General features: G+C 47.6%; 2 protein-coding genes across 2 annotated transcripts; both read left to right on the top strand.

Moving 5' to 3' along the window:
* Nucleotides 1-6366: 6366 nt before the first annotated feature.
* On the top strand, nt 6367-15456 carry LOC103818361 (uncharacterized). The gene is made up of 6 exons (XM_018916865.3): nt 6367-6586; nt 7390-7668; nt 9151-9399; nt 13016-13150; nt 13769-13888; nt 15296-15456. The coding sequence occupies exons 1-6, from the start codon at nt 6526-6528 to the stop codon at nt 15454-15456; spliced, it is 1005 nt and encodes a 334-aa protein (XP_018772410.1). The 5' UTR covers nt 6367-6525.
* A 13492-nt stretch (nt 15457-28948) lies between these two features.
* CD2 (CD2 molecule) lies at nt 28949-40752 on the top strand. The gene is made up of 5 exons (XM_009092666.4): nt 28949-29156; nt 31942-32238; nt 34669-34911; nt 36857-36976; nt 38276-40752. Exons 1-5 carry the CDS (start codon nt 29096-29098, stop codon nt 38482-38484), a joined length of 930 nt encoding a protein of 309 aa, XP_009090914.2. The 5' UTR covers nt 28949-29095; the 3' UTR covers nt 38485-40752.
* The last annotated feature ends 29520 nt before the right edge of the window (nt 40753-70272 follow it).

A 70272-nucleotide genomic window follows, 5' to 3' on the forward strand; every position in this document is an offset into this window, starting at 1 on the left:
ATGGTTAATGAGACAAAGGGAAAATAATGCTAACAAGGCATTCACTCTGTGGTGGAATGAACCCAGAAGCCCTGCAGAATAGGTCTTTGCTTGTCTCCTTATTTGTAAATCCCAGATGTTAATCATTTTAACCAGTGTTTTCTGGGCTATTATGGGAAGCTCATGGAGGAGATATTAATTCTCGTAACATTTGTGTGTAATGTAAGGGATGAGTTTAAGATAAGGCAGAAGAGAAAACAGCAGGAAGAGAAGGCTGGCTTGTTAGCAGCTGCTCTGCAAGGCAGGAATCTCACAGGACAAAGGGGTAATAATGGAAATAAGGGAAATTGAAATTTAAATTGGAGAAGTCCAAAGGACTACTGCAATAAAGTCAAGACACTGGAAAGAGAATGTCCTGTGATCCTGAGGCAGGAACGGTGAGAGCAACAAAGCGAAAATCAAATCAATCGGGAGCCGAATGAAAGCACTGAACGATGATCAGACCAGACCCCCCAAGCCCCAGCAGTGGAAGGTGATACAAAAGTAATCATCCTGGGGGGCTTCAGTGAACCAATTATAGATTAAAAAATTGGAGATGAAACTTAAGGCATGTCTGATAGATACCAGCACAGTTTATGTGACATTAACAACCTCCCACGAAGGATCAACAATTAAGGGTAAAGCAAATGTTGTATGAATAGGAGGTAAAGCTGCCTTTGTACCCAGGACATGATGGCACAGATACACCCACAGTCTGATAATCATTCTTTTTCTGCTGTTGGAATCAGCACCAGCAAACTTGGTGGGGAGGTATTTGTTACACCATTTTGGGCACAGTTGCAGTGCTCACCACGAGGAATTTGTGTTCACATTGTGGGTAATGTGCCAAAACGTGGTGGTTATGTGGCTGAAGGGGGAAAGAAATACCCTAGGTACTCAGAGGTGTCCCATGGGTTATTAGGGTCAGCTAATTCAGTACAGCTCAAAATGCAGGGAGGCAAACCTCCCTCCTTAAAATAGCACCTGTTATCTTGGGAAACAAGGGAAGGCATAAGACAAATAATTGAGGATTTTCTCCCTTGTGAGTCTCCCTGTAATACTTCTGTCTTGCTGATTAAAAAAACCTAAATTAAGCTCAGATGGAAGATCTGTTTATAGATTTGTCCAGGACTCTAGTTCCTGATACTTCAACAACTATAAACACGATACTGGCTAATGCAAAATGTTTTGCAGTAATTGATTTTTGCCCAGCTTGTTTCAGTATAATGGTGCATCCAGAATCTCAGTATAATTTTGTCTTCACCTGGAAAGGAAAACAGTAAAAGTAGACTGGATTTCCTCAAGGTTTTTGCAGGATTGTCAACTTTATTTTTAAAAATCTTAGGCATAATTAGAGGAGAGTTAACCAATAACTTTTTATTAATACAGAGTGTGGATGATGTGCTAAGGGCAAGTACAAATAGGGAAAATTGGAATGCACATGTAATGTCAGTTGCTTTGACAGCTAAAAGCTATCAAGTCTCCCCAACCAAATTACAATTCTATAAAGAAAAGGGAGGGTATTTGGGAGATTGTTTTTTGTCAGGAGAGGGCAGGGAGGTACCACATGACTGAACAAAACCTCTTCAAAATATGTCTAAGCCTACAACTTAAGGAATAGAGAAAAGTTCTGTTCTCTGTCCCATCCTCAGTCATTAGGGAAAGTAGAAAGAATTAATTGAAGCATTAAAGACAACAAAGATTTAAATGACCACATGCTGTACCTGTATTCCTGTTGCTTTAATGCACATGAGGTGTAAAGGCCAAATAAATTGAGACTGGCCCAGCACAAGTATGGAATATTCATAATTTGAGCACAATATGGTTGCAAAAGCATTCCAGTTTGTTGCCTTTTTTCATGACCTGTATTACTGGAGAGACCCTGAGACCCAGACGTTTGATAAATACTCGCAGATTGCAGTCTCTAATGAGTTTGTTTTTTTTTTTTTTTTTTTTTTTCTCTAAGGATGGTTCTGGAGGAAAGAACCAGGGGTGTCAGCTGGATCTGTGTGTCCAGGGCTTGCTCTCAGAGCATGCTCAGACATTCATTTCATAGGGTAAGTGCCTCCATGCTTGCACTTTCAGAAAATCTTACTCATTTCATAATATCCAGGCATGAAAAAATCTAGTCCTAAAAGGCCTCAATTTTTTGCTGTTTTGGCCCCAGCCAGACTACCTTGTTAAAGAGTGTCATGACCAAGGACTTTTCAATCTGCCTTTTAAGTCCTACTTGTCATGCTGAAGCTGTGTTTCCAGCTTTGATCCTATAAAACACTATTTTTTCAGCCTCTTTCAGTTTGTGGCTCTCCTAAAAATTTTTTTTTTTCAATGCTGTTCTGGTGCCTTTACAATGAATTTCAGTCTGCTGTCAAGACAGCCATTATCCCAAATGTCTGCATTTTCTAAGCACTTCTAGTAAGTAATACAAAGTTAAATGACCTGGGGGTGTTGGTTGTTTTTTTTTTTAATCAAAGAATATTCTCTGCTGCTTAAAGGAAAATTTTAAAGCTCTTGAATGCTTTAATTTGCTGTAGGTATCAGTGGCTAAAGTTTCTTGTGTATGGTAGCAAAGCTTCAGGAAAAAGCACGAAGTGTGCTTTTGGCTGCTTTTTCAAGTCTTCTGACTGTCACTTCAGGTTATTCTTGTGCTAGAGTGTGACAGATAGGGAATCCCTGTCACAACCACCTGCAATCTTGTGGTTGTAAAGCTGTTCTGCTGGCTTTTGTCCCCATTCTGCACTGTATTTGAAGATTTTTTTAAAATGAGCCTGGCATTAACCTTCTCCTAACCACAGCAGATGTAACGCTCAGGCTGTTCAGTGAATCCTGCAGACAATTTTAACCTGTGAAATCTCTTTGTAAATAATGCTTACATTATTAGTTTGAAGGTGGCAACATCAGTGAAATTTCCCAAGTTCATCTTCCAAGCTGGGGTTTAGCAAAGTCTAATTCTCCTCAAAATGAGGCAAGACAAAGCAAGGAGGATGAGGAACGTGTTCCTGCAGTTAAGGGCTGCTCATGTAGTGACAGGATTGAACCCATATGTCTGAATAGCTCTGCAATAACAAACCATTTGGTTTGGGTTTTTTTCTTTCTTTCTTTCTTTTTTTTTTTTTTTCAAGCAAATGCAAAGCATTTCACCCTGCACACAGCTAAATATAAGTTGTGTCATTTCTAGCAGGTTTTCCATATATGGGCTCTTCTTTTTCACTTGTCATCGTGGGGCAGGCTGGGAGAGCCATGTCAGAGGAGCTGGAAGTGTTTGTAGGATGTTGGACATTCCTTCCACCTCTTAGCAAGAGAAGGATGAAAATATCCATGGGTGCTCTGAAGAAGAGAGTGCATCCCTATTGGCCCTGACTCTTGCAAGTGCTGGACTGTGCCTTCCCCAGAGGTACTACAGGATGGAGAAAACCACATGTACCTTGTCTATAATTAGGTCTGGAGCCTTTCTGATCACACCACATTTCTGCAATGTCCTTTTTCTTAATTTGTGGGTTTCTTAAAAAGTCCCTGTCATGGAGATATCATCTGTAGTTGAGGTTCTGACATTAGCATTTGCTTTTATTTTTGCTTGCTATTTCTATTGCTATGATCAAGAAAGGTCTTGAAGATAAGCACAGCTCTCTGGCTAGTTTAATGTACCAAAGGAAGAATTCACATGAATATGAATATTTATCAGGCTCTGGGGTCCTGCTGCCCCACACAGAAGCATTTCTCAGGTGTGTGCCCTGTTCCTGCCTTGGATGGATGGACAGAAGGGCCACTGCAGCTGTGCACTGCTGGAGCTGCAGGCCTGTTTTCTGTTTGCATCTGTTGAGTTTCTGGATTTAGCTCTGCTGGCTACCTCTGAGTGAATCTGGGCCTGTGTGTTTCCCCAGTGGGCACTGACACACATTAATGACAGTAAAAATGGGTGTGCTGCCTCTGCTCACCAGCCTGTGCAAAGGGAGATGTGCAGAGTTGATATGTACAGATTTCTCCATAATATTTCACGGGTTATTTCCTGCTTTACTTGCTAGCTCAGGTTTTCCCATCTCCCATGCTCCATCAAGGCCTTATGCTATGTATGGAATGAATCTCCATTCCCCTTTCATGAAGCCTTCAGTGTGAAGGGGCAAAATGACCCTGTGAGCTTGCAGCTCACCAAGTAAAAAAGGTTTTAGTTCACCTTCTAACTACAAATTCTTGGGTTTTTTATTTGGTCCACCTTCCCTCCCCCCCTTTTTCTATTTGTGATTTCTGTTAAGCCTTACAAGGTGTTTTTTGTCTGCAGTAATCACACCAAACTCTGTGTCTTTATATAAAAAGGGGAACTGAATTCTCTGCCTAGCCAAGAGTGCTGCGAGAGCGCTCATTAGCCAATGCTAGAAATTAATGCCAGATCTCATCTAACAGTTTCATTATGAGTGAAATTTGAGAGTGTTGCTCTTAAAAGAGGCTGCTGATCGATGACAACAGAGACTGTGTGTGTGCTGTCGTCTTTATCCCGGCTGAGATTCCTTTTGGGTCTTTTTTTAGCTAGTGAGGATGTAAGGGACAGAAGAAGCCTAATGGAACTTCATATACAGTGTGATGTATGGGGCACTTGCAGTCAGGAATATTGAACTCATAAATGTGCTCATTTGCCCTGGAGTCACCGAGAGGGAGACGAAATGCGGGACACCGCAATGTCACAGTTGTGCAGAGTCACTTCTGTGACAACAGAGTGGCAGCAGAAGGGCCGTATTTTTATTGGATTTCACAGCAAATGGGCTCTGCTCTCGTTGGCTGGAAGAGAAGGTGAACTTTTGTTGGATTAGCCTCTATGCAGACCCCTTTTGCACCTTGTTTTGCTGAGATCCTGAGATTTCGGGGTGCTGCTGGGAAGTGACCCTGCGCGTGCTGTCTGCTGTGTCTCGTGGCTCCACCACAGCACTGCAACCCTGAGCTCTACCAGCTTGCCCTTCAAGCATGAAGGTGAAATGAAGATGAATGTGCACATCCGAGGCAGATGGTTAGCTCCAGTCTTGCAGTGGTATTTGAGAGAGATTTTCTTCATGTTATTTCAGCAGCACAGAAGGAAATGAAAGTGTTTCTTACTGTAAATACTTTTTTCTCTCTCCCTTCCTCTGCGCTGCTGTGAATGTCTGAAGACTCACTTCACTGCTTTTCTCAGAGAAGTCTATTTCTGTCTCATCTTAGATCAATTTAGGCCTGTCCTATGCACATATGATAAAGACAGCATATTGCTGTGGTAGCCTTGAACCAAATTTGTAAGTTTGGGACACTGGGAGCTGGAGGTGAGGTGCAATTATCATTGGTAAGAAGTCAGAGTGGCTAAACCATTGGCTGAAATGTGGAATTTTTCAAGCATAGCCAGATTGTTTGAAAAATAGTGCAAGCCACAATGCAAGGGTTTTACCCACTTCTCAGAAATGTGTGTGTACACGTGAACCCACTGCATGGAGCTTCCTTAGGGGGCTGTGTCTATATCTGTGACAAGAGAAACAAAAATATAAGGTTCCCAGCAGCATCCTGAACCCAGCTGTTGTAGTTATTCCCCAGCACATCTGCTAAGCATCTGAAAGCATCCAGATGTTGGCTCTAATGCTATACCAGTGTACTTCCTCCAGTGAGTGAGACAGTTCCTTCTGTCCCTGTGTTTGTGTAACCCATCGTGGCACTCGGTGCAAAGCCCAATGCGCTTTAAGCCACCTCAAAAAGTGCCAAGTGTCTGGCCCTACCTGGCTCTCCAAATAACTGGTTCACAGAGTTTCTTCAGGATTGGCTTTTCAGTCTCATCTCTGAGATCTGCGCTCCAAACAGAGCTGGGATGGCTTCTGGGCTACATTCAGTTTAGTTTTGCAATGCAACCTAATTTCCCATAAGCTTTACTCTTTTCCTGGGGTGGCTGTATGGAGCCTTTCCTGCATGGCAGGTACCACTCAGTCCCTAAAAGAGCCTGGCAAAGTTCACTTTGGCAACACAGCCTTTGGGAACAGAGGGAGAGCCTTGTCCCACACCTCCTTCCTGCTGGTGAGATGTCAAGGAGTGATCATTTTTAGTAGTGCAGAAAATCAGCTGTTTTTCATGTGCAGTGCTTTATCTGACTGGACTTTCTTCTCCCTGGGTGGGGATGCTGTACTTTGATAAACTAGGAAAAGATGAAAGAAATAGGTGTTTCTCCTTTGCCTGCTCCATTAACATCTTCCTAAATGGGGTGAGCTGACCAGGAGATATTTTTGTCTCCCCTCACCTCTCAGCCGTATTCTCACACTCGCAGCTACCTTTGAGCTGCAGGACTTTGCAGAGCACATTGTGGCTTGCATTGGCTCAGCCCAAGCTCAGTCACCCAAAACCTTGCAGGTCTCTTTTAAAACATCATTCAATCTGTCCACTATGGAGTTTCTTTTCTTTTTTTTTTTTTCCCCACTCTTGCTTCTGACATCATTTCCCCAGCACTAAATTCACCGAGCTCTGTAGCCAGATTGTCTCCTCAGCATATGATGCAAGGAGCTCTTTGAAATGGATTTCAGCTCTTCTTTGACTCTGCTCTGCTTGCTGGTGATAATAACTGTTACTCAAGGTAGGTAGGATTTTTGTTTATTGGGGTTGGCACAGGTTTGCCTAGATGAGCAGACACCCTAATTTTGCTCCAAGATCTTTTAAGGACGATACCAGGTTTGGGGCGATATCAAATAGTGTCGCTGCTAATGCATGAAAGGGGAAGTCAGACCAAAGTAAGACAGATTATTTTTCCAGTAAAATAACAATATTGTACTTTCTGAGTGTCCTTTGTCTGGAGAAGTTTTTCAGCGGGGAATGTAAGGTCCTTGTATGTAGAATTCTGGCTGGAGAGCGACATGGTCCAGCTCCCAACACTCGGTGTGACCTTGGGTTAGTCCCCAAGCTGCTGTCACCCTGCCATTTACCCACCTCTGATTTACACACAACAACTTAATAATGTGCAAGACCTGTTTGAGTTAAAACTGTGACCTTACTCTTTGGGTGAAAGCAGCTGTGCACCTGCAGCTGTTGTTTCTGCTACCCTCTGTGCAAGGTCCACGGCACTGATGCCCCAAGGACCTTTCTTTGCACAGTCTCTCATCTCTGATGGGGGCTGGTAGATGGTCATCTTAAATTCAGGGAGAGAAAAGACCAGCTGTTCAGCCTTTTTTTCCCCCTGTTGTGCATGGTGTGCACACCATTCCTGTGCTCTTGAGGTGGGGGAAGTTGGACCTTATAGAAATCCTCAGATTTTCAATCACTGGTGATCCAACTTGTCCCTAGGGTTGGGTCTGTCCCTCTTATGTCTCACCTGGGCATTTTCCTTCCTGGGAGGCAGCCAGGAGGGGATGGATGGACATGGCAAGCTTGCTCTCCTTTCAGGCTCTGCCATCTGGACTGGTGCGCTCAGCGGCGACTCAGCAGTCTTTGCTTTGGAAATCCAAAGCCTGCAGAACTTCTCCAGCATGAGCAAGGAGGATAAGAATTGCTCTACCACTGTCCTAAATGATACCTTGCTGGCCAAGTGTGGCACTTCTGCCAGTAGATGGCTGAACTTAGAGAACGGCTCCCTAGTGCTGAGGAGTGTGGAGAAAGAAGATGAAGGAAAATATGGATTTGTTTTTCAGAACACCGCCAGAAATTTTACACTGGAGGTGTTTGGTAAGTGGCCTTCTTAGCAACAAAAAGCTTTTGAACTTGTTGGAAGCCTGATGCCTTGAAATTTTTCCAAAGAAACTGCTTGAGCTTGCAGGAGCTATAGGTGCCCCTGGGAGCCATGCCAGTCTCCCTCCTGTCCCTTGTAGCCTCAGAATTCCTGCTCCCTCTTGTGTGCCCGCTCATCCATCTGCAGGCAGCAAAGACAGAATCAAAGTCACCTCTGTACAGGATCCAGCTCATTGCTTGGGTTAATATGGAGAAGGCTTAGGAGGGTTTGTCCTCCTGCTGAGCAGTGCTCCAGGCAGACAGAGAGCCTTCTCTGGTCCTCATCGCCACCGTTCCTTTTGCAGGGCTTTCACTTACACAGGCTTCTCAGATAAATGGAAGCGCACGAAACTGTAATGAAAATGTCTGAGCAAACTGATCTCAGTGAAGACAAATGAACCCTCACACCTTTTGAGTGCAAACAGGCGGAACTGCTGTGCACAGTAGGTCAAAGATGTGACTCCTTGGTGTGAAGAACAGGGGCTTAGACTGGAAGTAGTCAAAGACTGCAGAAGTGTCCTGGCTTTAACCTCCATTTCAGTGGATTTACTTTGGGAACATTTGCCTCCTCCTTCTGTTCTGTTGCCACCCCTAAGGCAGGGAAAAACTTTCACTGCCAACATGTTCCTGGAGGCAGGGAATTTTAACTGAAGATGATGTCCTAGCACAAGAAAGTGATTTCTGAGCTTATTTCCATGGATACATGTTCTCAGTGTTACTCCTGCTGTCCTAAAACCATCCCAGTTCTCTATCTAGTTTGTATGTGCAAAGTGGCAAGTGTAGCAAATAGTTTTGCTCCTTGTAGTAGACTGAAAGAGAGAAATTCAGGGAAATGTAGTAAGAGTAATGGTTTATTGATTTATTTTAAAATGTCCTAGTCTGGGTATTGTATCTAACTGCAGGTGTCTTGTGTTTGTGTCCATGTTGGCCATCATTTGCACCAGTTCCCCTCTAAAATGGAAGAAGGGGCAGAGTGACAGCAAAAGTACAAACCTCTGGTGGAGGGGAGGGCTGAGTCTCCTCCAAAGCTGTGATTATCTGCTGATTACGAAGGAGGGCTCTGGCTGGTACATACTTTGGATGTTTCCACCATCCTCTCAGACCAGGGGCTTTATTTATTTATTTATCTATTTATTTATTTATTTATTTATTTATTTATTTCAATGTCAGTTAGGAAAATGAAAATATGCCAGATTTTGGTGCCATCCCCAAAATAGGGATCAGGAGTCACTAGCAGGATTGGGGTGGGCACTGTTGAGCATTTCAGGGCAGAGTGCAGGCACTCAAGAGTCTTGTTACTTGTTTCTGTGTTCCCTTCATACAGTAGATGTGGTATTGCTGGGAAGGGAAGCTTCTGTTCAGCTTGTGTTCACTACTGAGTCCCCTCCTCACCTCTCTCTTTCCTCCCTGTTCCCCTTGCCCCATGCTGTGTGTGACCAGAGCCGACCATTGGTATCCAGTGCTTCCCTGATGGAACTGCAGAGCTGTCCTGCAACGTGGCCAGCAACGAGATCCTGGTCTTTAGGTGGCTGCTGAATGGCACCCACCTGAAAGCTGAGGGGGCTTGCATTAAGGATGCTGGGAAGAAGGTTCACCTGGGCAAAACTGAGCCTGGGGAGTTTGTGTGTGAGATTTTGAAGGGGAACAGTGTCACGAGGACCAGGCCCATTACGCTGTCTTGCAGCTACGGTGAGTAATGGCATCCCCAGAAAATTTTCCTTTTGGTCTCTTGCAGCAGCCAACTGAGGGGTTGTTGGTATCCTCAAAACAACAAATTCTTCTGTTCTCTGGCATCTCCCTTCCAGAGTTACCAAATCCTGCCTTTAGAAAGTGACCCCTTGATTTCCTTCTCCCTCTCGTGCCTTGGACTGATACAGCCCACAGCCACAGATGGGATAAGTTTGTTGAGGAGGTCCTTTTACCCAGCTTTGCACCAAGGATGGATCTCCATCTGTCTCTTTTCCTACTTTTTGGTGATGGGGATTTGCACCTTCCTGTGCACCAATCCTCTATGCTGCTTTAAAAACACAGGCTGCTTCCAATTCTGATGTGCATCCATGACCCAGATGCCTTCCAGTTTCTGTGCATCCCCATTAAAACCCTTCCACTGGTTCAGCCCTGTTGCTGCTGGACTCAGATGAGCTGTTTTGCCTCATCTCTTTTCCTCTTATTTACGGCAGAAGCACAAAAGATTTTCTGATCTATACAAATGTCTCTCCATCAGCCCCATCCATCAGAAGTGGGTAAAGACACAAGCCATTTACTTATGGAATGTAGGGTTTTCCCCTCCATATCCTTGCTCAGACATGTAAGTCTGCGAGAAGGCTGAGAATTTATCCATTTGCAAGCTATTCATAAATGCTGAGTATTCTGCTTGAATAAGGCCCGAGTTTAATGAGACAGAAAGTCTGGATCCTGGGGTATAATTTAATTTGTACCTCCAGTAGTGAAGGTTCTTCTACTGTCTGTCAGCAAAGATGGTTATCAAAGCTACAGGCATAAAATAACTATAGGCTTTTTGACAAATTTTGCTGTAATTAATTTAATCACTTTTGCCACTAGAGAACCCGTACTGTAGCCTTTTAGAACTTGTCTGGGACACTCCAGCTCACGGCAGATACTGTCTTTTCTTCAGTGGTTGGCATGTGGTTGGTGTGAAAGCACCCCTCCTGACCCAGACCCTGTGCCCAGTGTGGTGGCATTCAGCGGAGGTGCTGTGGGCTCTCTGTGCCTGCTCCCTCTGGCACCACTGCCCAGTCTGTGCAGATTTGGCATTTGTGCTTGTGGAGCACTGCTCTGGATTTTGCCCAGTTAAATTGGCTGGAGGCTGTTCCGTGCAGTCAGACCCAAGCTGGCCAAGGCACTGGGGAATGAGGATCTCCACATCCATGTGAACATCCATGAGCTGTTCAGTCAAGCCCTGTGGGAAATCACACAAGTGCTGACAGGCTCCATGGTTGATCCTGGGTGGCTGCCCAGTCCCCTGGGTGCCATATCTGTTCCCCATTTCCCCTTGGAAAGCTCCTGAGGGAATTTAGTGATATCTCTTTAGGGATGGACATGCACATAAACACATATTTGGAAGAGTCCGAAGGAAAGAAAGTGGCAGTGATTCCACTTTTTAGTCATCAAATGCAACCACATTTGGAAAAAGTGAATTAAAGCAATTCTGAATTCTCAGTAAAATCAACTGAGGAGGGAAATGGGTTCATTTAACTTAATTGAAGGTTAACTAATTATTTTTGTGGGTTATTATTTGCTCCAGGCAAAGGGCTGAATTTAGTTTTTCCGCTGTAGGTATATGATCTATGTAAAAACATCCATTTGGGCAACCTGTTGGCTGATGAAATTAATTTTGAATAACCAAGAAACAGTTTGGCAGAAATGCCGTAAACTTACCAGGCAACACAGGGCTCTGAACACACAGGATTCAGAAGAAGTCAACATATATAAAAGACTTTTATTGATTAATTACTTGTTTATTGCTTATTTTTAACACAATATTTTATCTCAAAAAGACCTTATTAACAAGTGGTAAATTTTTAGGAAAAAGATTCAGGAAAAAAATTTCCAGCTTGTATTTATAATTTTCACAATATTCTCTAAGTGTTCATCAACTAAAATAATTAGGGAAATTATTTCTGAGTTGCTGAAAGTTTTTAGTTTTGAATATGGATTTTTTTGAACTTGGTAATTGTTCTTAAAAAGACTGGAACAAGCACTCTGAAAATACCATGAGCACCTGTGTGCAGCTGCTTTTGCCATCCTGGTGAGTAGGTGGAGTATGATGGTGTGTAGTATATCCTGGAACGTTTAAATTCTTCCTAGTCTCTGGAGATATGGAGCAATCTGTGCTTTTGAGGGCTTGAAATAAACTCCAAATGAGCCTGTTTGTTGCTGCTGTGCTGTGCAGGCATGTGTGCTGCTGAAAAGCAGTTAAATTATTCAGAAAGGGATGGCACAGGCTTACCTAAGGAGTTTTAAGGAATTTATGTTAAAGTGGAGTTGTGTGGGGCTTTTTTTGTGTATGGCAAGAAGAATTTTCCTAGAGGCTGCCCCAGGTTGGAGGAGATGATCTCAGTGAAGGAGCAAGCCTGGATGGGTCTCTCGGTGCCCTGTACCAGCTGCCTGCTCAGCAGCAGCGAACGAGCGGGTCTGCCCCGTCACAGCAACCCTGAGCAAGGGCTGCTGAGCTGGGAAATAATCACCAGTGACTTGTGCTGCACTTCTGCTCAGCCATCTGCAGCCCTCGCTCCTGCTGCGTGTTCCGTGCTCCTGGCTGGGCAAGGGAACAGGGTGGAATCCTTCCCCGAGCAGCAGCAGAGCCGGGAAAGGATTTTTTCCCTACAGCTCTGGCTTGAGTGGCCACAGCCTTGGTGCCTGAGGCAGTGCAGGCTCTGACGAGACATTCCCTGGGGTTGGTGCAGTCTTTACATGACTGTCCTAAGCAGATTCTCTGATGCCAGCTCTGAGGGTAGACTCTGCAGCTTTTCCTTCAGCAGGAGGTACAGTGGAAGCAGGCGATGCCCCAGCCAGGGAATAATGCGCTCTGACTCCATGGTTCAGAAGGCTGAACAATTGCTTCATTAAAACTATGCTATATTACATTAATACTATATTAAAACTATACTAAACAGTACTAAAGAATACTCTACTAAACTATACTACTGAAAAATCTGTGACTCTCTGAGACAGCCAGGACACAGCTTTGAGTGATTGGCCAGTCATTAAAAACAACTTTCACCGGTGTCCAATTAACCAAATCACTTTTGGTAAACAATCTCCAGAACACATTCCACATGGGCAAAAATGGGAGCAGTGAATAGAGATAAGAATTGTTTTCTCTTCTTTGTACTTCTCACTGCCTTCCCAGGAAAAATCCTTGGGAAGTTGTGCCTGCTGCTCTCTGAGAAGAGAGCTGATGCCACAAGGAGGTGCTTCCTTAGGTCTCCCTCAGCTGCCCCTTTTCATACAGCTTGTTGAAATGTATCTTTCAAACCACCACCTTCTCTGTTAAATTTGATTAAAACTCACAGATTACCTTAGATGTCAGTGATCAGAGCAGGCAGAAGTGAGTGCACACAGCTTGGGCACACAGGCCTCTCCTCTTAATAAAAAATTCCATGCCATAATTTGGAGATGTTACATAAATCATAAAGTGCCACAGCTCACAGTGCCAACTGCCCTGATCCAAGCTAAAGCAACAGTGATGTCAACAAGCTCTAATCTGTCTGCAGGGTTTCTCCCACTGGGAGAAAGGAGTTTGTCCCCCATGGTAGCTAACAAGGCTGTGTCCTTCCTGCAGACCTGCTGCGGTACCCGGGGTTCATTTACATCCTGGCAGGCTGTGCAGCCGGTGCGCTTATCCTGCTGGTGGCTTTGCCTGCAGCCATATGTTGCTGCATGAAGAGGAGACACAAGTTCATCCCAGTGCCTTCAGGTGAGTGGGGAATGCTGTGACCCCCCCCACCCCCACCCCGTCATGAATTTTGGGGAGGACTGTGTTTGTGCAGGCTGGGGTTGACATGGCTTAGAGTAACCTGGTCTCAGCTGGGTGGCTGCTTGTCCTGCAGCCTGTCCTCCCTTGACCTGCTGGAGCAGAAGTGTGCTTGCTGACAGGCAGACTCTATAGCCAGCAGGGTCTTGAATTAAACCTCACTTTTCCTTTATTCCCCTCACACTTGTGCCCTCACCCTGTGCTCCTGGACAGAAGAAAAACCCACAGCAAAACCTCTCCTTATGGGCAATAAAATGGAACCTCATTCAGGTGTGATCCCAAAATGGTTTCTGATGGCAGTGCTGCGTTAGCACCAGTCCCTGGGAGCGATCTGCCCGTGCAGATCCCCTGAAGCTCTGATCCTGACAGCCTGGCCAGGCTGGCACTGGCAAGCTGGCAGTGACCACCCTCCGTTCTTGGCATCTGCCCGCTCCGGGAGAGGAGCCAGCGCCGCCCGAGGAGGGGACACAAACCCGTGTGGGGGTCTGGCCTCACAGCAGCCCCGCCAGGGCTGGGGCTGTGGGGGCCTCCTCCTTCAAATCTCTGGGTTTGGCTTCACAGAGGAGGAGAAGGATGACGGGCTGACAATGTCAGTGGTGTCCGGTGAAGGCACGAAGAGCCCCCCCAATGGAGACCGCGTCGAGGCTCAGGCTGCCCAGGCTGACCGTCCTCCCAAGCCTGGTGAGTCCAGGTCTGAGGTCAGACACCTTCTTTAGGGGGGACACAGTGCTTGTGGGTGGCTGCTGGGCGTGGAGGTGGCAGTAGAGAGGGGCCTGGGACATGCTAGCACGGGCAAGGTGCTGCAGCTTCTGCAGGAGTTGCAGCAGGGCATTTTTCAGTACCTTGCTCATGCCAAGAGAGGCAGAGGCAGGCATCACACAAGCATCGCACAGAGGGTGCTGCCAGCAGGCTGCAGGTTGTCTGTTCCACTATCTCCTGTGCTAAAATACCTCAGGAACAGCAACCCCCCCCCACCTCCCCAAAACTCAGCAGTTGTCCTGCAATTTTCTCACCCTTCTCCCCTTCTCATCAGAAACATTTTATAAAAATTGGTGCTGTTTTTTAAGCAGTCATCTTCAGGACAGCAGAAACCAATATGCTGAGCTGTAAACACAGCTAAATCCCATCAAAGCCAGAGGCTTGTGTATTTTCTTAAATTGAGGCTGGAGTGGGAATATGGTCACATTTTAAATTTTTCAAAGAAATCAAGCATAAACCCCCACAGCCTTAGCACAATATGGTCAAGAGAGTGCAGTGATAAAAACCCTCCAGAAATGTCCTGTTCTGTAAGTGCTTGATATTAGTACTCCACTTTTTGCATTATGTTTCCCTCAGTTTTGCTTCCCAAACACAAGTGCTGGCAACACCTTGCCTAGAAATGCCCCCCATCATCAGCTGAAGTAGGTTTGGCAGAGACATCATGAACTGGAGCATCTTCACATAGGTCATAGCCTGGTCTCAGCACTGCTGTCTCCATTTCTGGTGTCCTTCACTGCACCATGCACAGCCTCCTGTAGCTCTGCTGTGCTTTAAATCTAGCCTTGGATGCTCTTTGCTCTGCTTTCAAAATATTATATGCTACTCATGAACCTAGAGCAAGAAAGAGGAAGAAAAGGTCTTTCAGTTCATTGTTTAATATTAATATACTTCAAGTGTAGAGCTTTTAATAAAAATTCAAATACTATAAGTTTAACTAAAAAGCAGTCCATATTTAATTTTTTTACAATTAAGTAAAAAGCAGAGATGCATGTGGAAAGTAGGCAAGAACTAAATGTGTGCTGTTAGCCAGCTTGAATTATTCAGGTGTAAGTGAATAGATTTGGCTTTAGTATTTTGGTACCAGGGGTTTGGTACTAAAGCACTTTGGTACCAAGAAGCCAGAGAGCTTCAATACCAAAGTGCCCCAAGGCAGGATGCATAGCTCAGTAAATGAGTAGTTACAGAGAAAATTGGAATTTGACTTGCAGATGCCTGGGGCAAGGGACTGAGTGGATTGGGCAGCCTGCAGCCTAATTAGGGACCAGGGGTGGATTTCCATGAGGGTGAGCCATAGTGTGGGCACTCATAAACTGTTTCTCCCTTTTCCAGATGCTGCCCAGATTGGTCAAGGTGTTGAGCACCAGGCAGTGGCAGAAGAAAACTTACCAGTGCAGATAGAAGCTGAGGAAATGCCAGATGCTGAGGTCCTGGTTGACATGGAAAGCCAGGAAGATGCCTCAGACTGTTTCCCAGATCCAACTGATGACTGATCCGACATGCTTGCTCCTCCACCCTGAAGCCTGTGACACTTGTCCTTTGCATCCCATAGTCTCACTGTGTCTGGAAAATTTTAGCAGGGGAAAGAAGTGAGGTGTCAGACCCTCTGACCTCATTTAAAAAGAAAAACGAAAATACAGAGAAAAGCACACACGTGGCTTCAAGGCCCACTGCTGTGGCCTGACAGGCTGACCAACAAACAAAAGGGGCAGCTCTTTGATGCTTTGCCTGATAACAGAGCTGCAGCTAAACTGAGGAGCCCGGGGACAGCCTGGGATGAGAGGGCTCCTCCCGCTCCCTGCCCACCCCATGCCTCGCCTACCTTTGCCAGCCAGGGCAGGCACCACAGGCAGGTTGAGGTGCCTGCCAGTCCCAGGCAGCAGCCAAGGGCTTGACTGAAATTTCCTGAGAAAGCCTCTTCTCGGGAGACTTCAGGGCAGTTTTTTTCCCAAGCCCTGCCAAGGAAACTCAAAGGAGGTCTCAGCTGGGTGTCTGCTGTCCTGGGTGCTCACCTGAGTCGCTCCTCTGAGCTCCAGATTTGGCTCTCACCTCTTGCTGCCTGGAGCAGGAGCAGTGGTGGGGGCTTGAAATTTGATATTTGCAGATGCTGTGTGCAGACCTGGGGTGGTGCTGGCTTTGCTTGGTGCCCCAAATGACAGAGGGTACAGGTTACCTTTCACCAGAACCCGACTGCTTGGGCTGCCCCCGAGCTAAGCCAGCGCTGACTCTCGCTTGCTTGCCTGCAGCAATTCAGGGCTTGGGGCTGCAATTTTGGCAGAAAACTTGATTTTAAGGCTGAGATTGTTTATCAATGCAAGCATTAGTGCCTTTAGTGTAATAGTTTAGCTACTGCAAGCTGATGAAGCTGGCCACCTGCCTGTGCATGTAGGCTTGTTCGGGGCTGTGTTCTTTGCACAGGCAGCAGCAATTTAGAGAATCTCTTAGGTAAGTCTGGCTGCTAGGCATGTCCTGTTCTGCTCAGGGGAGCTGTGCCTGTGCTGCAGCTGGGCTAGACCTGCAGGGAAGAAGGATGTGGTGAGGAGAGGGGAGGGACTCTGTCTCGGGCAGCAGGCAGCTGAGTCCAGCAAAGCTGCCAGGGACTGCAGGATGTGCTGCCAGAGCGAGGTATTTACTGTATGAGACAATTTTAGTAGTTGGAGTGAGGTGGTAAATTGGTTGTTCATGTTTAATTAGCCTGCTGGGCTAGAAAGGCACGGTGGTAAAAGCAGAGAAGGTACAGACAGGGACCAAAAGGGATGGGGAGGTGTGTACTGCATTCCTCTCCTCCTGTGTCATTTCGTCCCTGTTTTATATTGTACTGACACTGTGAATCCCTTGGAAATGGATTTAAGGTGTGCCTGGTGAAAGCCATCCAACGAGGGCTGTGAGCACCCCAGCAGAATCCAAACTAAACCGAGGGCTTCTCTCCCGGGAGGGAGCTGGAGGGATGGCTGCACGCTTACCTGGGAGTCCTTCATCTCTGTGTTCTTGCCGAGGCTCTGCATCAGTGACACCCAGCCATAGGTGATTGTTCTCGCTGTGTCCTTGTCCTGTGACTCTCTTTAGAGGATGTTTGGATCCCGTGTGCTGTGCTGGTGGCGATTCAGCCTGTCTCTGCTTTTAAAGGCTGCCGTAGGAATCGGGTTATCCACGGGAAGAGGGAGGTGACAATTCTTTTCCTTACGGTGCTGTTCTAACTCCTTTCACTATAAACATTCCTCAGAGGCTGTGAGTTGAATGACAAAAGAGGTGACACGGAGTGCTTGGGTGGCAGCGCAGAAGCAGCAGTGAATGTCACCGGGCCAGTGTCACCTCAACGGGAGGACACAGTCAGCATTGCTCCACTGCTGCACTTTCTGGCAGGGGCAGGAGGGGACAGTCGACTCCAGCACATGCTTGAGAGGCTGATCAGTGCTCAGAGCTGTGCTGGAGAAACCAAGTGTTTCAGTGCTGGGGGTGAGAGAGCTGGGCCAGACTTGTCCTGCCGGGCTGGGGCATCCCAGCTCCTGCTTATCCTAGTGCTGCCTTCCTGCTGCCAGCCCTGGGAGGGCTGGGGGTGCCCAGCAGCTGAGAACACCACCACTGCTATGATCCCAGTCCTGGAAGGATTTTTCTCATAGGGAGGCAAGAGGTCTTTGTGAGGCAGATTGAACCAGGGCTGGTTTTCTGTCCTTTTCCACTGAAAGTGCCATTAGCAAAGGGGCAAAAGGTTCTGTTGCTGTGAGGTCAGGAGAGAAGTGATGCAGCCTGTGCTCTTCCTTTAACTCTGTGTTCATGCCCAGCTATTGTCCTCTTTCTGGTGGTATTTTTTTCTTTTTCCTTTCCCCCCATGATGCATTTTGTTCCAAATAAAAAGATCTGTTTTCTACCTTGTTTCAGAACTGTTTAAGCTTTGTTATTTAATAACTGTTTCTTTCTGGCTTTTGCAGGAAGTACAGGCTTATTTTCAAATTTACATACAAACAAATAAAGGAAAGGTGGTAACAAGTTATTGCTGCCTGGAGCTGACTTGGGTGGCCAAGGGCACAGAGATCATGAGGACATTCATCTGTAAGTCACCCCAGGAGAGGCTGTAGGACCAGCAGCTCACCAAGCCCTGCTCTGGGGCCAGAACTGTCAGCTGCAGGGCAGGGATGCAGGGGGATGCTCTGTTTTTTCCCATCTTTATCCATCTATATTTTTTTTTGTGACACCTAAGCCACCTTGGCTGTGAGAGAGGATGCTGGACAGCATTACACCTTTTGCAAGGAGGAGGTGGCTTGTTCTCACCCTTAGACAAGTGGGCCCAGATTGTGGTTAAAAGGAATGTCCTGATATGATCCTGTCAAACCCCTGGAGTTTAGCATAAGAGGTTTATCCCTGGAACACTGGTGTGACTGGACATGGGTGACCCTGCCCTGCAGTCTATGAACCCAGCACTCTGAGGAGTCATCTGCCTGAATTTCCAGGTGTTTTCCAGTCTGACCATGGTGCTACATCTCCCAGAAAAGAGCAGGGGCACTTTCCAGCCTGGGTCTGTCAGGAGAACAGGGTATGGAAGTGGGTGGTGCTATCAGGCATTTGGCCAGATATGGAGGTGCCTGTGCTGCCTCTTTGGGGCTCCTGGTGCCTTTGGTGAGGCTGTGCCATGCCAGCCCTGCCTTCTCTGGGCTGCTGAGAGAGTCCTTGGTGCCAGGCTGCCTCCAGGTGGCTCTGGTTTCCTCAGGAGAGCTTTCCAGGAGATGGGAACTGACCACCACATCATCTCTCTGGCCACTGGTCATGACTGGGCAAGGCTGGGAGTAGTGCAACTTCCACCTCTCTGCTGATCAAGTGCTGGCAGGATGAGGGGAGCTCTGCTCTGTGGGAAATGTGGATGTTTTGGGATGTGATTTCCTCCCACCAGTGGTTTGTAGCACTGTACAGAATAGAGGTTTGGATTTGTATCCATGTCAGTCTTTCATGGTGGGAAGAGAGGAGTTTGCTTGTGGCGTGTGCTAAGCAGCAACCAACATGAAATGCAAAGTGTAATCTTTTCATCGTGTAATTAATCTAGGCTATGAATATAAAAGGAGAGCAGAGAATGAACTTACTTGACTAAAGATCAAAGTGAAAGCAAAAGCAAGCAAGAAATGTGCTGTAGAATGGTGAGCAGAGACAATGGAAGGATCCCTTTAGATTTCTTTTAGATGAACTCATTTCCACAAAACTATCATGTCAGAAAACTCCCCCATCCCAGCAATGAAACAGTGATTTGTTTCCCAGCCTCTACCACAGGCTGCTGTGCCCGATGTCCCTCTGGTTGTCTGGGTAGCCCTTGGGGTGCTGCCTCAGAGCCCAGCACAGGAGCAGAGACACCAGGGCCAGCAGTTTATGGGGAGCTGCAGGACCAGCCCTCCCTGTCACCCTCAGCTCTACAGAAACAACAAGAGTAGAAGTTGGTGAGTCTGAGGGCAGATAGACAAAACTGATAATGGTCAGGGGTTGTGTGAACTTCTGATAGAAATCTCTGTGTAGTTGAAAAAAACCCCTCTAGATTTTAGGCATGTACGTGGTAAGTTCATGTCACTTTTTAGGAATTATTACAGCTCATTTCAAAACAAGCAAACAAGAGGTTCATGTGTAATTAACCTGTAGCAGGCAGTGTCACAGATAGATATCTTTAAAGCCATTTCTTGAAATGAAACAGCGGATTCTGGTGGTGCTGTAAAATCCAAACTGGTGTTATTACCAGCAGGCAGGCAGGAGTGAGGTGCCCCACAGATTTCCCCAGGTAAACACACAGAACTGGTAACAGAAGTGGGCAAGAACAGCAGCATCACCCATTTCTGTCTGAGGTGGAAGCAGAATTCTGTGATGTGTCATTGCAGGAGCTTGTATCAGTGTTTGGATAGTGTTTGTGCCTTCTGCCAGGCTGCTCAGTGCCCGGGACCTCTGACAACCACCGCTGGTTTTATTCAGAGCAATGTTGCATTTCCTTTCTGTGAGATTAAGTGACTCATCTCCTCAGGCAGAGGATGTGGCTGGAGACAGCAGGGGTGTCTTTACTGAGGACTTAGAAGGCCCTGAGCCCTTCTAGATATTTCTACTTTTTCAGCAAGCAAATAGTTGAAACATAGAAAAGTTTGGGTTGGAAGAGACCTTAATTTAATTCCATCACCCCTGCTGTGGGCAGGGACACCTTCCACTAGACCAGATCCCTGTCCAACCTGGCCTTGAACATTTCCAGGGATGTGGCAGCCACAGTTCCCTGTGCCTCAGCACCCTCACAGAACAGAATTTCTCCCTGACACCCAATATAAACCTACCTTATTTCAGTTTGAAGCCTTTGCCCCATGTTCTATCACTGCACGTCCTTACTGGCCGATGTTAATTATATATATATATACATATATATATATATATATATATATATTTACTGCATGCTGATGGCATCATTGTCCCTTCATGAAGATATTTCCTGCCTGAGGTGGGATTTCAGCCCCGAGCAGCAGAGGTTCCCCCACTCTCCCATCAGCCACGAGATCAGCAGGACCGTGACTTTATAAAATCATTCATTACACTTGCAAGTTCATGTACAGCTGTCGTCTGCTCATTGTGCCAAACACTAACACAAGGAAAGTTCCCATCTGCAGAGGTAGAAAATATGGGTGGCCAGTGTCAGCTTATTTTTAAATTGATCTATTTTTCTGGTTAGCATATTCCGTGTCACAGTTAGCCAATATCCATGATAAAGTACTGAATGGGGCTATAGTCTAAAGTGTGTGTTTTATAGCTAATATAAATATAGTTACTATTGGAAATTCTATGCAGAATTTTTAAAACTGATGATGGCTACTGATAGTTTTAGTATTATCTAACACTACAGTAACTGGATGTATTACAGGCCAAGAATTACTTGGAGGCATTTTTCAGCAAATCTTTTGGAATTGCAAATGCAGTGCATTGGAGAGAATGATTGTCTACTCCCATATCATATACAAATGGAACAGAGAAATACAGCTGGGTGCTTATCCTCCAGCCAGCACTGCTGTCTCATCTTTGGTTTATACAACTTCCTCTTTGAGGGCAAAACATATTTTCCCTAAACTAAGGAGCAAAGTAGTTTTAAAAGCTTTTTTTTTTTTTTTTTGATACTGAAAAGTCATGTAACAAGGTATCTTCAAACAAACAAAAAAAAAAAAAAAAGAAAAAGAAGAAAGAAAAAGAACTTGGGATGGTGTTTTTGTCTGCATGAAGAGAATTGCAGTAGTGCCACTGAGAGCATGACTTGAAGCAAAGAGCACTGAGAGTTTGTGTTGCAGCCCTGTGAAAGCTTTCAATCACAGCAACAGGCATCAGAGCTCTCCTCTGAAACCACCGGCAGACCTATGGCGAGGGAATTTGGGACAGCAGGGGTGGGATTCAGGGATATGTCAGGTGACACATTCAGGAAGGTGTGTGAATGTCAACTCAATTCACCTGGAGCCAGCTGGAGAAGTTGGTGGAGGCTTTCCCGAGGGGGCACTCGGAGCCTGGAGCAGGGCTGGGTGGGACAGTGTCTGCTGTGTCAGGATGACTGGTGACAGGACAGAGAGAGGACGGGGGTGATGACACAGATTCAGTGAGTGCTGTGCAGGATCCAATGGGAAGAAAGAAAGGGCACAGACTTGATGACTGAGGGTACAGAAGTGCTGGTGAGTAATGGCAGGCAGAGATGCTTTTTCTTCCCTTAAATAGGTGGGGAGGCTGCAGGGGTCTCAGGCAAGGTCTGTCCTCCATCATCCTGCAAACTCTTCAGGCAGTATAAAATGTTTTTCTCCAGAAAGCTGCAGCTGCTGTTGCTTTCTCCTCACGCCTGCTCTGTCATGAGTGCTGCTCCCCAGACAGATGCACTCCTCTGCTGGTGGTACATCACAGCCCCTCTGAGCCCCTGGGGCTGCAGGGACTCCTCCCTCCTCTCTGTCTTTCCCCTGGGCCATTTGCAGGGAATGTGCTGTGCTAATTTTGAGAAGCCCAAGAAGGGGAGTAATCCCAAGTCTGATAGCAGCAAACAGGAAATGAAATAACCTTTCTTCTTCCTCTGCCTCCTCGTTCTAGCAAATCCTTTCCAGCATCTTTATGTTGATGTCACTTTCTGGGATGGGTTTTGCTAGATGAGATGGGAGAAGGGTGGTGGAAAGGCAGGACTCCATCCAGCCTTTTGGGTACCCTGAATACAGGTGAGAATGTGCCAGCTCTCTTTCCTTCCTGTGCACAAACTGGGCCAGGATTCTTCTTGCTGCAATGGGAGGTCACAGATAAAGCTGTGCAACTTCAGCTTCTCTTTGTACACATTTCTGCCCAGCTGTTGAGAGTTTGGGGCTTTTTTTCTTCCTCCAGATGATTTGGTGTCTGATAAGGGGTTTTGTTTCCCTGCCTTTTGTTGAGAGTTTAAAGCTTTGCTATTTGGCTATTATAAAGATCTGTTTATAGCTTTCTCTGGAGAAGCAGATGCAGATGAAAAATCCTTTCTTTGTGGAGAGAAAATCAGGAGGAGTCAACACTGCCATGAATTTTATCTCATCTATCTTAAAAAGTCCCAATGGTTAAACAGCCTCAGCATAAGAGGAAAGTAGATGCTCATTTTTATACTGAGCTACTGATGCTGAAGAGCTCAAAGGAATACCAATATAACACAAATAACCATGGCAGCTGTGGTTCTAACCCAGTGCATCCTATCTGTGAGGGCACAAGGCATGCACAGTAACTTTCCATTGAGGCTGCACAGTAAACTTCCTGCTCTGCAAAGTGCCTGCTGAAATTCAGCAAGTTCTTAGTGAGCTGCTGAAAGCCATGTGTGTAGGGAACACGAGACACATTAATTAACAAAAAGGCTGCTGTGCCATGAGGGAAGTGTAAAGGGATGGCTGAAAAGAATGGTGACACCATCTGACTGTCAGGAGTGCAACAGAAGGGCTGCAGGTACTGCCCTGGTAGGAATGCGGTGAAAACCACAAGTTGCCACCAGTGCATCACACAGCACAGGTGCTCATCTGCATCACCCAGAGCATCCTGCACCTGCCTTACTGAGATCTTGAAAAGCAGAAATTCTCATATGACACAGCACCTTAGCCATTACTCTTCCTGGCAGGCAGCAGCAGCTCTGGGATGTAGATGTTTAGAGAGATGGGCAGCTTTGTGCCTGTGCTTTCCTCTGCTGTGGGAAAAGCTCTTTGCCAATACTGGTGTGGCTCCTGCTGCAGATGTGGGGTGTTGGCCCTAGAGCTGAGCCCATCCTGCCTGTTGTCCCTGCACACTGATGTTGCTACCTGGCAGGACTGGATGAGGTGATGCATTTAAATGTAGGAACAGACAAACCTCAGGGAGGCCAAAACCAGGCTCACAGGGCACAGGAAACTTTAGGATGAGAGAAGAAGCAGGAGAAACTGAGCTGCTGCCAGGATCTGCACTGAGTAGGAAAGGACTTGAATTTTCACTGCATCTCATGGCCCCAGGTATAGATGGTGCAAAGGGCATCTGTGTAAGTGGTGTGAAAGACACTTTTCTTGCTTCAGAGAGCAGCAGCAAGACTGTGCTGACAGGTCATTCAGATGTTCCTGACATTTACAGACATTTACAGATGTTACAGACATTTACATCTTCATTTCCCAGTAGTAACAGTCAGCCCTCCTTATATGTATGCACAAGGCCACAGAGTGGTCCTTTTGCTTTGCTATCACTGTCTGATAAATAAACTACAGACACTTTTAGGGTCCACAGAGAGGCTTATGCAAAGTCTTCTAGGAGAAGAGACATTTTATGCCCATACACATGGCCCCCCAGGGGTTGCACCAGTAGGAAAAATGCCAACAATGTCTTGCATTTGAAGGGAAGACTTTCCTTTGTCTCTGGGAACTACATAAAGGCCACTCCTAGGGATAAATGCACCTAGTACTGAAATGTATTATCCAGTTATTTGTGCTCAATCTCCTGCATCACTTCTCAACCTCCCACCTGCCCATTCCAGCTGTCCCTCACTCCTCTCTGGATTTATAGTACTGTAATAGAATAAAACACTGTGCAAAACACCAGGTACACATGCATTTATTAAGCTGATGGCTTCTGGGGAGTGTCAGATCTTGTCCAAAAGATTACTTGGATGGTAGCAACAGCTTGTCTTTCCTAGATATATTTCTAGGGGCAGCTGTTCTTGTATTATCCTTCTTGGGTAGCTGGTCCATCCACTCTCTGGTGATGAAGGGGCACATTGTAGTTAACACAGGTCTTTGTGTATTTACCACTGCCAAGACTAGGAGAGGCTTTTATGGTCATTTATCTGGCTTCTGGTATGAGACAGATTGATTGCAGCATGCCAGCAAGCCAACACCTTTTGCAGCAGTAGTAATGTCACTGAATTTACTAGCACAAGATGCTGAAAGTTAGCTCCTAAATCTAGGGCCATTATAGATGATGGAAATCATCAGCAAGACTGAAATGCACCATCTGCAGGAATAACTGATGGGATGCTGCCATCTGCTCTAGCCCCAGTCATTGCTGAGAACCACAGACTGCTTGGTCTAAGGGGGATTATATTCCTTCAGACCAGAAATGAAGGGTGTTTTTTGTGAGGTTTGGCTGTTGACACATGCTTACAGCTGAAAAAGAAGAAAATGTGTCTGAGAGAGAGCACCTGGGGCTAAAGGTTTAACGGCATGAAGCTGTGTTGGGGTGGAGGGTTTAGGAATATCAGGAAAAGTACTTTCTCCCAGGGGCTTTTGGGGCTCTGGGATGGGCTCAGCAGGGGAGTGGTCACAACTCCAAGTCTGGCTGAGCTAAGAAAAGTTTGGACAATGCTTTTAGGCTCAGGGTGTGATCCTTGGGGCTGTCCTATTCTGGGACAGGAAGTGAGTCTTTGTGGATCCCTTCCACCTCAGAATATTCTATGATTCTATATGGCATTATGCACATCACAGGGAAATTTTGTCTCTTCAAATAATCAGCTGAGGACTGTTCTGCATGATTCTGATTTTCATGGTTTGAAAATGTTAATTTACTTCTCTTGAGAGAAGGATGAAAAAGTTTGTGCAGACAACTGTTTCAGTATCAGTAGTGTGTGTATGTGTGTGTTTCATTATTTCTGGAAGATTTCCATTGTGTATGGACAGCTCAGGGCTCTCAGTTAGCTCTGAGGCACTGAGTCAGCATCCCTGCCAAACCCTTGGCTAGAGCTCTATTTTGAGTTATTGATCTTCATATTTCCACCACTTGGTTCAAGCTGCAGTTTTTCCTTTCTTGGCCCTGTGTGAGGCAGAAGAGGAGCCAGGATTTGTCCTTCATCAACCAAATGGCTGAAACTCTACGTGGGAGCCAGCAGCTCCTTGGCATTTCATAGGGCAGGGCAGCGCCCCTTGCTAGGGCTGACTTTGCTTCTCCCTTGCTCCAGCCACTGCCCACAATTCCTTCTGCTTTGTGAGAAGCTGCAGTAGAGGGGAATGTGCCATCAGGAAGCCCTTAGCTGCCATGCAGGGCAACCCAGATGGAGCCCAGTCTTGTAGGTGCAAGCTCAGGAGAGCTCCCAAGAGGAAAGTTACCCTTCCCCAAAGCTTCCCCTCCTCATCTGACCTATCTGACACTCCAATTAAAATCACATTTGCTCTTTTCCTCACACACTTTGCCTCATCCAAGGCCTGGTGAGAGATTTAGAGGTGTGAAGGTCTTGGGTGATGCTCAGTGCAGGATGTCTGACTCACGTGTGAATACCACTTACTATAACCAAAGCTTCATACCAGAGAAGATGGTACAAACTATCAGATGGGGTCCAAATCTACTTTTTGTAGTCTTCCTTTTCTAGTAGATCAAATAATAATATTTTTATAACAGTTTTTTTTAAAAAAAATAAGCCTTAGGCATGAATGTTTATTGGCTCATCACTAAGCTGAGAACTTAGAGCTGCGAACAGCTGCATATTGTCTCTTGAGATGTTGCCTTCAGATGTGGGGGACTCTGTCACCTTTAGAAGGAAATGTGAGTATGATACTTACATTCCCTGTGAGGAAACTGTGTGCTGTATTACAAAGAGCAGAAGTGTAAAGGAAAGAGCAAGCCACAAAAGCAAATGTGCCAGCGCAGCGCTCTGTGGCTTCTGCAGTGGAAACAATGCTGCAGAGAGAGAGCAGAGGTGTGCAAAGACACAGCCCATTGTCGTGGCAGTGCAATGGGCTAAACAGGGCTCCAGCATCCTTACCTTGATGCTAAGGACAGGCCTAGCTGAACCAGGCCTAGCAGCACCGTGCTGGGAGACATCTACTTTTCTATGGTTGCCCATGTTCTAGCTGGCTTTGTTTAATCCAGTGGTGTTACTTCCTGTGTGAGGAGAAGAGTGTGAGAGCACTGCTGTCTGCAGCTGTTATCTACAGCTCACCCTGTCCTGCCCAGCACAGCTTGGGCCAGTGTCTGGGCTGTGGCCACACACAGCTCCAGCCCCAGCTCTCTCCGTGCCTCTCCCTCCACCTCGGAGGGCATTTCTGGCTGGTGCAGGGGCTGCTCTGCCAGTGCTCTCTGCTGGAGCTGTTCTCAGGATGTTTACCCTGTACCACATCTCTGAAGGTACCTGCTGGCTTCTGGAGTTCCTCTGTGGCAGCAGCCCAGAGCTGCTTTCCAGAGGCACTTTCTCCTCGATGCCTTCTCCTGGGACGTCAGTGCAACCACTTAGAGTGCCTCCTTGCAAGTAACATCCAAAACATCCTTCTTCCAAAATGGGGATCAAAGCCCAGTCAGGACTGCAGCATGATGTTGCCTTGCTTTTCAAGAGGGGAAGAAGGGTAAAGCTGGCAGAATATTGACATTTCCCCACTTGTCATCGGGCAGGAAGACTGAGCTTAGAGACATGGGCTGCTTTGTCTTTCTGCAGCTGGGTCTGATGGTGCACGAGGTTTCAGAGGCTGGTTAGCACGTGCCAGGATCTCATGGGGAACTCTTGCTGCAGGTGAGTGGTGTGCCCCCTTTGCAGGCTTGGCTGTGCTTTTGGCGTTTGTTGCTCAAAGTCTTGCAAGTGGATTTTGTGCTCGTGCAGGAGCACCAAGGCCTGGTGTCACTTCTGTGATGTCCAGGGACCATGGGGCATCAGCCATTGAGCCCTCAGCTCTTCTCTCAAGTGCTTCTCCACTGCTCACAGTGAGCTCATCTTTGAACAGACATTTTACATCCTTTACAAACGGGTTCCTGCTCCTGCCCACCTGTTGCTCCAACAGCAGGCAGGGTGTTTGGTGAGCTGGCTGGCTGGACCCCAGGGGCTTTTGGTCTGACCCATTTCAGCTGTGAGTTTAGAAGATTATGTGGGCATGCCAAACGGATTAACTGGAAGTAGTGGCCTTCATTATGCCTACAGGGAATTCTTTTACACCTGGTTCCAGCACTATGGAGCATTACCTGTTTTTCTCTCACATTCACACAGACACACACCTTCCCCTTTTCATTTCATTTGTACCATGACAATCCCCACCCCAGGGGATTGCCAGGGTGAGCATGCCAACAAACAGAAAACCTGCAGGGCTACCCTGGAAGCAGGCAGGGGCTTTGAGGGATGTTTCCCTGAAGAAGAAGGGAGACAAAGTTGAGCAGAGCATGGACAGTGGTTCCAGCATGCTGGGTCTTCTTCTGCTCTGCTTGATGGACCCAGCAAAAAACCTTCAAAAAATGGAGGAGAAATCAGTGTTGCTGCCTTTGCCCAAATTTTTTTAGGTGCTCAGGCTGGAAGCAGATGTGTCCAGGAGTTTGACACAGCTTGCTTGGCTGAGGAGATACCTGAGTGTGGCAGCCCCTGCCCTCAGCTTGTTTCTTGCCACAGAGGGTGGAGGTCAGGCAGAGAAATGTGATCTTGCTGCTGTTGCTTCCTCTCTCCTTTTGTGTGTGCCTCCTTTGTGTGTTCTTTGGAAGGAAACAATAGCAGAAAGAAGGAAGAAAAACTAGGTTTTCCTGCACAGAGTGGATTTTTTTATCTCATTATTACCAGTAAAAAATGATTAAGCTGGGGAAGGGGAGGGGTCTTACAAGACCTTCCTTTAACCTCAAGGAAGAAGAATGACATGAACGAACAAGCAAGATTTATCTACTCTTGTACATTTCTGGTGCCACAGATTTCCTTCTGTCTTCTTTCTTGGCCTACGTCTGTGACAAAAAGCTGGAAGATTTCAGTGGCTACTGAGGCAGAGGAATTATGGTGGTGAGGATAAGATTCTAAATCCTCACCACTCCATCTGTTTCCTATTGGAATCAGGGATAAGGACTTCATTAGCTTCTCACATGCTTTTGGACACAGCTCCTCGCAGCTTCTTCCCTCTTTCCCACAGCAGCAGTTTCAGGGCTGGTTTGTGGCTACATCAAGGCAGTGTTCTCACCCCCTTCCATGCTCATCCCTCTCACTGCTTGCTGCAGGGCTGGCCCAGCCTGCAGGAAGCGTTTGTGGCTCTGGCCACAAACCAGATGTTGATGCCAAGCTGATCCTGCTGCTTTCCAAGGGAAGTGGGTCTCCTTTCCAAGCATTGTCCAACAGCCACCTGCTCCTCACTAGGGGTTCTGGGCTTGCTCTCCCCTTGCTGCTGCTGAGGCTGTGGGGGAGAATTAGGATTCCCATCACTCCTCCACCTAAAAACTGCATCCCTCCCACTAGGATGGTGGCATGTGGATTGGGAAAAGCCCAGAAAAAGGTACCCGGATGTCCGCAACACTTTGTTTCTGTTGTCCCATATTGTCCTAATACAAATTGCCCAAATTATTATTACTCTAATTATAATGCTATTTTTATAACCATTTTATTATCATTAAACTTTTAAAATTTAAACCAAGTGATTGGCGTTTTTCACATGGATGCTGGAGCTGAGCTCTTCAGGTGAGCATTGAGGAGGGCAAGGGCCCCATCTAGCCCTCCAGATGGGTGGACAAACCTCCAGGGCACTCCTGCATTTTAGTGCCCATTTTCTTCGTTGTCTCCATGATGCCTCCATGATGCAGACAAAACACCCTGTTGAGGCTTATTTCCGCTCCTGCTAGAAATGAGAAGTGCTGGAGGAGAGGAGGAGGGCACAGAGGCTGCACCGACATGTCCCATCACTGCTGGCTCACAGCAGAAAATCTTTTCATCTGCCAGGAGCTATCACTAGACAAGGCAACACTGGATGGTTTTTAACCCTGAAAATGAACTTTAGGAGGATTTTCTTAATCAAGTGCTTGCTGCTTTTATTTCCCAGTGTAAAATGTGAGTTTTTCTTACAGTTTTTTGCTCTTTTGGGCTGATGTTAAAATTGCATTTTAAAGCGTTTACAACTTGGTGGGCTGCTACTGATAAGAAACTTGTTCCACTTTTCCAATGAGTGAAGACATCTGGGTTATTGCTATTATTATTTGATTTAATTTTCAGCCAGGGGGAGGGCAGGACCTGAGTTTCCTATTCCAGTTATAATAATAAGCTGTAAAGAGTTTTGGTTTTAAGTTAATGAGCCTTAATTTGACACATGTGTAATGAGAAATGTTAGCATACAGTTTGCTTTCTGCCCTCAAGGCAGCTTGTACTACATTAGAGATCCAGTTCACTGTGCATTATCGCATGTAATTTCCTTTTCTTATCAAAGATGTGCAAATCTTTTGAAAGCACAATTTATATTCTTCCATAAATGTTAACAGAGTGATATATTTCAGTGTCTTCAGAGGAGCTGAAGTCTAAGATGTGAAAACAGCAAGCAACTGCACATATTTTTTATATTTTCCATATTATTGTTCTCATTATTTTTTAAAATATTAATCTAAAAACTTAATTAAGGTGTTAACTCATAGATTAGAGAAGGTTTTAAGACATGGAGACAATACAAGCCTGCATAATTTTTTGCCCCCTCTGTTTCATTCCCCTAAGTTTGTATGTATGGCTGTTTAATGCTTTGCTTTTCCTTCAGAACAAAATTAATAGATAAATAAGGATTTCTTCTTCTTATGTACACAATCTATAAAACATCTTCCCCAGCAGAAATAAGGATTATTCCCTTGAATGGAAAATTGTTTCAGAGACTTCCTTCCTTCTCTAAAATTACTATGGGAGCTATTTCTTTTAACTCTTTCTGGTGACTGTGAGTGAGCTGTTGCCTCTCAGTTAAAACCTTTCTGCCCTTTGGAGCACATTTTAGTGGGCATTTTTATCAGAAGTGTTGTTTCATGAGCTAAGCAGATTTTTAGTATCGTAATGTGGGACACTCAGATTTCCACTAGAAAGACTATAGGGATCAAATCAATATCTAGAGGTGTCTCTGGTCCACAGAGATGCCATTGAATTATCCTTGAAAACTCAGATTACTTTTTTGCCTTTACTTTCAGAGAGAAAATAAGTAGTATCTGTTATGCAAGGAAATCCTATTACTAGCTCTAAATACTTGTTCATGACTGAGCAGAAACAAGTATTAGAATTTAAATATTGGGGTATGATGTGTAGTGCCATCTGTGTGGGGCATAGCTGCTTCCAAGGCTGTTTAGCTGATAGCTTTATTTCAGGACATTTCATTAGATATATCAAATACCTTGCAAGAAAGGCACTGCTGGAAAAACAACCTCTCTTTGGAGGTGGTGAATTGCCAGAAGCACTACAGCATTAATGCTCTTGTTGCAGAGGCATGCTATTTTAGTTCTCTGATTATCTCTAATATTGTTAGTTTAATGAAATAGCCACTGGGTTTCAGTTTTCCCTCTGTGGTGCCATTTATCATTATCCTAGATACAAGGACTGTAATAAAAATATGCACAAACACGGGTTTTTCTCTCTGTGGGGGGAAAAAAGTACTTAAAATACACAAAATTCGGGTAGAATCAGCTCTGCATGGCGGTGGTAAGGGAAATCTCCTCCTGCTGATTGGCTTCACCCTGTAAATTGAGCAGGAATGAACACAAGAAAATGACAAACTGAATAAGCTGCGGCTCTGAGCACGCACCTTCAGGTGCCAGTGAGCTTATCCCACCTGACACTTGCACGCGGATTTCGCCCTCCTCCTGCAGGTTTGTCCACCTGCCACGGGGGTGGGGACAGTTCCTCACTTGAAATGACCTCCCAGGAAACTTTCCCAAGTCCTGGCTCACCAGAAATGGGGCCTGCAAAGGCAGTGGCTGGAGGGGAGCAGCCTGGAGGGAGCGGGCAGAGCCCCCGGGCACTGCTGCAGGAGTGCATCATCCCCACTGCTGGACACGTGGTGGATGTGTAGTGAATATCCCCTTTGGCAGCCCCATGCTCAGGTGCTTCCCAGTCCTGGCACCACCTTTGGGAAGCTCCTATTCTTTGCTGTTCTGCAGAAGGGACCTGGAATCGAAAAGAGAAAAGATTTTTGGGGTTTTTTTGGCAATTGATTTTCTTGTAATGACTCCTGCAGCCCCTCAGATGCTGGTAGCTGTTCCTTCCTGTCTTACTTGCCCCATCAGGATCCTGTGCTAGAAAAATCAAGTGGATGCATTCCAGTGGGGCAGAGTAAGTGGGACAGGAGAAGGGAGGCACTGCTGTGGGTGTGCCCACAGTTCAGTGCCTTACACTCACTCACAGCTTGACATGGGCTGCTATTATTGTCATCATTGCTATCGCTGGGGTTGCTGAAATGATTCTGCTGTCCAGGGATGTGACTATTTTTGCTGTGTGCAGTTCTGGCTACCAGCCTGTGCCATATGCAAAACACAGAAGTGACCTTCTTTTCAGGAGGGGCTAAATTCATGTTAAAGTGAATGGGGGGCCATGAATCTTGGCATCCAGAGTCACTCTAAGTGAGTCAGCCAGGGTATAAATTCAGCTTTTGAAAGCTGGCCTCTTAGCTTTCTCGCCTCTCAGAATTAAATTGGATGCTGGCATTTATCTAATGAACAATCAAAAAATATTTTGGAGCAGGGGAAGAAGATGGCATCAGTAAAGCAGAGAGACTTAGGCAGCTCAGGAAGGGGGTGGCATAGCAAATGACAACCTTTTGGGTGTCTGCTGTGGCTGCTGGAGACAACTGAGGGGCTGGCTGTGCTTCCCTCCACAGGCTCCAGCACCAGCTGGATTTACAAGGCAGTGAATGAGACAGCTCTTCTCAGCATCACTGCTCCTGGGAGCATCTACGAGGCCACATGGAGGAGAGGGGGACAAAGGCTGGTTCAGGTCAAAGATAACAGAGCCAAGCACTTTGTGAACAAGGAGCAGTGCAGGTGTGCCATACTCCGGAACGGGACTCTGCAAATCCAGCGCCTGGAGAAGGAGGACAGTGGGAACTACACGGTGATGGTTTATCAGAAGGATGGAAAGCTGAAGGCAGAAGAAAATATAATGTTGTTTGTTCAGGGTGAGTTTTTGTCTTTCCCATGCCATGCTCAGGAGAGCTGATCAAGATTTGGTATTCTCTGCTCTCTCCCACAGCCTTTCCTACTCAGTCCCCTCCTTTCTGATTAGGAGTGGGAGGATTTCTGTAGCACATAACTTTTTCTTCCTGCCATTGACAGCAGCCTGCCTCTCTCCTGATTGATGGCCTCAAATCCCTGGCTTCTTTCTGGCTCCCCTGTTTGTCAGCCAGCAGGTTTCCAGCTGTGCCCAAGAAAGCAGCTGTGAGGACATTCACACTGACAGCAGGGTGAGGGTGGTCAGCCCTACTGCAGCACCACAAACAGTGCTGAGACCCTGAGCTGGGGTGGGACCCTGACAGGGGACTGGGCTCCCAGCAGCATCCTGCTTCCAGAAACCTCTGCTAGGACCACAGCAGCCTGTGTGAGGTACAGCTGTGGCTGATGCACCGTGGGTTTTGGGTATTTCTGGTGCCATTTCATGGGTACTGAGTTATGACTTCTGTTCTCTGGCCACTGCTCCAGCAAGCCAAGCAACTTGTGTTGCCAGCCCCTTGAGAGGAGCTCAGGAGTCCTGATGGCCCCAAATGCCTTCATTCAGGCAATGGAATCCCACTCCATTTTTGCTCTAACATCCAAAATAGCCAGCAGTCACCTCCCCTGAGATAAACCACAATAGGAGCTGAACGTGCAGTGGAAGGAGACTCCTGCACCCTATCCTTGCACAGCACAACACAACAAATATAAAGACTGTGCTCTTTGAAGCACAGTTGAGCACACACCTGGGGCTTTCAGCTGCTTGGGCTCAAAGCATGAGGGCAGGCTCCATTCCTGTGCTGTATCTTGTCCTGAGAGATCAGAGCAGTAGCAGCCCAAGGGTTTTGGGGTGAGTAGGGATGATGGGGATGGCTGTTCTGCTCCTTAATAGCTGCTGTGTCCTCTCCAGACCTATAAGCTGTAGGACAGCATGGGTTTTTCCCCAGTAAGGGGATAGCTTTGTTCTGTCCTTCTTCAGCCATCGTGCACACCTTTGCCAACACCCTGAGTTTGTGGCACCAGCTGGGATTGCAGCAATGATGCCTTATTGAGGCAGCAGTGTCAGCTGCAATGGTTTTAGCAGGGTTTCTGGGCAATGGGAGGCCCCAGTCTAAGGGGCTGCTGAGCAGTGAGGGTGTCTCACTGCTTTGGGAGCTATTAGTGTAAACAGATGCAGGAAGTCATCAGGGCTTGATGCTTCTTGCTCATGTTTGAAGCCACTGTGCTGTCATTGGGGTGTCCTCGTTTCGGGTCAAGGTTAATGCTCCAGCCCAGCTGTGTGCTGCATCATTTCCTCTGCTGTGCAGCACAGAGGTTGCATTACCTCTGACACATGGTTTTGGAAGTCCTGCAGTGACTGTTGGGTGCTAGAATAATTTGTCAGCCAGGCTGGTACTTTGTTTCTAGGGCTGGACAAACAGTTGTTAAAAATAAAATTGTCCCAATGATATCCTCACACAACTCCAGCACCTGGACTCTAATGTTTCCCACTGGGATGTTTCCCTGAGTAATAGGTTCCAGTTTGCAGAGGAGGAGTGGGCTTACCAAGGAAAGGCTGGCTTTGGATGTGGAGTGAACCTTGACTGCATGTGCTATGAGCAGTCCTTATTAGCTTTAGAATTTATTATCTCCATAATTTACTCAGCCTGTAACTAGAGGTGGCACTGGCATGTTTTTGTTTATCTGGTCTTAAAGGTAGAAATAATTATTTTTTTATTTGCTGTCCCTGCCAGTTGCCCTTACTTGAGGAAACTCAAGTAAGTTCCTCAAGTTTTACCTGAGGAAAACCCTGCAGGCTTTTCCATCTCTTTCAGTGCCACCAGTGATTGAGAAACTGGAACCAAAAGGGAGCAAGTTGTTGGCAGGGCATAAGAAGAGACAGAAATGATTTTTGTTCTGTCATAACCTCACTGAGAGCTGAAGTGTCTGTTTTGTGCTCTCCATTCTGGGTTGATGACCTTCCATGCTGTGCTGTCGTGCCTGCTGAGCGCTGTTGGTAGCACACAGAGCATCAGAAGGAGCTTTTCACAGTTTTCCCTGCTTTAGAGAAAAATCTCTTCCTGATGGGCACAGGCAGAACAGGATCAACTTCCCTTGCACCAAAACACAGGGTCCAGAGATGAAGGGAGCTGTGGCTCTGGATCCCTTCCACCCACCTGAAGACTCATCTTCCTCCCCTCCCCTGCCTGGTGTCCAGCTCTGCTTCACTGGGCCAAACTGCTCTGGATTTTCTGTATTGTTGCCTTGTTACTTCTGCAGCAGAGGTCTAATTTGCTCTTCATTCTTCTGTGATCTCATTAGCTGATGATTTGGGGTTAATTCTCTCTTCTGCTTAATAGCAGAGGCTTTCAAGAGGAGACACTCTCTCAGACGTGCCTGTCCCTTCCCTTCTTTTTCAGAACCTGTCCCTCAGCCAATCCTCATCGCTGAATGCAGGAATAAAAGTGTGTCTGTCAAGTGTGAAGCCAAACAGAAGGCCAAGGACGAAGTATTTCTAATAGAACTGACTCAACCCAATGGCCAAAAAAATCCAAAGAATGCAACAGTGGTGGAATGGCTCGTGCGGAATTCTGGGACGTTCCGATGCGTTGCTAAGAACCAAATCAGTGAAAAAATGGCTGAAAAAGGAATTAACTGCTCAGGTAAGAAATCCCTTTTGTCAGAATGTGCTAGGGTGGACCACTGCCGAGGGCAGTGGGGTGTGAGAGGGGTTTTGCTCCTCCCCTTCTCCCGTGGGGAAATCCATTGTGTTTTTCTCCTCTCCCTAATCATGTCTATCCATGTGGTGGTTGCCTGCTACCCATGGGTGTGGATGAGTTCTCTCACAGGGGGAAAAATCAGCTGCTTGGACTCTTCAGCTTGGCCTAGAAATCAGGAGGGAAGTTCTGGAGGATTTTTATTCAGGGTTACACGAGTCAGATAAGCATGGCTCAACTGTACCATGGTTTTCCTATTCAGTTAATCACAGATGCAGCCAAAGGACTGAAAGGATTGCATTTTAAATGGGAAGAGTCATGCTGAAAATGATTCAGTAGGCAAAAGAAGTCATCACAGTTGTCATCCTCCCACGTAAAAATCCTGCAAGTTAAGGCACAAACAAAGGACAGATCACACTGGTATGGCACTGGGTGTGGTGCTTAAAGTTCAGAATTCCAGTGCAGTGCTGGGGAAAAGTCCTTGAGCTTGCCAGGCTTGGGTTCATCCCACCCAACCACAAGTGCTCTGCTGGAAGAATTCTCTTACTCTAGATTGCTGCTGGAGCTGGTGGAGAGTTGGAGGGGGGGCTCATGAGAGCTGGCTCAGTATTTCCAATTTTTACCTGTTTCTGCCACAGTGAATTTTGGGAAAGTCCAAGTCTGAAGGACAGCCCATGGGGTGAGAAGGGAGAGAGCAAGCCCTAAGGCATAAAGGCTTTACTGAAGTGATCCCAGGTCTGCTGAGGCTGGTTGAAGGGCTGAAGGGCAAAGAGCTGAGGGACAGGATGGCCACTGCTCTCCTGTGGAGCTGTTGCCTCCTGAATAATCCTCCTGATTTCAAAAATAGCCAAGCAATGCATTTTTTTTTGCTGCTGCCTGACCTGATGGACTGCACAGTCCCATTGACGTTAGCATTGGGAAGGGGCAAGCAGGATGTGGCATGGATTTTGGAGCCAGGTATGAAAGTGTGCTGCTGGATTAGGTCTGTTTGGGTCAAGGCAAACTATCCCAAACTCCTTGTCTGGATGAGGAAATGCTGGCCAAAGCTGCCCATGCCAGGACACAAGCCAGGCAAGCACAGGGCTGCCTGCACTGCTGCTGTGGGCAGACACTGGCCATCATCTAGACAATTTTGATTTCACTTTTTCTCACCCTTAAGAAATGCTCTTTTATCACAGGGTGAATTGGTTCAGAGAGTTTGGGTTTTTTTCTCACATCATTAACAGAGAAATACCAATGATCTTTAAGGTACAAACATAGCATTTCTCAGACACCAAAACCCCCCTAAGACCATGGAGCACTACTCTTCCTACCCAAACTAAATACCTCTCAAATTTTCGGTGCAGGGGCAGGACTCTGCCAGCTCCACAGTAGATTAAATCTCCTCATCTTGGAGTCAAACCTCTTTCTAACCCTGCTGGCCTCTGTGAACACTTGGTCCTGCAACTGAGGCCAATCACCTTGAATTTTGATCTTTAGAGGCAAGGTACATTTCAGGTGGGCTTTAGTTCAGCCAGCTTTTCATGGAAGTGTAATTACTTGTGAATCTGTCTGGGCTCCTCTTGCACTCATCTGGGAGAAACAGGCACAGAAAAAGCAAAATACACCTTGGTGTAACCCTGGCTACTAAAGCAAGTGGCAATTTAAATACAGTGAGCTGGCACACATGAATGCTCTGGTTTCAATTTTCTGCAGAACTTGAATCCATCAGGGAGCAATCAAAATTCTCAACAATGAGGAACAGCAACTTTCTGCTGTAAACAGGTAAAAGGCAAAGGGTGGGGTGTCTACTGGTCTGCCTTTACAGCCAATGGAAGAAAATACAGAATTCTAAGGATGTTGTGCAAGTGATTTCTTTCCATCTAACATCCTCTTTCATCCCCTTAACTAGGCAAGATGGACTTTTATCTCATCTTAAGCATAGCAGGAGGTGCAGTCTTCTTTGTCATCTTTGTGATTTGTCTTATTTATTGTATCAGAAGGAAGAAAACAAAAAGGAATGAAGTTTATGGTGAGTGTTTAAGAGGCTTTGTTTTGCTATCCAGCAACCTAAAATATTAGAGCTTCCCACTGACAGCAACCCTGTGGTCAGGAGCATTTTCTCTGCCCTGACATGAGCAATAACCTGGTTTTAGCATATGGTGAATCTGTGTAGATCAGCTGGCATTGCCAGTCTCACTTTCTGATATGTGTTTTGAGAAAGCCTCCTGAGTATTATTTGACATTGTGGCTGTTCTCTTTTGAGTGGTACAGATCGCTGCCTCAGCTGAGCAGTGACACCATATCCTCAGTTCTCAGAAAATGAGAAAATGAAAACCAATATTTTAGTGATTATTTTACAGTGACTAGCCTCTCTGAAACAGTTGGCTGTGTGTTTAAGGCCAGCTCAGTGTCTCAAGAGGTAAATCCCTCAATCCCTAAGTTAAGATGAGTGATATTCCAGAAACGATGAGTCAGTGATCAGAAGTCAGTCAGTATGAATTTACTTTTTTGTGTGTGAAAATTAATGCTGGCAAAAGGGATCTCTGGCTGCCAGGATTCTGGAAATCCCAGCACAGACAAAGGCAGGGCAGAGTGCTTTGATGTTGCTTCCTGGGATTAGATCTCCCTTTCCCTTCAGCAGCCTCCTAAAGGGGACAGAGCAGCTCAGTCTGGGGGTGTCCATGGATGTCTCCCTGATAAAGCTGGTTCCCCCAAGAGGCAGGGCAGAGCTTTCCCAAATGCTCCAGGTACCTTGATCTCTGCCAGGCAGCCAAAAGCTTCCCTGTTGGCCTGGGAGGTGCAGGCAGAGGTGATTTTTGCTGCTCACTGGTGTTGTGGTGCTGGGTGGATCCCCAGGATGAGATGAGAGATGAGAAGCTAACTCCAAGTTCTCAGAAGGCGGATTTATTATTTTATGGTATTATATTATATTAAAAGAAAATTATATACTAAAACTATAGTATATCATACAAAACTATACTAAAAAGAATAGAGAAAAGATACATCAGGAAGCTGGACAAGAATAATAATAAAAACCCGTGACAGACTCAGAGTCTCACACAGCTGGCTGTGATTGGTCATTAATTAAAAACAATTCAGGTGCTGGGTAAACAATTCTCCAAATCACATTCCAAAGCAGCAAAACAGGGAGAAGCTGAAGCTTCCCAGGAGAAAAAATCCTAGTGAAGGGATTTTTCATAAAATATCATGGTGAGAATGGCATCTTAAACCCCAGCATTTGGCTTTCTCTTGCTTGGGCCGAGGCCATTTCCGCGTCCTTCTGACTTCTTGGCGGATGTGTGACTCTGGGCTCCTTGTGTTGTTGCAGAGGAGGAGCGAGTGATGCAGACTCTGCCCACGGACCGTGAGAGGGGGATGCGGGAGCTGCCCCAGGCTCCATCCAAGCCCACCCCGAGGCAGCAGCGCCTGCAGCAGCGCCCGCTGCCCCCGCAGCCCCAGGAGCCGCAGCAGCCGCGGCCCCAGCCACGGCCCCGCACCCAGCCACGGACCCCAAACCCCCCGAGACACAGGCCCTGAGCAGACATCCTGGCATGCAGCAGGCCCAGAGCCTCCTAGACTTCCCTGGCGTTCAGCAGCCTAAGAAAGGGAATGCCAAGTGACGGGACATGTCATGGTGACTGGACTGGAAGCCCCTCTCTTCCACCTTCGGACTCCTGCTTATCTCTCTGTAAGACTGTAGGTCACTTTCCCTTAACCTTTGCTGCTGGACAGTTTCCAAACCCCCTGAACCCTACATCAAGAGCTGATTTTGCCCAGTTGGGCAGAAGAGCTGTCACTGGGAACCTTCGCAGAAGAATCAATAAAGACATGGCTGTGGAACCCCATAGAGCCTTCTCCTCTCTCCCCCTGAGTCTGCCTGCCTAGGCGCCTAGCAAGCTGAGATATCACTAAAGCTGAGATATCACTAAAGAGCTGATATCACTTAAGCTTGCTAAGGTTGCCTGCAGCTGAGAACTGCTTGGGAGCTCGGACAGTCTGTCTCGAACAGGTCAGAGCTATCCGGACCCCGTTGCACACTGCTGGGGACAGCCTGAACCCCAGAAAAGGTTGCATTACTGGCAGGAGGGGTGTTGGTCTCTCTGCTCCACCATTTGCTGGGAAAAGCAAGTTTGTGAGAGCCAGGAGCCCCTCCTGCCCAGCCCTGCATTATGCTCAGCCATGAAAAGGCAGCTTTCCTTGCAGAGAGTCAGAGAGAGCATCAAGTGGAGACCAGGAGACTCAAGGTGGTGGGCATTCATCCCTGTGGCTGTTTTTCCATCATGTTAGGATATGGATATGGAGCACTCAGCCCTGTGTCTTTCTGTGGTTCACTTGTTTTTACTGCACCTTGTCTTCGTGCTTTTTGGATGGTTTTCACCAAGAAGAAGCTAAAGCTCTACTTGGACGAAATGGACCTATGGATCTTATAGGGTTTCATCTCCTGCCTCACATTAGGACAGCTCTCTGGCTTCAGCATCAAATACATGGCCTCCTGGACCAAAAGTTAGTTGTATGTAATTAAATATTTGTTTGAAGTTGAAAGGATTTATGTCATTTAATGCAGAGAAGAAAATAGTGAAAGGACAGTTGAGAACCTTGAAGGACCTGTGTGGGAAAAACACAAATGGGAAAGGAAGAACTTCTCCCTTTTTTCCCTTTCTCTTTCTCCACTGTGTTTAGAAAAGAAACTGTGCGCTTGAGTTGCAGCAAGGGAGAGTTAGGTCAGTATTTTATTTTTCTTTTTAATGAAACACTGAGAGAGATTTCTGGGAGAGGTTCTCCAGCACTGGGGTTTCAAAGAGTGGTTGAAACAACATTTGGTGAAGCCTTTTTGTTCTGACAAGGGCCAGGAGAATGTGCTACACAGCCTCTTCAGGGAGAGTTTCAACTCAGTTTTTTGTGACTTTTAGGCAAATAAAACAAACCTTTATTCTCAGCATAAGTCTGTGGGGCTATCCAGACAATTTTTTCTTTTGCTTAGAAGAGGTCAGGTCTCCTTTGGCTTGTGAAAGGAAGCATTATGAACTGCCAGCCAGCAGGATTGCTGGTGGCACTGTCTGAATTGCCAGGGGTTCACAGCCCAGGGCTCCTGCTGAGGGTGAGGGACTGTGTTTCTTGGTTTTGTTGGTAACACCTTGGGTACAACCAGGGCAGGATGGAGAGCTGCTGAGAGATCTGCATCCCCAAGGGAGGAGCTGGACTGCAATAAGTGCACCTGCATCACATGCTGGACACTGCTTGCTCCTCTGGGCCTTGGGGGTGTCCATGGCTGCCTCCACAGGACAGCTGAGGAGCTGAGAGCACAGGCCTGCTTTAGAGCAGTGCCTGCACGGGTACACTCACCCATCTGGGGTGAAAGGCAGGGCAGGTGAAGGAGGAGAGAGCTACAAGAGCCACAGAGCACCAGACATCCAGCCAGCTAGCTGATGTGTCAGGCAGAACACCCAATATCTCTTCCAGGCTGGCCTATCCCACGTGTGCCAGGGGAGATAAAACAACCATGCTTTGTTTCTCCTCAGAAATGTGACTATTTTTATCTTCTGGTGTAAGGGCAAGGAGGCAACTGGTCAGAAAAAGGAAGCTTCTGCCTCCTCCAGAGGTCAGTCACTTCACTTGAACTCTGACAGCAGGAACAGCCCTGGGAGTGCCATTTGCTCTCTTGCCTTGGCTTTCTGCAGCTGATTTTTGGGCTTTTGCTATTTAAAATTGCATTTGGTAAATGTTTCGTGGTTTATTTTGTAACACACCACATGCTATATCACTGTACTTAATAAATAAAGAGAGGACTGGGTGCAGAGGACCTTAGTTCACTGCTGTGCTGGTACTTCAGTATCTCACTTTGATACAAAGAAGGCAATAAAAGCACTTTGGTCCCTGAGGCACAGAGGCAGGGGTGCAGGAGGTGTCACACCATCCCTGGGAGGTGCTGGGGTGCCAGGAGCTGGTGGGCTCAGGCTGGTGTGGGTGAGCACAGCTGCTCTGCCTGTCCTGTGCTGCCAGAGCTTTACTGGTGCTGCTCTGTGGTTACAGGTGTGGGGTCCTTTCTGGGAGAGAGGGAGGGTAACTGGGGCCTGAGAAAGAAGATTTATCCCAACTGGGTTGATTTACCCTAAAACACAGTCCTTGGCAGGCAAGAAAATACTACTAGCACAGAGCATGCCTGTGCAATGGAAAGCTCGCCAGGGCAAAACTTATTTTTTATTTACTCTTTTTCTTTTGATAGTCACCATTGTTTTTGTGATGTCTCCTTGTACAAGTATTGTCCATTGCAGCACATCAGGAACAAAAGTGAGACATCACAAAAACAATGATGACTTGTCAATGCTCCATGACACATTCAGAAAAAAATGCTGACTTATCAAACAAGCACCCAGCAGAACTTCATTTTTCAGAATGTGTGCTGTGGGGCATTCAAATCTCGGGCTTTTATGCTGTAGTGGATGTTTCAGTTCTGGAAAATGAGCTGACATGGGGACCTAAGACACAACAGGATGTGCTTGGCTCTGGTGTAACCTTTCTTGGTTCTTCTTTTGTAGATGCATCTGCCACTGAGTCATAGGGTGAAGTGTTTTTTCCTACTCTTCTTAAGGGGCATGAGTTGAAATGAACAATGCTGGTCTTGTCCTTTCCTGTCTGCTGCCAGAGCTGCAGTTTCTGCTGCCTGGGATCAGTTTTGTGGGTGGTGTGCTCCAGAGCCAGTGCTGAAGGAATGGGAGGGAGGCTCAGCCCATGACCAAAGCAGGTCTGTAGTTGTGCTGTGGTCCTGCAGCACTCACCAGATGGGCAGACTGAGCAGGCACCCAGAAGAGCAATGGTTGGTTCTGTAGAAGATACAAATCTTCTATCCCAGCATTAACCCATGTGAACAGCAGCACTTGCTGCCCAAACTTGGCCTTTCTAGTAAAGTAGCCAGAACCTGCTTGTACCTCTGTTGGCCTGTCCAGAGGAAGGTCCTCAGGCTCCTGGCACAGGCAGTGGGGGAGACAGCTAGATAATTTAATTTCTAAACTAAAACTCCGAGTAAAAAGTCAAGTAGGAAACCATAGCTAACCTTTCTTGAGATGTTTGCCAAAATGCTGCCATGGGGAAAAGACGCTGATTTTGTCCTTATTCTGCAACAGATATCCAGGTGCTGCAGGTGATAAGAGATCTGGCCTCAGGATTTTGGATAAGATCAGTTTGTGGTAGCTATCAAGCTCGTGAAATACTGCTGCTGGGCAATCCTGTCTCATGCTGTGGGAAGAAAGATAAGGGTTAATGGAAGGAGAGCACAGTAAGAGGCCCTGGGCCAATGACCTGGCCTCCTGGTCTCCTCTGCCAGCCTCAGCCCACAGGAGGAGTGCCAAACCCACCCTCCTCACTCTCTCCCCCAGCAAAGTGCTCCTGCCCTCCCTGCAGAAGGGAGTTTACCACAGGACCTTTTCTCATCCTTCCAGCCTGGCTGCCTTGAGCCATGGATCAGCTGATCCCTGGGAGCCTTTCCCTCCCTCAGGGGTGCAATTTCAGCCCTTACCCTTTCAGAGAGGTGCCAGACCCTGCTGCTTGCCCCAGACTGAAATTCCCCTCAGCTCTGCCACAGCCCCCTCACCAGAACTGCTGTTCCTTTGTGAACAAAGGAATCAGGGAACAGGTGAAGGAGCTTTCCCAAAGCATGACATGGGTGCTGCTCCCCTGGACCTTCTGGTGGAGCTGGGAAGGTGTGAAAAGGAGCTGTGAGCAGCGAAGAGCAGGCATGTGAGGAGCTACCTCACAGAGAGGGATCAGTGAAACATCTGCCAGATACTGTCCAGGGCCTCCAGGCTGGGGATCAGGGCAGGGATCAGCTGAGCTGGCCAGTGAATAAGCCAGGCTCTGTGCATGGGGCACACAGGACAGCAGGGCAGGTGAAGAGGATGGGCAGGCACAGAAATGGCTGCTTGAGAAGATGAGCTGGATGATCAGGAAGAAGGATTTGAGTCACATAACTTTGTCACATTCTCAGTCCTGGGTTGTGGCTTTTCTTTCTGTGCAGAACTCCTATCTGAAGTGTGATTTACCCTCTGGGCAGGGGCATGAGCTGCCTGCCTTGCTGGGCCTCCTGCTTCCACCCCCTTTTTTCATCTGAGGACCAGTTGCCTTGTTCTCACCTCCTGTGACACTTCCCCCCATTACTGTCTATTCTAGTTTTCCTTTGCTACAAAATGCCCACTCTGGATGGTTTATTCTTCCTCTTTGAATGACACCTCAGGACTCCACCTATGCACATGTCAGCCTAAGGGAGGAAAGGGGACTTCCAAGGTGTCCTCATGGCTTCAGAACATGGTTCCTCGTGAACATGCCTGCCCTGAGAAGCTCCTCTCCAGGTTGCTTTGCTGTTGGCTGCCTTTGCCAGTGCTGTCAGGAAGGATTCCTGACTCTGGAAGGAACCTCTTGGTTGCATTCTGCCATGGCAAGCCTGGGCTGACTCCCCTTCCAGAGTCTCCCTGGGCACACGGTGAGCCCTGGGCACGGAGCCCATGGTGCTGTGAGGCCCTGCTAAGGCAGTGTTTGATCCTGCCCACCTGCCTGTCCCCAGCACTGGCCCAGGGAGGTGCCAGAGCCTCACCTGCCTTTGCTTGGGGTGCTATTGTTCGACAGTTTCTGCCTGGGGTGCAGTTTTGAGATAACAGGAAGAGATAACGCCGCAACTGAGATGCTCATTGGTTGTGTTTCCCACACACTCTGTCTGCCTACATGAAAACAGCAGGCAAGTGTTTCAGGCTGCTGCCTGGCCTCCCACACAAATGGCTGCTTTCATTTCCAGCCCTTTGCTGTGGGGCACGGGGCAGGCGGGCGAGCACGGTGCGGAGGCAGAGGGGTGCGAGGAGAGACGCGCTTGGGGCGGTCACTGCTGCCCACTGAGGGGAACAGCTCTGAAACAACACTGCCTGCAGGCAGCCCCAGGCTGCATTTCCCTGTTTGCCACTCCCTGCCTCAACAGCAGTGACATGGGGACAGGCAGTAGGGCATTTGGACAACTGGCCCTGGTAGAGCCCCAGGATGAAATGTCCGGGACTGCTGCTCTAAGCGGCCGGAATTAGGCAAAGCCCTCTTCCTCTGTTAAAGCCAAAGCAGCTTTCCCATGAATAGTGGCAGTGAAATAGAGGCGTGCTTGTTTGCTGACAAATTCCTATGGAAGGGTGCCCTGGTCTCCAGCTTTTCTTTCATAAAACATGCATGCACATCACTTCCACGATGGGCTCTTTGCAAAGCCTGCGTCACTCCCTTCCCCGCTGTGCTTGTTGGCAGGTTTTCTGGAGGAGCCTGCTGGGCAGTTCCTAGAAAGGAACTCTGTGCCAGGGCACTGGGGGCTTGCCCTGCTCTGCCTTGGCTCTGCTCTTACCCCGACTCATCTCACAGTGACTGCTGTGTCCTGTCTGTCCCTTGCGACTTGCCCTGTCCTGAGCAATAGGCACGTGAACAAGGGCAGTCTGTGGGCTTGGGATGCTCCTGTGATGCTCCTATTCGTATTCCTGCTGGGAATGGGATTTCTCCTCTTGTATGAGAAGGGAGTAGCTATCAGTTTGTGCTGGCACTGCTGTTTTCCTCCATCTCTGCTTTCCTGGAAGTTTTACAGCTGTTAAAGGCACCACCTGAGGGAGCTGTGTCTCCGGGAATGGCTGTACAGCACCCAGCTGCACCAACAGCAAGGGGCACTGCGAGGCCCTTGTCCTGCAGACACACGGTCACTGTAGTGACCAACTCTAGCTGGCTTCAGTGATTTCAGCAGCCAGGGCCACTGTAGTACTTGGCAGAATGAGGATGTGGTTCCTGCTGCTGGTAGGAAGTACTGGTATTTCAAACCCAAAATTCAACCAGGAAAACCTCCAATGCTCTTCTGCCGATCTTACAGTTTCTACAGACTCTGTTTTTCTTTTAGCCATTTATAAATGACAAAGAAGACAAGCTTAGCCTAAAGCTATCCACTGCAAAAGAGGAACGAAGAAACATGGAGATTTTTAAAAAGCACAGTCAAGAAGGAAACTTGTCTGCACAGCAAGTGACTCGTAGGAGCCTTTAGGCCCTGTAGTGGAAGTTAAATACCAAGTGTTGAAGGAGTTGATCAGAATCCAAAGTTTTCCAAAGGAGGGCGTGTTTGATGAGGAAGAAGGGGTGAAAATAAAAGGTGTCCCCACCCTGTTTCTTTCAGACATCTTGTCTTGCCTAGAAATTCAGGTCACAGGTTGGCTGCTTTGTCTGATGCTGCAGAAAACAGCAAATATGTCCCTGACTGTTGCTGCCAAACTACACTCTCTTATCAGATTCATTCTTGTCACCCCTCTTCCTTGGCCCAGGTACAGTTTGGCTGGGCTGTGTTCTAGGAAAAGAGGCTGGACATGTATGTCTCTGAATATCAAATGTTACCTGCAGTAGGCCTCCCTGCTGATGTTGGGAACATCACATCAGGAAAACTGGATTTCCCTTAAACTGGAAAACCTCCAAACTGCAGCTCTGAAGAGCCAGCGGTGCCAGGGTTAGAGGCAATGGCAACAACATGAGGAGAGGCATTTCAACATGGCAACCACAGAAGAATCAGCTGTGAATCTGCTTTGTCTCAAAGCATCTGTGCTAGGGAAGAGCATCTGTGACAGAGCACCTTAGGCAAACACAGGTGTGATGTCTCACCTAGAGATGAACAAGGGCACCACGGCCGGCAGGCACCGGAGCAGCTGGCTCGACTGACTCAACACATGTGCACACACATGCAAAGCTGCAGGAACTGCTGGTCCTCTCCCTCTCCTGCAGTTTTGAGGGACATGTGCTTCTGCAGGCCTCATGAGAAATAGTACAGAAGAAAGGTTTACAGGCCTAGATTGACCAGAAGGGAAGCAAAAGCTCTGCTTCTCCAAGGTGTGAAAGGAAGGCACTGCATCCTTTTGGGAGAAAAGTGCTGCAGGAAGCTGAGATGGAAGAAATGGTGCAGATGATCCTTCTCTGTGGGACAGGTGAGGCTTAGCCCAGCTCTGCAGACTGCCCTGCAGGTCTGAACCTGGGGATGGGCACGGCTGCCTGGGCTGGGACACTTGGCCCATGTCCCACGTGGGACCCGGCTGCTCTGCTCCCTCTCCCAGCGCCCCTGTCACGTGGCTGCCTGAAGAGTGAGCAGTGGTGTCATGGGACAGTCGTGTCTTGGAAGCAGAAACTTGTCTGCAGATGGTGTGGTGGCACCCAGCCAGGAGCCCAGGCCGTGGATCTCTGCCATGGCTCTCTTGGCAGCTTTGTCAGGCTGCACACCTACCTGCTGCCACTTTAGGGTCAGCCTTTTGGTCAGGGACAGCCCGCGGTGGGCCAGGATGGATGCCCTACCTCAAATGCGCCACTGAAGACATTCCCTGGGGAGGATTGTATGCACAAAGAATGGGAATTTCATGCAATGCCTATTTAAAACCCAGAGCTGTGGGCTACAGTCTCTTCCTTAGCTGGTGAACAGCATGGCTGGAGGAGGGGACACAAGGCTGGACTCATGTTCAAGGGGCAGCTGGACCAGGGGGCTGATCAGGGAGATGCTTGGACTCACTTGAGGAGAAGGGGAATTTGTGGGCTGGCCATAGCATGAAGACAAGAGTTTAGGGATGCAGCCAGTTTGTGGTGCTCACCTCTAGGCAGGGAGGGCAGTTTACAGCACAGAACTCTCTAGCTGGTGTGAGCGTGGGGTGCACAAGCACATGTTGGTGCTGTCATCTAGTGGGACCACAGGAGCACAGCTCAGCCACGGCTCTGTGTCCTTCCTCCCGTGCCTTTTTCTCCTCCCTTGCACTAATTCACATCCTGACTATCAGGCCTGTATTTTGTGGCCATAAAGCTTTTCCTTGAACTAGGCAGTGTGAAAGCTGTTATGGTTACAGGCTTCACACACAGTTTATGTCAGGCTTGTTTATCACAGGCCAGGATTAAAGGGAGCTCATCCAAACTCTTGAACTCTGATGGCCCTCACATACTTACCCTCAGTAGAGTGCATTTTGTGCCTGTAGAAGAGAAGAGATCAGCCCAGTGCACAAACAATAATGGTTATCTGCCCATCTAATTTAGATCTCATTTTGCACCCAAAGAGATACAAGTGATCAAGACTAGAATCTTCTCTTAAGCCCTTGACTCCTGTAATTTGTATTTGAGACACAAATCACTATTTTCTACTTGTGATCTTCACTACAATCAGTTTCAGGTTTTGGTTCCTCTGGCAGCTGCTCAGACATGTCCTAACCACTTCCACAACACACGGCAAACCTCCCTGTCTGCTGCCTCGAAATTTTCAAGAGGAAATTGAGAAAACTTGTTTTCGGGAAGACAAAAATCAACATCAGAGGCTCAGCATTTGGGATGTGTTTGAGGCTGAGTGGCAATGGAAGGGCACAGGTGGGATTAGGGCCATGTAGCTCATTTTAGGTCTTTCCTGGCCTGTAGTGTGTCTCCTTGTTCTTCACAAAGCAGAAGGAATCCTGGAACATCTGACATTGCTAATTCTGGTGGAGGAACTGGAACGGGGACCACAGCTGAGCAAGGGGCAACAAGGAAGTGAAAGCACTCTCCCCAAATGAGCAGCACTGTCATGTTTTTGGTTTTTTTTAGAGATGCAGGGATTTCTTAACCTTATTTTAAATAGAACTGTAGAACGACCCATGAGCTATTCTTCTCTACCCTTCCTTCTTACCCTCCTTTTTTAGGAAGCACATTAGTCTGCATGTTATGTCTGTGTAAATACAGAGTTTATTTTCTGAAGTATTCCTAACTTTATTTCCCTTACTTTGTTCTTCTGCTTAAATCACTCCTTGCCCCCTGGTTAATGATTCCAGCTCATGGTGTCAGCTGTGGAGGCTGCAGAAACTCAGTGGTGCAAGATGATGGTGAGTGGAGGAATGTCTTGATGGGATTCTGTTTCCACGCACGGGGGCGGTGTGGGGGTCATGCAAAACACCAAACAAACAAACAAACAAACAAAAAAAAATCAGCCACTAAATAATGTCCATAAGTGCCACACCTACACATCTTTACAATACCTCCAGGGATGGTGACTCCACCACATCTCTGGGCAGCCTGTTCCAGTGCCTGACCACCCTTTCCGTGAAGAAATTGTTCTTAATATCCAATCTAAACCTCCGCTGGCACAGCTCGAGATTGTTCTTCCAGGCAGCTGTAGAGGGCGAGGAGCCCCGAGGAGAAAGCCCCGCAAGGCCAGGAGAGGGCACCTGGAAACAACTGTTCCGTGCACAGCTCTGCTGCTGGGCTCTTCTTTCCCCTTCTATTTTATTTTCGCCTCCCCCCCGCCCCACCTTTTTTACACAAACCCTGTGAGCCGTTTTCATCTTCCCGGGAGCTCGCAGCTTTGTGCCATCAAAGAGGAGCACAAAGCTCCGCTCGGTGTGCGGGGAGCAGCCGGCTGCGCCTCTCCCGCATCCCCTCTCTCTCCTCCTGCCCCAAATTCTCTCCCCGGCTCCTCGCACACGCCCGTAAAACATAGGGGAACATGCAAGTGTATTGTCTCCACGCAGCAATTCAGGGGCCAACACTTGTTCCTTTCCCCCCCTCTCCCGAAAAGCTCTCCCCCAAAACATGCGGAGTTCAGTAAAAGAGCACCTGTGTTCAAACCGCGGTAGGGTTTGAGGAAGGAGGAAAACGCCCCACCTCGCTAAGCAAGAACATCAGGCTGGAAGCAGTGCCGGGCTTGGATGTCTTTTTGAGCTGCCACTACACCCTGGCTTTTGGAAAACTCGTTGGATCAGGCTTCCCCGGGATGGGGTTAAATCATCATCCCTGGAGGCATTTAAAAGACCTGTAGATGTGGAGCTTAGGGAGCTGATTTAATGGTGGGTTTGGCAGTGCTGAGCTAATAGTTGGACTCAATGATCTCAGAGGTCTTTTCCAATCTAGATGACTCTGTGACTCTTATTCTTTGTGTTCATAATGGTTGAATGTTGCTCCCTGAAAATCCAGGTATTCTGAAGGCTGCAAACACTGAGCTGTCAGACTTCAAATCAAAGGTGTCAGGCCGGAGAAATGTTCAGAGCCCTGCTGCACTGTGGGGTGGCTGGGAGCAACACCAATTTCAGCCAGATTATAAAGCTCCTGGCCAATTTGTTTGGAGTGAATTTTGACACATGCAGTCACATTGCAGCATCCCCACCTTGCTTCCCTTCTGGGACTGTGAGCATCCCATAGTCTTTCCCTCTCTCACACGTGCAGAGATGGACTCTTCTCATCCCCAGTCCCCAGCAGTGAGCTGTTTCCTCCTCACTTCTTATGGGTGCTTGCAGTTTGAGGCATGAAATCTCTACCAACAAATGCTTTTCACAGGCTCTGCTGTGTGGCTTTGCTGTGCACATTAAGCCCTAATTGCGTCACTTCCCTGCAGCTCCCTTCCTCAGGTGAGCACCCCTCTTAGTCAATGCATGACACGCTAAACGTTTCATGTGCCCAGATAGTGCTCACAGAACTCACATTATGTGTACATATTCACTTATTGAACACAAAGGCACTGCCTGCTCTGTACTAAATTCATACTACAGACTGTGTGCACACAGGCACCTTTTCCATACAACTTCAAGTTAAAAAAAAAATTGTTTTCTTTGCACAGGCACACACGTACCTTCCTCTCTCTGGAAGAGACAAGCCTTTGTTGTTAGGCTGTCTTTGCTCCTCTGGTCTTTCTTTCCCCCCTTGTTTCTGATTCTGTTTTCTCTAATGCCTGTCTCTCCTGCTTGTTCAGGCTGTCAAGTAAAGCTGCAAGGTGCTGCAGATGTGCCACTCGAAATCACGTTTGTCCAAGGCATTTTCCTGGGGCGACGTGGGGCTTGTTAAAATGGGCTCCGTGTGTGCTCCCTCCCTGAACCTGCCCTGTTTTAAGGGTACAAATGCAGCATTTTGACAAAAATGCTTTCCTCGTGAGGGATGCTCTGTGCTGAGCTCTGGTGGGAACTCCCCTCAGGGAGGTGCATTATCCATCCATGTAAGAGCTAAAACCTGGCAACTGCTTTTGCAGCCCCCTGCTGCTGCCAGGATGGACTGGGTGGCTGTACCCAGCCTGCCTAAGCCCACCTGTGCCCTGAGTGAGGTGCTGGGTGGTGGGGAAGGTGTTTCTCATATGCAGGAGCTGAGGGAGAAGCAGAAAGCTGGGGTACAACAAGGGGCTGCAATGATGGTGGGTGATGTGTGTGGCTTGAGTGGCCAGGAGGGGTTTCAGAGTGGCTTGCTGGCATCAGCAAAGGTTTGTGGCTTTTAGGAGGGCACAGCTTGTGGTAGGGGGTCCCTGTTGGTGGGATGGGAGTAGGCAGCCGGGCTGTGCTGTGCTGCAGAACCAGGGAAGGGGAGGTCATGGGGGTATCCCCTCACTCCCATGCTGAGTGCTCAGCACTGCACACCAGCCATTCCTGGCAGGTCTCTTGCACCTCTCTGCTGCCTGGTTTGCCCAGGGCTCTCAAGGACCAGGCTTCTGGGGCTTTTGCAAGTGATGGAGTGTCCCTGCCCACAGCTGCCAGTCTCTGCAGCGGGGCAGGGCCTGAGCCCTGGGCAAAGAGCATCAGCTCCACCCAGAGTTCAGCTACTTCCCCAGCTGTGCTCTGCATTTAAATAACAGCTCCCTGCTGCTCAGGGTGAATTGCCTCTGACTGAGAGACCAGACCTGTGAGGAGGTATGTGGAGGACACTGAGACGTGTTGGCTTTATGGGATTTGACTTGTGCAAAGCCAGCTTATGGCTTTGCATACCTGAACAGTAGTGGTGACCTGTCCCAGTGCTAAGGCAACATGAAGCAGAAAGAGCTGTGCCAAGTGTCTCCATCCCTCCTCCTGGTCTGCATTGACCCCAAATGCATCCATGTGTTGTGAGAGGCTCCACTGAAGCAGATGAACAGATATTAACTCACCTGAAAGGGATGTGGTGCAATGTGATGTGGTGTGGGAGGGAGTCCTGACTCTGAGGATGTCTCTGACCCCTCTGGGGAAGGCACAGCCAGGCTCTGTGCTGCCCCTAAGGGTGGTAGCATCTTGTGCTAAGTAACATTTTCACCATGAGAGTGATACTGGGGGTGAGCCTTTGAGTACAATGCATTCAAAGGTACTGGCTCGTCCTTGCAGTGCTGCACCAGCACCACCCTTGGTGCTCAACCCAATTTCCTCCCCTGCTCCAGGTCTCAGCCTGCTAGGTGTCTCACTGGGGTGAGGGTCCTAAACTGGTCGTGTGCTCTTCACCTTTTTATATTTATTCTTTTCTCTTCAGAACAGACATGAGGCAAGAAGCAATTTCCAGCAGATGTACTGTGCATCCTTCATGGTCTCCTTGGGACAGCTTCCTCAGAGAAGTGACACCAGTGCTACTTCCAGTTCTATCCTTTGTCCCAGCCTAATGGTGAGTCACAACAGTTGTATTTATGTCTAACAGAGCCAGTTTTTGCATAAGCTGTTTTATTTTTTAGTGAGGTCTCTCATCTGCTCAGTCAGGCGATGGCAGCTGGTGCTACCACGATGGGGAGAATCTTCAGCTGGCTTTGCTCTGCCTCTCCTTTCTTGTGTACACTAAAACAATGGCTCTGGCTCCCCACCCCCAGCAGCTTGCTGACCTGGAGACCTCTGGGCATAAACAAAGCGCAGCGTTAGTGGAAAATTGGTGCAGCCCCCAGAAGGTCCTTAGGAAACACGTGAGCCTGGAAGGAGCCAGCTGTTCTGTGTGGGAAGGCCAGAGGATAGCCCAGATGATGCAGAGCAGAAAGGCAAGCCAGAGCTGGAGCACATTATTTGTGTTGTGGCCGAGAAGATGAGTGCCTTGGTCTGCATGGGGGTCAGTGGTGCTCGGCTGTGTTTTGTGGAGAGACCTTCAAGGCAAGCTGAAAGAGCTGTAGATGTCAGGTCTTGGCAAAAGGATGTTGCAAAGCCCACAGACCCAGAGGGCTCATGGGGCAGCATGTTGCTGTTTTAACCATTAGCTGAGTCTCTGCACAGGTTTCCTGTCCCCTGCAGTTTTATGTTCAGGGGGAAAGGTACAAACCCAGTACACGGGCAGTTGCAATTGCTGTCTGGTATACAGCTCCTCCCTTTGCTTCTGGACTGCCATTGTGGGACAGAAAAGCATTCAGGCTACCCAAGGAGAGAAAATCTCTTCTGTACAGCCCCTGCATCCTGAGGAGGTGATTCAGATTTGAAAGGTTGTTTCAAACATAATCTTTCTTCTAGGGTCTGGTTGGGTGCTGTGAAACACGTGTGTTAAGCGGGATGATTCGTTGGTGCTAACGGGGAGGCTGCAGCTTTTTAGCCTCCTTAGGAAATCCAGCTAGGCTCTGTGTTTTGGGGGTAATCTGGTTCACACACTGAAAGCCCTCCCTCCTACCACTGCCATGGCTCTGAGACTCAAAGCAGAGGGTGAGGCAGCATCCTCTTTGTGAAGTGAGTTGAAGTGGTTCAGCTTCCCTTCAGAAGTTTCTGGCTGACCAGCCATGTTAACACAGCTGCAGCTGTGTCTCTGCAGGGTTGTTGTTTTTACAGGCTGAAACCAAGAACAATTCCCTCAAAGATGCACTGAGGATAAAAGTGATTATGTGGTAAATACCAGTGTTGTCGCTTGAGCGGTGCTTTGGCTCAGACCTCTTCCCTCAAAACTGGAGAGCTGTAGGATCAAAGCTTACTTTAGGCTGAAAGGGACCCCCTGGAGGTGATTTAGTCCAATCCCCAATGAACCCCAAATGCAATGGGTAGACTGTAAGGCATCATCATGTTTCTGAGTTGAGAAACTTTGAAAATAAATCCTGGCTAATTGGGGTTAAATGGGACTTTTGTAGTAATATAAGAGGGGCCAGAGGTTTGGCTGGCTGAGGATCACATCCAGAGTCTTGCAGGCTCAAGACTCTTGCACATCCAGACTCTTGCAGGCTCAAGACTCTTGCACCTCCAGAACTGTGGGACTGCTGGTCCAAGCATGATGCCTCAGTTCACTATGAATAATTCTGCTGCCCTCACCACTCCCAGCTATGTCTGTCTGTCTGTCTGGGACAGTGTGCTCTGTGCCCATCATCATGGCTGTGCTTTCCCAGCTTGGGCTGGATAAATAATGGCCTCTTTGTCCCTCTGCAGTGACAGTGACTGTGTGACAGTGCAGTGCAGGAGGCACAAGAGCTGCTTCCCCTGCTGGTTTGATCCTGGTGAAAGGGTGGTAGAAGCATGGTGTGTGGGGCAGGCATATCTGGACATGGAAGCTGTGAGGAGGTCACCACTTCTGTTCTGTGTCTTTGCATGGGTGGTGGTTTTGCTTTGCTGTTGCTGCTCCCTTCTCCTGGTGGTGTCTTGGAAGCTCTTCTCCCACCCTTTTGCAGGGAGGGGAAGAAAGGAGAGTGCTTAGAAACCTGCCTCTGTGCAAAGCAAACACTCCAGCTAGCTAGAAGGAGTTGTGCCCTGTCTGACCCTTGGTAGGAGGTGCACCTCGTGGCAGAGAAGGTTAATGCATCCAGCATTTCTGCTCTCTGGATCCCAGAGCACATATGCTTCCCCAGACCTCCCAGGTTTCCATGAGTTTGCAACTGTGCTTCCTGCTACTGGTTGGTGTGGATGTATGAAAGGAACAAATGCTGGCTGTTATTTAGCACTTCAGTCAGGTCGTGCTGCAGCCAGGAAGCGCCATGGCCTGTAATGGAGAACATATGGGGTCTCACACAAACACCCTCGCTCTCTGTCCTGCTTCCCCGCCTGTAAAATGGAAATAACAATCCAGTACCTCAAAGAAGGGCAGAGGGCCTTGCTTAAATTGGTTTGTGTAACTCTCACAGACATTCATGCAGGGGGGGTGGCAGGAGAGTGCTGCGTTTTTTAGTGGCAGCAGCATTGCCAGTCTGTCTTCTTCCCTTGCTCCCAGTGGGAAGGAGATGCTGGGTGGCCTGTTTGGATGGCAGGCATTGGAGAGGTCCCTGACTACACAGGGACCTCTGGGGGCCCTGCTCTACCAGATGGTGCCATTGCAGCAGGGTGACCTGTCTGTGCCCATCTGCACAGTGGCTACCCCAGAGCCCTTGTGGGGACACTACTCAGGGCAAGATCAGTCCCACCCCGGGGGGTGTTGGATGGTTTCTCTATCCCTGTAGCCATCTGTATCTGTTTCTCAGTGGTTGTGAGGAAAACTGGATCCCTCCCATGCAGCCATCCTTGCACATGCGTGCTCTACATCAAACGCTTGCTCCAAGAGATATGAGTAGCATGGAAAAAAGTAATCTTGGAAGACTATAGGAATATTCCCCCCAGATAGTAACATAAAGTAAAAGCCAATAATCTCTTTGTTTATTTTTTCCTCTTCCTCCTCCTTTTTTTTTTTTTTTACGTGAGAGTTTTTATTTTTGCCCAGCTTATCTTTATCTTAGAGCTGGTCTTAAAAAATGATTTTCCTTTTCCACACTGACCTTTCTGAGGCATACAAAAGGAACGGCCTTTAGAGAAGAGGGCTGGTTAAGCCAGAAACCCTTTCTTCCTTCTCTTCTTCCTTCTCATCCTCAGAATGAAGGCACTGTGTCTTTATTTCCTCCATCCTTCACTTCTGGTGTTGATTTCTAGAGAAGGAGATGGGCTCCTTTCTGCCGCGTGGCTGACAGGTTCTAACACACACAGAGTACCTCCCTGTGTTGGTTGATGTTTTCTTGGTCTCTTTACTCCTTCTGAGCCCAACTGATGAGATGAGCTTGAGGTTCAAGACCTTTCAGGAATGAAAGTCTGGGCTCGTGTAACATGGGAAGTCCTCTCCAGTCTTCAGTGGTAGGGGCTGTAAGAAGCCTCCCTGGTGCCCAAATCCACCTGAAAAGCAGGGTGGCTGAGCTGGACTGTGACCAGTGGTGTGTGCATTTGGTCAAAGACTGTGTCTCCCTCCATTTCAGCATGGCCTGAAGAGCTGGAAGTGTGAGCACTCCACACAGAAATTTCCAAAAAACCCTAGCTGCTGCTACCTGGCCAGGGAAAATAAATGTCTGGGAGAGCTTCTGGGGCCAAGAGAGTAAAAGAGGGTCCCCAGCACCCTCCGAGAGGCAAGGATGGGGTCAGCACTGTGGCTGAACTCATCCTGCAATCCTGTGCTCTAGCTGGTGAAAATCTGTCAAAGCTGAGACTCGCTAAGCAAACCAGCTCACCAGTAAATGAAGTGGCATTTTGCCAGAGAAATTTTTGCTCAGCAGAAACCGTGTGGCTGCATCTGATATGGACTCTGTAAATGGCCATTAGGCTGTTGCGGATGAGAGTGATATAATTGAATCTAAGGAAAAGGTTCAGGAGGGAGTAAACTTTTTTTTTGCATGGTTTCCCAGAATGACTTTTTTTTTCCCCCCCTTCAGTTGGTAGCTGAAAATGTCAGTAGGATGTAGTTAATACCTGGAGACAAAAATAAGAACTAAGGGAGGGCAAATGAGAAGGAAAACTAGAGATGTCCATCTTCACTAGAGCTGGGCGTATGTAGCAATAAACGTTCACAAAATGTGCTTGTGAATAAAACATGCAGCCTGTCTTCCTTAGCGATTGTGACCCATTTTATTCCCAAACACTCTGCTGAAAAAGAATTTTCTACCCACAAAGATGTTCACGAAAGCAAGCTATCTTTTGGAGTAATGTGAATAAATATAATTGAATTCTCAGGCTGGTGTTGATTCTCAAAACCAGGCTGAAGAGCCCTATCAGTTGCATAATAGGCTCGTGGAACAATCCGGCGTGATTGCAAATAGCTTGCAATGAGGAGGGGATGTCACCTAACCAGAGGCGACTTAGGATGAATTACATGACCAATGGCACAACATAAATGCTGAGTGAGGAGTAGGATATTTTCAGCAGAAGGGTTTCAGCTCAGCCATATGTTAAAATGCCTTCACACAAAGAACTTGTCACAGCCACTGGAGAAGCAAGCCCGCCCGTGAGCAGCCAGGCTGCCGGCTGATAACGCAGGGACAGATAGCGGCGCTGCGTTTGTCAGCGGATTTATCTGCAGTGAGCAACTTGATCAGCTTTAATCATATGTGACAGCAATGTGAGGTCTGAAGTTGTGGTCAATCAGTTTGAATTAATCCCTCCATCAATGTCACTGAGCCGAAGATCAGGGCAAGTTGGTGTTGTTTTCTCACTTAGCCCATCGCCAGCAGGAATGGCTCTCCCTGCCTGCAGGTGATCCCACCTTTCCTGCATGGCCTACATTTCTCACTGTGAGCCTTCCCTGGCCATCAGGGGTGGAGACGGAAATGAGCTATTGGTTCACACAGAGTTTGTTCACCCCTGGCTATTGCAAAGTCCTCTTCAGTGGGTTTTTCATTTTTTTCCCATGTGTAGCAGCAAGTTGTATTTCCATATGCCCAAAATGCCTGGGCTTTCCCAGCATCTCCCAGATGGCTATTACACATTAAACTATAATTGCACTGTCAGGGAGTTTTCCTTTCTGATGGTCTGCCAATGAGTTCCTTTTCAAAAAATTCTATCTATTGAGGTTAGCAGCTCGGGCAGGAAACAATTCAGACAAATGCAGGCTGCCCCATCTTCGGGCCAATTAATCTGAACCAGATATCCAGCAAGAGGGTGACGGTGGAAACGCTGACTGAGAACTGTGGGGAGCACAGGGCAATTTAGCTGGGCTGTAAACTTGCAATTGAGATGCTTGGCAGCATCACTCAGTGATTATGGGCTCTGGAGAGGGCACAGGAGGACTCTGCTGCAGCGGGCAAGCGAGGATGGGGTTTACGGGCAGCAACTACAATGCTGTTGTCCTTCAGGCATGCCAAGGCCAGCTCTGTATTGACAAACTGCTGAGCATTTCTGGAGGGAAGGCCAGTGAAGTGCCAGGCTGGAGTAGCATTCCAGTGGGAATAACCTGTTGGCAAAGTGCAGGAGGGGAGCCTGCCTTGCTCAGACCCAGGAAGCAGTTTGCTGTGCAGCACAGCACCAGCTAAAGGTGCTTGGTGATGCAGAGAGCACCTGCATGGAGAAATTAATGGAATATTAAGAACCCCTCTTTTCAGGCAGAAACACATCTAGGAAGCTGGGTGGCTGCCTGGATAGGGCAGTGGGGACTGCAGCAGAGTCCATGAGTTGAGAAGTTCTGAGCAATTCATTCCTCTGCTCTGGAAACTCAGCAGTATGTAGTGACTGGCAATTCCTGGCAACCCCATGGCAGGACAATAAATTAAGAAAACACAGTCTAACTTAAAACATGGCTAAGCAAAGAGGCAAAGCCGTGTATTTCATTTTCTTTATTCCATCTATGAGGATTTAAGACCTTCTGGCTTAGAAAGAAATGAAAAATTGCTCTGAATGTTTCATTTTGACAATACTGAAATGAAATCTTTTGGCTGCCTGAAGAGTTGCTTGGTCATCTCGCTCCCCCTTTTTTTTTATTTTCTTTTTTTCTTTTAAATATCAACCTATCCAGGCTGTGACAAGCCATGAAGATTTGGGTGCCATCAGCTCTGTGTATGTGTCAGAAAAAAGCATTGCCAGTTGTAGTCAAGTGCAGAGTCAGGTGATCAAGGAGATGTCATGGGATGGGGGCATGAATTTCTCCAAGGAGTACCATGAAGTCTGTGATCAGGCTCATAGTAATGAATACTGACCAAATGAGGAGGAATGTGTATAGGAAAAGTTTGACAGAGAGGTCTAAGAAAAGGAGACTACCCTGAAATAATAATTGCCTTTTCAATACAGGCTGATTTGGAAATAAAAAAAGAGTTTTTACTCATTCTCTCTCCCTCTACCCTCCTTCCCCCCGTTTGATTTGTAGTATAATACAAATAGCACAATATCTATAAACCCTCTCTCAGTAGTGCCATTCCTGACCCTACATGAGAAAAAAACCCCTTCATTTTCAAAGTAACAGATAACCTGAGGCAAAAATGTTCAGGAATGGATAGCATGTGATATTTTGTATAGATTTTAGTCCTTCTAGATGAGTTATATGAAAATGAATTGGATGCAGCAGAGAGGTCAGCAAAAGCTGTTGTTAAAAGCCACTCTCTTTCAAGATACATATAAAACCCCCCATACAGAGTCCCTTTATGAAACATACAGCTGAAATGATAGGAGCTGCTATCCAAATTGCAAACGGTGCCCACAGTGGGTCAGGAGAGGTGTGACCAGAGGAGAGAGTAACTGAGTGCAAGCACAGGAGGCCACTGCAAAGCAGGGAGGGAACTGCATCATTTTGGGCAGAAAAGCCACAAAAGTGTCACAGAAGCAGATAAAGGAGGATGTAAGCAAACATCAAAGAAGGGCTTGTAGCACTGCTTTAGAGAGTTTTAGGGGAAGCAATCCTGAAAGAGTGACTGGGAAATCTCTCTTTTGTTTCCCTTCTGTGTTTAGGGAAAACAGGCTTTACCACTGCAGGCATCCTCAGTTCTGCCAAGGAGAGAGGGAAGTGCCCTGCTGCAGAACAGGCAGTGAGGACACAGCACCAGGAATGGGGGTTGCTGAGGGGCAGCCAGGGCACTCATTTTCTCTCTAATCCCCTGTTCCCCAGTTGCTCAAAATGCTTGTCTTTCAAGCAGTGGTCATTATTCCAGCCTGGGTCTGTGCAGGAAGGAGGCTTTCCCTGGGAAAGAAATGTGGTTTGACCAATTAGGAAGAAAGTAGTGATGTTCTTAGCAGATTTTTGGCCAAAACCCCAGAGAATGAAAGGCTGAAATAAGACAGGGAAGTAACCTCTACAATGAAGATCTCTCTCAGCTTATGTCTACAAAGTTGACTTTTTCTTGAGCACATTTTGATTGCTTTAAAGTCTTGTACTGTGCGTGCACTGTACTTTTTTCTGTGGCTAAGCTCTCAAAGTGAGCATCTGAACAAGGCTTTGCAGTCTGCATGAGTGGCTGATTTCCCTGCACAGTGACAAGTCTGGTTAAATGTATCATGGGCTGAGCAAAATGCAGACAGAGCCCCAGCCTCACCCCCTGCCAAGGCTGGAGAAGGGAAAAAGACCCTGCACTGCAGCTCCTTGGTGGAGCTCCCAGGGATGGGGCAACCACAGCTTCTCTGGGTGACCTGTTCTAGTCCTTCACCACCCTCACAGTAAAGAATTTCATCCTAATATCTAATGTAAACCTGCCCTTTTTCAGTTTGAATCCATTCCCCCTTGTCCTGTCACTACATGCTCTTGTACAAAGTTCCTCTCCATCTTTCTTGTGGGCTTCCTTTGGGTATTGGAAGGAAGGATGTGAGGTGGACAAGAGATACAAAAGCCAAAGCTCTGGGAAGTGGTGAAATATCAGGGATATCCTTGGGCAAACAGACATGATGTCCACAGCTACTTCTGATGTGCAGCAGTGCTGAGACATGCTGGCCAAAATTCCTACTTTCCTTATGTTTTTCTTTAAAATAGATAACCAACAAAATTAAAACAACCCTTCCCTTCCTTTCAAACTAGAGATGAAATGTTGGATGCAGCATCCCACAGACAGCAGCTTTGTGCAGGTGGCCATCACCAGCCCTGGGCAAGAGTGAGGAGGGTCTCTAGCCCCACAAAGGGATTTCTGGGTATGACAAAGGGGGACTGTCACAATCTCAGCTTGCTCTTGGGCTGTATGCAGAGGTGTGTGGAGAGGGAAGGTGGGTGCCTTCAGTGGCATTTTTGCCAATTTCACATTGTTCCTGCCCAATAAGTCAGCAGAGAAATCCCTGCTAGGGCCAGTCTTTCTGGATCTCTTGACCTCTTCCCTTCCACAACCCACTGCACCCTCCTTCCCCCACGGGCAGGGGTACAGCATCCTCAGAGGGCTGAGCAGCACCTCAGGACCTGTGGGAGGTCAGCCTGGGGGCCTCTGTACGTGCTGAGCCCTGCTCTGGCTGCAGAGTAGAGAGGGTAACAGGAGCTGGCGGTGCCGTGTCTGTCATCCCCTGGGATGGGAAGCTCAGCCTGAACCAAAGGGGCCATTTAGCATTGTGAATTATTGAGTGCTTTGCAATGTGGAGGAGCTGAGTGAGTCAGCTGAGGTCGGGCAACCTGTGCTCCATTTTTAGAAACACGGGCTGACCAGGGGGAAAAAAACCACCCCTGCAGCCCACCAAAGCTGCTCTGTGTGGGCTGGAGCCCCTTGCAGCCATGTGGGGATGATGGGGGGGGTAGATGGGAAGTGATGCTGGGGGTCTTACTGGTGGCAGAGGGGGAAGGGATGAGCTCTCCCTCCAGGGATGGAGAGAGGAGACTGGGCAGTGAGCTGTGAGCGCACTGCTGGTGCTTAATATTTATTAACGACTTGGAAAAGTGGGGGAAGCAATGAAGCAGCAAGTTTTGCAGATGGCATGAAATATTTTAGGATAGAGAAGAATGTGCAAGCACCCAGTGGCACTTACCCAAGGTAAGGGGCAGGTGACCCTTGCTGCTGACACACATGGGGGGGAAGGCTGCCTCGATGGCACTGCCACCTCTCTGGGTTCTCAATCAACCACAGCTGCCTGGGTGATGGTGGGGGGGGAGGCTGTGTGTCACCACACACAGCTCACTGGGAACATCTGCTCAGTCTGCAGCAGCTGGCTCAGAAGAGAACAAAATGGCTGGCTATATAAAGAACAGTATTTAAAAAAAAAAAAAAAGCCATGCTGAAAATACCACCTTTCTGCTGTCTAGGCAGAGCAGGTGAATTATGGACTGGAGACATTCTCTTGTTGCAGGAGTAACAGATGACGGATGTGGAGCAAAATTGAGCAGAGAATGTGATGGATGCAGAGAGGCTGAAAATAGTGACTGTCTTGTTCCCACCTGCATCAGGAGGATAGAGGTGAAGTGTTTGAAAAACAAAGACAAACCAGTTTATCCCCCTAAATGAGCCACAATCCAAGAGACATCCATGGACACTGATAGCCGAAATGGGTAATGTGGGCAAAAGGATGGATTCTTTTCAGCTGTGTAGCATCAGCCTGGGGGATGAGAGTGCAAGATACATTGTGCACACCAAGAGTCCAGCATGATTCAGGGTAGGGCTGTCCATGCAGGTGAATCACAAACATTCCCGTTTTGTGCTGGGGTTAGGATTTTGGCAGGGCAGGTTGACTGGGCTGTAGCTCCAGAGGGTCGCCCTCAAGGCTCCCTGAGGCATGGCAGTGGTCACAGTGCAAAGGTGATGCTGAGCTGGGAAGGAAGGTAAGTGGTCCCCCCAGCAGGGCGAAACCATCAGCCAGCATGTGGGACCCATCTGATTTCTTCCCAAAAGAGGGCTGAGGTGCTGGGCTGTGCCACCCACAGCAGTGGGGGAAAGAGGCAGAGGGGATGGGGGTTTACATTGAAATGTCTGCCAATTCTTGCCCCTCCTTGCCTATAGTTTTACCTATTCACTGGCACCCAGGACTGAAGTTTGGTCTTCCACCTGCACCAGGGGTGCAGAATCTCTTTGCCTCATAGCTTTCTCTGCTTAGTGCCATTGTCTGCAAGATAAACACAGAGTACAAAAGTGCCTTGCCACCTAATGGGGTGAAAATGCAAGGTGGAAATAGCTTGTCTCAGAGACACACATATTCATACTGCTGAAAAGGAGCTGCTTCTCACCTAGGATCTTAGAGCAGTGGGACTGTAAGCATTTGGTCCCTTGCACAGGTTGTCTTCACTCCTCCAGAGCAAGGCAGGGGGAGTCATCTCTCATTATGGACATCCGTGGCACCACTTGGTAAAATTCTTCCAGGGTGGTTAGTTAAATCACTCAAGCAGGACAAGCCTCTGCCTCTGATACAGTTAGGAAATGTGACCTAGTTAGGCCCAGACGTTTTTGAGTGCGATGAAATGGAAGCGACTTGCGCTCGCTGAAAATTGACACCAGAAATAGAGTGTTTGCTGCTCGCCCGGCCAGCAGAGCACTGAGCCCACACCGTGTTTGGTGGGTCCTGCACAGGGCAGGACCCTGCCACAGCAGCCCTGTCCCAACCCTGTCCTTCTCTGCACTGTCACTGTCCCACCAGGCACCAGGGACCCCCACAGCCCCAGCCATTCCCCCTCTGCGCCTCGTTCTCCTCCATGAAATCCAATTAAAGGGTGAAATGAATTTTGGAGTGACTGCTACAGGCTGTGCATGTCTGTGCATGGAGGAGGGGGTGGAAAAGTCCTGTCTGCTGGTGCTGGAGCAGCAGAGAACTGGCTCTGGTCTCGTTTTAAGCCCAGCCCCACTGAAAAGCTGCTGCCGCAGCTGCAAGGGAACTATAAACGTACCATGCAATAACGTTATCGCTTTGATGAATGCTGGAGAGGGTTTGAATGCCTTTTCTTTTTTTTTCTTTTACAGTGTGGCCTTGTACCTTGCAGCTTCCTTTGCTGTAATGTGCTGGTTTCTTTTGTAACTCAAATCCTGCCCCCTCCTCTCTTTTAATTGGCATAATACCTTCGTTTGCTGCCCCTTTCCTGGAGGAAAAAAAGAAATGCTCTACTATTTGGGGGGAAAAAAAGCCTTTGTGCTATCCTCTTGCTGTGCCCTGAGCAAGTTTGTCTCTCCAACGCAGACTGGCACAGAGGTGTCCAGAAAGGAGCACCAATGCAGTCTGTCCAAGTGCCTGGAGCTCTTCTCTTGAAGAGGAACTGGCCTCGTGGGGACTGCAGGCTCCTTGGGAGGGAAAACAAACTTCTTGGTGCTGAAAGTCATTGGTTTTGGCATTTTCTTTCTCAGAAACAGTTTCCTTTTTGACAGAGCTACACTTGGGGCAGTCCACTCAAATGCTCTGCTGATGTCTTGGACCCTCCAAGGGGCTGACACGAGACTTTAGGAGTGCACCACAATGATGTGACCTCAATTTGCCATTTTAGGAGGGTTCTGCAAACGGCTGGACAGGCTGATGCTATGGGTCCTTTCCCAGAAGGTTCCCCTCCATCCTCCCTCACTTCGCAGCAGCTTTCCTCCATCCCTCCCTCCCTCCCCTGTGCACCCTCAGGCTGTGGAGCTCAATCCTGCCAATTCGGACAGAGGCCAAAAGCACAGAGGGGACTGCAAAGCAATCAGGTTCAGAGGAGAAAACTCCCTGAAGGCTATGAACATTGCAGGCACAGCCTCTGGCTCGGGGAGTTGCTACGCTGTGGAGTGCCAGAGGCTGGGAGGGTCCTCTGGGGAAAGTCACACTCCACGCCTGTTGTGGCTTTTCTGCACTTTTCCCTTGGACATCTGCTCCTGGCCACTGCTGCAGACAGTGTACCAAGCTGGATGCCCACCAGTCTGGTGAAGGGTGGTCCTTATTACACCCTGCACTTCTGTAGTTCTTGGATTTTGTTTGTCCTCCTTATTCCGTCTCTCTGGCTGTTTCCCTGATAGGAAGACTTCTCTTTCCCACTTGGCTCTGGCCCTGTTCTCATCTTAGACAATTTGTCTCAACGCTCAGGCCTTGCTTGGCTTCAGCTCTGGGTGACTCATTCCCTGTGCCTTGCCTCAGTCCCACCTCTTGGCTGTCCCTTGGACATCTGCCGTGCACTGCATCATTCAAATCAAACAGCCTGCCTGCCGGCACAGCTCTGTGCCCTCACACAGCCCCTTGACAGCAGAAATTTGCCTTCCCTGGAGAGCTGAGGCCTGTCCAAGGGCACAGTGGGCTCTCCAGTGGATAGCATCAACAACTAGGCATTAGTGCAGTCCTCTCCTTAGCCTAAAGATAACTTTATCTCCCAACCAGCCTGGAGTTGTGAGTGCAGGAGAGGGATGGAGCAGCACAAGCTCCCGCTGTGCTCACCAGGCTGTCCCTGGGTACCCACTTAAAGGATTTTTGAGCTCATTGGGTGTAAAAAGCCATGCACAGCCAGAGAGCTGCTTGCATTGCTGCCTCATGGCTCCCTCCCTACTCTTGCACCCATGTCCAGAATGTGCCTTGCTCAGCATGCTCTGCCTGCCTCTCCTCATCACCTGCCCTCCTGCAGGGCAGCACAACTTTTGTGATGAATTTCCTTCTCATGGGAGAAGAAGGAGGAGGAGAGCTGTTTTGCACAACCTGAGGCCCTGTGGAGAAGGGCTGCCCCATCCCTGTTTGTTTCACAAACTGGGCTCCCCAGAGACCCCTGTTCCACAGGGGCAGAGAGAGCTCATTGTAGAGGGATGCATTTGTGCCCAAAAAAGATGGAGTAAGAGTATGATTCCTTTTAGTCTTACTCCCAAGATTGCTTGTAGGGTTTAGGAGTAAGATGTTGCTGGTTGTCAAGGCTATAAAATCTAACGAAAGTAGAAGGTTGAATTTCAGGCCAGTATCATTAGCCTAGACAAAATTTGATGAATGTGTTCTCTTTATTCCCTCCCCTCCTAAAATGAATTCAGACCAGGCCAGTGCTTCCTTCTTGGTGAGGGATTTCTGAGGTTCTGACTCCATGGAAAGTTTGACTGGTGTGGGTGTGTGGCCAGTTTTTGAAGTCAGCATTTGTTGAGGGTTTACTCAGTGCTTGGAATATAAAACTGAACAAAGCATATACATTCAGTTGCTGTGCTAAGAGTAAGGGCTTTATGTGTGTGCTGTTCAAACACACAGGAGGTTCTCTGCTGCTGCAAACCCAACCCAATTGGCTGAATTAAATGCAAAGATATGCACTTAAGAAACTCCCGTGCATATTTGCAGTTGAATAAGAACTGTGCTGAGAAGAGACCAAACCCAGGTGCATTTCCAATGAAAACTTCTCAGCTACTTAATGTCAACAATAATAATTCCTGTTATAGGTGCCTTTCACCTAGAAGCCTCTACAAACGCTGTGTAGGTCTGTGTGTGCATTTGATCGTTTGCCCAGCAATGAAGGGGAGGCTCTGGTGTGGGATGAGCAGCCATACTCTGTTATCTACAGTGCCCTTGGGCTCCTTCTCATTTCTGAGCACACAACAGCAGCACTGTTAGCTCTCTAATTTTTTCCTCCAACCTCCTTCCCCTGCATTTCTCCTCCACATCCCTCCTTGCATCCCTTGCTCCCACTCTTGCCCTTCTGTGCCGCGTTTCCTGTTCCTGGACAGCCCTCCCTCCCCTCATCTGTGAATGCACTATCGCTCTGCCTTGGCAGTCCTCTGCAAAACTGTCCTCCTAAAGCACTCCCCCTTCTTTCCTCTCCTCCAGACTCCTCTGAACTTGAACTCTTGAATTTTGGTTGGATTTGCATGCAATGCCTGTTCTAACTTGCACGCAGCCTGGGACAGCAAAGATGTTTTATCTCCGGTGACAAATTGCTGTGTAAAGTTACAGTGTGACATGAACAGAGCAACCACCCTGATGGTACTGCAATCTGAGAGACATAATATACCAGGGAGAAGAGGCAAAGAAAACAAAGGTCAGTGGTGTTTTATTAAATCTGAAAGCAAAGAAATGTACATAAAATGTGTCTGTATCTAATGCTTTGCATCCAGATGCTTTCTGAGATCATCTGCCCAGTCTCCTGTTACAGGCAGAGGAAGGACAAATTTCCTTGTCCCTCAGGGGTGCTCAGAGCATACTGATGGTAAGAACCAACCTCCTCCAGGCTGAGGTTCCCACCTGCCAGTTCTACCCATGGTTCCATTTAAGCTGTTTTAAGTGAGGACTTCAATGTCACATGCCTAACCTCACCTAGCTGATCCTCTGCCATACGTGCTCACTTTAATTTTTGCTTCTGGTCTGGGCTTCTTCATATTTCAGATGACCTTACAAAAGTGAGTACTGAATGAAGTGCTGAGCAGTTAGCAAGCAAGCTGCTCTGAGCTGCTGTTCACCACCTACCTGACCCTTGCACATCATGGTTTTTCACCCTTTCCAAGCCCAAGCTTCATCTCTATCTCTCCAACACAGAGAAGAGTCACAAAAAGACACCAAAAGAGTAATTTATGATGTGCCCATGCAGCACCTTGCATTGCAGGAGCAGTCTCTATGTGCAATGCCTCACTTCTGCATTAAAACATTTGGGTAATGTGTGATCTCTCTCCACCCCGGGCAGGAGCAGGGCTGATCTCAGTGCAAAGGGCAGCTTGGAGCCTTTGGCCCATTTCTCCACAGACATGCTGGATGGTCTGACTCATGTGGCATGTGTCCATTAGAAACAGGCTTGGGATTGTCCTCACCAATTTCTTCAACAAAATGGGCCAGAAAATACCCAGGGGGACAGCACCAGCCCTTGACTGTGAGTTCTTCTAGTCAGCAAAATAAGAAAGACCAATTTTTTTGGTTATTCAGCTACTCAAAGGTAGCTGAATACCATCAGTGCTGAAACCTTAGGTTGTTGAACAAGATAGGCACATGAGGACAGTGGAAAATAGGGACCAAAAGGGACCTTTTGGACCACATTGTCCAATCCCCTGCTGCTTGGGGTAGCTGTGGTAAAGAACTGCCTCATTCTGCATTGAAACACGTTGGGGTTTTTGTCCCCATAAAATCTCCTGCAAGTCAATCCCAGAGATGCACTTCTTGGACAGTCAGGTCCTTCTTCTAATTTCCAGCTGAAATGTATTCCTGGCAAATTTATAGGCACTTGTTCTTCTGCCAGCACTGCCCTTTCACTCAAATAGCTCTTCTCCCTTCCTGGTACTTCCCTCCAGGGTATTTGTAAGCAACAAATATATCTTTTTCCAGACTGCATTTTGCTAGACTCAAGAAACCAAGCTCATTTAGTCTCTTCTTGTGGAAGAAAGCTTTCTCCTCCCAGGTCATGATAAGAGAGAAAGGCACAAAAAAAGGCAATTTTAAATTAATTCATCTTTTATATGGACATACAATATTCTGTACTTCTGTGATGGCATTAAAATCTTGCTATTTCTATTAGAAATCCTTCATCTGACATGTCTTAGGCTCACATTTGTCTTTCTCACATCTGCATGCTACTGCCAGCTTACAGACATTTGATCAGCTCGTGTGCTCAGGTCTTTCTCCTCCTCTGTCACTTCCAACTGATGAGCTCCCAGCTGGTAGCAGAAATTCTCATTATTACTCCCTCGGGGCACGACCTTGCATTTTGTACTATTAAATCTGATGCCATCTCTATTGCTTCTGTCCCTTTTCGTAGGAAAACTGCTCTGATTAGTCACCATATAATGCCTTAGAGACCTAAAGACATATTCACTATATTTTTATTTTTAGAAACTGTTTGCTGTTTCAGTATTTTCATTCAATGAATGATGCTGATGTCTCTCTGTATTACCACTTCTCTCTAACAGAAACTCCAGGCTGATCTGCAGAAGGGCAGGAAAAAATTGCCTTCCAGATGAAATATAGGGCAAGAAGAGCTATATTTCCAAACAATTTCAGGGAAATAATTTTGTAAGTTATTTGTCACTCTGCTGCACAAAATGATCAGACACACTGCCCAATCAACAGCAAACCAGAAACTAACAGGTATGAAAATGTTCTGTTTTATCCAACTATTTTTCCAGTGATCCAGATTTACTGTGAGTAAATTTACTGCATCTCGCTGCTGGGATGCAGCTCTCATCTACAGAGCTGTCACAGTGACGGCTCCCAGCACTTTGGGTTTTAACCATTAAAACTATTTTTATGATGTTCAAAATACTTCAGAAACAACTGCTGTTATTGCCTAATTTTTGTGCCTAATTACTGTGGCATTGGGCAGCTTATGAAGATCTCTGATGATGATGAGAATTCATTTACTCTAACCTCTCATTTTCAATTACAAATAATGCTGTGTGGAGATCATTTTGCCCAGAGAAGGTCTGGTGTAATTCAAAACACTCCCCACATCCTTAGGATGCTGCAGCTACTCTGAAGTGTCTGACACTGCTGGTGCTTTATGGAAAAATGTATTTCAGAAAAAAGCTGGGGAGAGGTGCCCACAGAGGTACTGCAGAATTTTATTTCCCACGTCTAGGTTGTCTGGTGGATGTTTGTGAAGTGTTTCACAGGGCTGTGAGCCCTTTGATGGCTTTGGAGGTGTTTGAGCAGCACCCAAAGCCATGGGGCTTCCTGGCCTCAGGGGACCTCTGCAAAGTCCATCTCTGCAAGTGAATATCAAGAATACTTTGATTGCTTGTAAACCAGAGAAGTCTGGTGTGTGTGGAGAGCTGTAGTCCTGACAGGGTATCTGAATCAAAGGCATTTTCAATTTGTTCTTCTCACACAAATGAGGCACATTCCAGCCGACATGATCATTTGCCATGGAGGTTTTCAGATGGCCAAAATTCATTCTTCTTGAAAGAACCAAATTTCCTTTCCACACTGTGTTCTATATGTGCTCTGGGGATGCCTCCTGTGTTGGGATGCTGTGGGGATGTTAAGGTGTCTGGGGGGGACTCTTGTGTGCTCATGATACAGGTTTTGGTGGCATCTGCATGACCTGCTCAAAGCATCAGGACCTCTGTGCACCCTTTCAAGCTGTGCATCATGGGCTTGTGCCAGCAAAGATTGTATTTCTTGCCTTGTCCAGACATGCTAATGAGGCACTCTGACAGGGCTTACCTTTGGAGATGTGAAAGAAAACAGCAGAGGGAGAGGGAAGGCAAAGCATCATTTTGGAAGCATGAGAACTTCTAAAACATTAATCTGATGAATAACTCCCTGCCAACAGAATTTCACTAAACCACTGATCTGAATCATGTCACAGATGGCATCGTCTTCCAAAGTGTTAGCAAAACACAGGGCTCAACCTTCAGTGCCCCTGCATCGCTATTTCTGATCCAGCACAACAACGCGCCTGCAAAAGACAGAGCTTTTAATAACTGCAAGTCAGGAAAAAAATAACCAGCCCTGTTTGGGATCTGAATAGCTGCCTTGCAGAAGGAGAATTGCCCATTTTGCTCAGTGCAGCAGTGAAGACGGGCTCACAGCATACAGAGTACCACATGCTCTGATAGACTGAGAGATCCGCTACGATGCGTTTTATAAATGTAAAATCTCGCCCGGCATTTCCCAGTGGAAGGTGCTAGGCTTGTTAAAGTTGGACCAGCCATGGCACAAATGGAAGAGGAGGAAGGCATTGCATGTCAGCCAGCAGCCTCCATTTATGGCATTTCATGGCTGGGAGAAGAATTTAGGCTTGAAACATTGTTTTAAATACTGAAACCAGCACGAGCTGATGCCAGGATGGATAAATAGTAGTGCTCCTGGGCATCTAATCTCTGGTGCCAAAGCTACATCTGTACGATGTCAGCCAGTGACCTTTTTGGCACCTGAATTTAGGTGCCCATCCTTGCCATGTATCACCTGCTCAGTCAGAAGGGATTAGTGGTCTCCACCTCCTTACTCCTGGTTTCCATGCTAGCTCCAGGTCAGATCCCAGTGTGGGAGCTCATTTGGGTGGCCAAGACCCTGAGGAGAGCCACAACACACATCCAAGGCATGCAGCACCTCTCCCAGGCACCTGGGGCCTGGCAGCCTGACCTCAGCTGGAGTTTCACAGGAAGAAGAGCTGAGATTTCCTTACTCTGCTTTCCCAGGGAGGGACAGGCCTCCCAAGGGACTGGTACATGTCTCTGGGGCTTTGCCCTGTCATCTCCTGAGCTACCACTGAGAAATCTTTCCAAAAGATGGTCAGCTTCTGTTAGACATCTGTCTAACCACCACCACCCCCAAGGAAAAAGATGTTAAAAGCACAGTGCTAAAATTGTGACAGCTAGCCCTCCACGAACAGGAAGGCAGTGGAGGAGAGCCAGAATGATGGTGGCCTTGTGCAATCTGATTTTGGGTCCTGTGAGTGTCCAGCTTGCCTGCTCCTTTGGCCCCTGGAGCCCTGCCTCTCTTAGTGCACAGACTGCAGCTGTGGAGGGGCTGAACAGCAAAGCATGAGGACAGAGGAGGCTGTTGCCAGCTGACCTATACTCCTTTCTTTGGAGAGGATGAAAAGTGTGTAACAGTTGATGTGGAGGCTGAAGGAGGCCCTGTCTCACTGAGAAGACACCAGAACTCTGTCCCAGAGAATTGGACTTTCTCCCTGCCTGTGGTGCTGTGTACCTGTGGGATATCACGGACATCACTTCATTAAGCATGTGTAGGTAATCACTGCCTCTGTGTGCTCTCATTGCCCAGTGCCCATCTTGAAATCAAAGGGGTGCAGTGACAGAAATCAGGGAGAGTCCTGCTCTGAACCTCCATGCACTGTGCCAGAATGCTGGTCCCTGGGTAGGCAGACCTTGGGCAGCTCAAAGCGGGGGTCAGAAATAGCTGCTTTTTCTCACCAGGTGAACTGGTGATTATAGATGCAGGAGTTGCTGTAAGCACTTCAGTGTTACAATGGTATTCTAGAAGAACCTAAGAGGAAATTAATAAGACCAGAGTAACCAGATTTGAATAGCATGTCTTACAAAAGGCTGAGGAATCCATCAGCCCTAGGCAAGACCTCTCACAGAAGATGTCAGCCCAGCCAGTTAAAGTCAGGCAGCATTAGAAGAAACTGAAGATAATGCCAACCTGCATAACAGACACTGCTGCCACCTATCACAGTAATGAGATTTCATAAAGAAAAGCCCATCTCACTGGCTTCCAGAAGGAT

The sequence above is a fragment of the Serinus canaria genome, chromosome 1, assembly GCF_022539315.1.
Source record: "Serinus canaria isolate serCan28SL12 chromosome 1, serCan2020, whole genome shotgun sequence".
Lineage (NCBI taxonomy): Eukaryota > Metazoa > Chordata > Aves > Passeriformes > Fringillidae > Serinus > Serinus canaria.

What these genes read in the sequence shown, in the direction of transcription:
- LOC103818361 (XM_018916865.3), top strand. Translation starts at nt 6,526, where the DNA reads ATGGATTTCAGCTCTTCTTTGACTCTGCTCTGCTTGCTGGTGATAATA. An exon ending in GATAATAACTGTTACTCAAG is followed by an intron (nt 6,587 to 7,389) that starts GTAGGTAGGATT and finishes CTCTCCTTTCAG; the next exon opens with GCTCTGCCATCTGGACTGGT. An exon ending in TTTTACACTGGAGGTGTTTG is followed by an intron (nt 7,669 to 9,150) that starts GTAAGTGGCCTT and finishes GTGTGTGACCAG; the next exon opens with AGCCGACCATTGGTATCCAG.
- CD2 (XM_009092666.4), top strand. Translation starts at nt 29,096, where the DNA reads ATGAACTTTAGGAGGATTTTCTTAATCAAGTGCTTGCTGCTTTTATTT. An exon ending in TTTATTTCCCAGTGTAAAAT is followed by an intron (nt 29,157 to 31,941) that starts GTGAGTTTTTCT and finishes TTCCCTCCACAG; the next exon opens with GCTCCAGCACCAGCTGGATT. An exon ending in TATAATGTTGTTTGTTCAGG is followed by an intron (nt 32,239 to 34,668) that starts GTGAGTTTTTGT and finishes CTTCTTTTTCAG; the next exon opens with AACCTGTCCCTCAGCCAATC.